Source organism: Hylaeus volcanicus, unplaced genomic scaffold, assembly GCF_026283585.1.
Source record: "Hylaeus volcanicus isolate JK05 unplaced genomic scaffold, UHH_iyHylVolc1.0_haploid 12074, whole genome shotgun sequence".
NCBI classification, from domain to species: domain Eukaryota; kingdom Metazoa; phylum Arthropoda; class Insecta; order Hymenoptera; family Colletidae; genus Hylaeus; species Hylaeus volcanicus.
Window position 1 is genome coordinate 1 of NW_026533060.1, and position 58,209 is coordinate 58,209.

The following is a 58,209-nucleotide window of genomic DNA, read 5'->3' on the forward strand; positions in this document are numbered from 1 at the left end:
ATACGGTCCAAGGCATTGGAGTGACACAGTTTTGATGTCTTCTCCCCGCGTGGATAGCATTAAAGTACGAAAATGACGTTTTTTTTTAGAAAACCTACCCACGAGTTTAGGCCTGTGTACCAGGTGAACGAGTAACCCCACGTCAACGCCGTTTGTGGATTCGGACGCGCGAATGCTTTATTAACAGGTACCCAAAAATTCGGATATTTTGAATCACGCTTTCATTGTCAAATCGGAGTAGATTTGAAAGAGTATTAAGTGGGCCGGACGGAGCCGGCATTCAGGAGCGCCTGGAGTTACGCAACCAACCATTCCTCGTACCTCGCTACGGATTCTCTCACGTCCCTCGACTGAAGCGTTTCTCACACGGTCGCGTCGCGCAAACGGTATTTTCTTGTGTTCAATCGAGTGTGTTAGAAGAACGCCCTTCCAAAGCGGACGGCTTAATTCTTGCTATTTAATTGAATGGAAGAGTTCGGTGCGTAGGCATCAACTTTTTCGGGTGTCGGTGAAGAGCCTTCCGCAGATATCACAAAAAAATAACAGCTTCGGCATCAAATACGCTCTTACCCGGGTTGATGCATAGTCCGGCTTGGTCCAGTCTCTTCAATACGGTCCTTAGATGATCGACGTGCTCCTCCGGCGATGAAGACGCCACCAGAATGTCGTCCAGGTAAGCATAGACGAAATCTAATCCGCTTAACACCCTATGTATGTACCTCGGAAAGGTCTTAGCAGCGTTTCATAGACCAAATGGGGTCTTCGGAAACTCAAAAAGCTCAAACGGCGTCGTAATTGCTGTTTTCCAGACACCTTCCTCGGTTACCGGAATCTGGTGGTAGGCCCTGATCAGGTCGATTATAGAGAAAAAACTCTTCCCTTGCAGCATGAATGAATAGTCATGCACATGCGCACATGCGTTTGTGCATTTAGCCTGCGATAATCCCCGCAAGGTCGCCAATCGCCATTTTTCTTTTTTTACTAAATGCAGTGGACTCGCCCAGGGGCTGCTAGAAGGGCGTATTATTCCCTGGTCCAGCATGACCTGGAATTCAGTCCTTGCAATCTTCAACCGGTCTGCCGGTAAACGTCTGGGCCTCTCCACTACCGGTGGCCCTGTTACATCCGGCCCTGCCGGTGTCCCTTTTCATCGACCTCGCATTGCGAATAGTTAAGATCAGATACTTTTAGGAATGCGCTTGACATACGATTCGGAAACCGTTTCTCGGGAACCGAATCGTGCGATCTGCGAATCAGCGAAATAGGCGTCAGCGCTCAACGCCAGCACATCCGCTGAACTTGGGACCCCTCCCGATTTCAACGGATGCCGAAGCGAAGGTTCTCGAACGTGGCTCGTGCCATGCGAGGATCAGCTAATATATAAACCCGTGGACACGTCCCACGGCGCTCTTTTTTTATTCCGCTGTCAGTACGTTCTCATCGTGGTGATTACCGAAATCTTGTAGTCGCGGACAGGGTAACTTCACGCGTTGTCGTTACCTACGAAAGTCCGACGTCTAATCGGAACCTTTATCGTCAATCGAACACGCACTCAGCGTCGCACTTTGGTCGTCAAATACTAAATTATTGTAGTCACGGATAGAGTAATCGTACGCGCGCCGCGTCGTTACCGAGGAAAGTCCGTTGTTAATTAGTAGAGACCCGTGTCGCGAGTGATAGTTGCCGACAAACAGATCCTTGCAACAGCACAGCCCTGGGACCACAACAGATAGCTGGTACAACCAAACTGTAAGACCGACAAGCAGTAACGTACCTACATAATTATATACTTGATTTCCCAAAACCGATATTGTAATATAAACTCGTTATTTTGTAACAATACATATTTATATGCTAAACCTTGAAAACAATCGCAATCCCGAATTGCTCTTTCCCGTTAGAGAATACAGTTAAGGTGAGCTTTAGCTCTTTAATTGAAGACGAAGATCCCAAGAAAGAGTCACAGATAAGCTGGGACGTAACAGCCCAACAGTAATTATATGGTGACGGACAGGATGTTTCACCGTACAGAACTGTGCTTTCCCTAGAACGCGCGGGAACTCGTTAAGTAACGACAAGTATTTACTTCCCTGATTCACTACGGAAACGCCGGTAAATGTTGCCACTCTGTACTCAGCAGGTGCTTCGAGCCCAGAGCTTTTGTCGTCGATGTTCCTGTTCCGGATGTTTATGCTGAGGTTATGCTCTGCCAGAATATCCACTCCGATGATGGCATATGGGACATCGGCCACATGGAAGTGTCCTCGAATGGGTCTTCGTAGACCAAGATTGAGAACTAGGTTACGTCTTCCATAAGTTTGGATTTTGCCTCCATTTGCAGCAAACAGGACCAATTTTGATGGATACTTCCTGTCCAGATGGCTTGCAGGCAGAACTGACACCTCTGCGCCAGTGTCAATCAAAAAACGAGTACCTGTATTCTTATCCACAATGAAAATACGGCAGAATTCGGTGGTACCATCCAAACTTGCCGTCACGTTGGATGATACTTCTGGTTACTCTTCCACGCACAGCGAGTGATGCACTTGGCTGCCCTAGACTTAAACCGAGCATGATAAAAGCACATTCCGCTAGCTCTGGCATTTCTTTCCATGCCACGATCGTTGGATTTTTTCCGCTTTCCAATGGTAGACTCTCCTCTCATAGGCGAATGTCCTCTGAACCTTAACTGCTGGTGCATTAAACGGGTCAGCTCACTAACCTGTCTTGCTAACTCATCCACTCGGTCACCCTGATCACTGCTTGCAGTCTGATGCCTGTCAACTGCTGCGATGGCCTGTCCAGTGATGTGATGACGGATCGTTACTATGCTATCAGCTAGCTTGCCCAAATGCTCATTATCCAACGCACCTGCAGCTGCCAATGCCAGCTGTATCTCCCTGGGTAACCGGTCCAACCATAGCGTTCTCACATATTCAGGGTCTAACTTATCACCAGCTAGCGCAGACATTTCCACTAGCAGTGTTGATGGCTTTTTGCTGCCTAATTCCAAGCCCGACGTCAACCTCCAAAACTTATCTTCCTGTGACATTGCGCAATGCCCCAAAAGCACTAATTTGATTTTGTCAAACTTGCCAGTGGCTGGAGTGTTTTTTATTACGCTCTCTACCACAGCAAGCGTATCTTTAGTCAGGCGGCTGATTAACGTATAATAACGCGAACAGTCCAATGTTATGTTACGCGAATGGAGTTGGGCTTCCAGCGAAATAAACCATAAGTTTGGCCTATCTGGCCAAAAATCAGGGATATCTCCCCTTGCGATCGCGTTCACTTATGTGTCGTTATTCTCTTCCATTGCTTAAAACTTTTTTTCCGACCACGTGTTACAACGCGTAAAAAAAAATGGCGTGGGGACGAAATAAAACTATCGCGTGAATGCCGGGGTCACCAATTGTAGGTATTTATGTACCAAATCTAACTTACAGGACTTATTAAGAAATAACAACACGGTTTAATTAACAAAGTTTTAATAACAGAATAAGAATAGAAATAACAATTTAGGGACTTCACGATTCGCGGTAGACGTGTACGCTTACTTAGTCCGGAACAGTCCGGGAAGAAGTGCTAACAAAACAACTACGCTTCCTTCTCCTTAAAACTGCGGGAACATCTAGGTATCAAAATCCCTAGATGTTCCTCAGTTAGCGAAGGTGTGAGGGTTGGTCGCCTTGGCCTAACCCCAGAGTCGTCCTCAGTAAGCGCCATCTCCTATCGACTGTCTGAACTAAATTTGTGACGTAACTTGCTCTGCATTATCGTCAAAATGACGGAACTCGTCTTTGGGAATGTTTTCACGATTTTTCGCTTTTTGACGATAATGCAGAGCAAGTTACGTCACAAATTTAGTTCAGACAATCGATAGGAGATGGTGCTTACTGAGGACGACTGCTAATATGATGTCGATACAATTGCGATGTTGCCGTTCTCACAACAGCGTCTCTCTACACTGTTGCCATTTCACTGAAGTCGAAATCGCGCTTAGCATCCCGATCCCGTATCCTTACATTTGCCAGCGTCGACTCTCAGTCTCTCTTCCCTTCTTCATCGAACTGTTTCTTTCTACTTTCGTCGACGCTTCGAAACTCTAGCTTTGCGCTGGACGCTGTTCAATCCCGGTAGGAGTCACTTATTTTTTTTTTTACTTTTTCTTCCGTTTGTATCATGTTTTGTTATGGAAACTACCTTTTTATATATTAATATTATTTTTATACAATATTGTGCAATTTTTTTTTTTATCGCTTTGAAAAAGAAATCAGGATGTGAAAGGAGTTTCTACAAGCTTTTATAAAAACTTACGTCATCATAGTTTGAAAATAGCAATTTAATTATATTAAACAAACATAGCACAACTTCTTTCTTCTTTCTTTTTTTTCCTTTTCTTTCTTTCTTCTTTTCTTTTTTTTCTTCCTACTTTTTTCTTACTTCTTTTTTAATGCGATAAAACACATAAAAATTTCAGAATATTGTATAAAAATAATTTTAATATATAAAAACGTAGTTTGCATAACAAAACATGGTACAAACGGAAGAAAAAGTAAACAAAAAAATAAGCGACTCCTACCGGGATTGAACCGCTTCCAGCGCAAAAGATTGCCTTCGCAACATGGCACTCTATCGACTGTGCAACGCTGCTTCTATAATACCTCAGACTTTTATATGGTTGGCACTCGTCAATCGAAATTTAGCTATTTTTAAAAATTTATTTCTCGAAAACGAAAGAGAGTCGCGCCTTCTCACTTGCAGAGATTGTCCTACATACCCTTCTTTACATATGAAAAAAATTTGATTAAATAATTCGGGGGACACTAGGCGATGTCTCCTTGTAAGCTATGTAAACGTGGGACCTAACTTAAAAAATTAACTTTTTTTACGGAAAATGATAGTATTTCGTTTGTAGTTTCATCAATTGATAAATGAAAAAAAATGGTAACAACCTAATACTAAAATTGAAACGAAATACTATCATTTTCCGTAAAAAGAAGTTAATTTTTTGGCAGTTGGCTCTCAGGTTCACATACCCTAGTAGCACAAAATATTGAATACATATTCATCCAATAAAAGAGATTGAATCTCATTTTAATATTTAAATATACATATGATATTTATTCTAGATTTAGAACAAAATATTTTTGTTTAAGTATAAAATGAATATCTATTCAATATTTAGAATGGAATATTTTTTTCCAAATATAAAATACATATTTATTTGATATTCATAACAAAATATTTTTTCACGAATATAAAATAGATATTTATTTAATATTCGCAACAATATATTTTTTCCCGAATATAAAATATATATTCATCTGATATTCAAATTCCTACCGAGGTAAAAAAAATTAAAATAACTTGTTTTAATTAAATCTAATCACAAGAAATAAAGTAATAAAAGTAAAATCTATGAATAAATGAAACACAATATAAAATTGATTTATTTTTTTTTTTTTGAATCTCTTAATTTTCAAGATTTATTCAACATTGCCCGAATATTCAATACGCATCTTCTAAACATAAATTTCACATTATACGAATATTTTTTAAACGCTTCTTTTAAAATATTTATGGGAAATAGGAAACATTAATTAGGGATTTTTCAGGATATGTAGGTATCAGTTTTTATAATCAATTAGTATCAACTCAAAAAGTAATTTGTATTAAACTTCTTTATTTTTATAAATGAAATCAGGGTGTACAGGGTGTACAGGGTGTATAAAAATTATTGGTTATTCAAAATCCATTGACCTCGAAATTTAAGGTCAGTTTTTTTTTAATTTTAAAAAATTCTACTCGAGGAGTAGGTAAAAAGCTTCAAAGCAGCCACATGCCGAAGACGAACCGTTGTCGCGTAAAAAATTGTTAAAGTTTTCCAAATTCTCGATAGCGCGGAGAAACTCACGGGTCCCCCACGAGGGTCCCCCAACCTAGCTCCTACTCGTATATGCACGAGCGATGGTGAAATGGGACCGCACTACACAAACGTAATACGTAGCGCGAAACAGAATACTACTACTTCCTACGTTGAGCATTCAGAATCACTCAAGGAAGAAGTATGCAGTATATGTTGTTGAGAAGAAACTATACTGTATGGCAATAACGAGCAGCTCCATCTAGTTTTCCTCCGCTGCCGCATATCTAATGGTAATACCATTTCTATGCGGAGAGTAGCTGCTGTAATACCGACCTGTCGAATCGGAGAGGTCACGTGCCGTGTCTACCCCCTTAATCGTATTACAAAGACTAGTCGTTAGAATCATCATGCACATGTGACTGGTTGCGTTGAGAAAAGGATGATTTTGTTTGGTGGTCCTTGAACTTTAGATGTAATAACCCAAAAAAGCTTTAATCTACTGAACTACACTCGTGTTAATGTGACATCGGTAGAGCCATGCGCTTGGAGCTACGTTTTTAGAATACGTCGATGCTTAGGACTCCCGTTGGTTAATTTGTGCATTTGTGTATTGAAATTTGGTTCCACAAAAATAGTAAATGCTACTCTATGGTTATTTGCTGCTTACATCCACTCCATATTTAAGTTGAATGAACAGTGTAGTTCGTTTTACTGGTTTAAATAAAACATACAAACTGAAACTTTTGAAAGTATCCGACAATTGGTTTTATTCTGGCGCAAATTTCATCAATCGAAGAACGCAAATTAAATACGAGATTTAATTACATGAGCTTCATAAATATACGTATGCATATGTGTATATCATATAAGATCGACGGTTAAAAGTAACGTGTAGCCAGACAACATGTTCTAACGTAATGGACTTGTCATACAAATGGTTTCTTATTTGCGAATTTTTGCAGCAGTATTGCATATTAATTCTGTCACTCCTAATCTCGTGTCATCCACCCAATTTCATTTATTGACGTCATTTACGGTTAGTATCGCTAGAAAAAAAAAACAAGTACAACAAATTAGATGATCCCATACGTTCAAACACGGGACTAGAAATATTTTCAATTTCATTTATTGACAGACATATGAAGCAACCGACTATTCATCGTTCGCATATAAAATATATTCTCTAATACTAGTGAGATTAGCGTATTAAATATATCGGCGATTCAAACAATTTTCCTTTTGCGATTCTCGTCGATTCCCCTTCTTTCTGGAAATGAAAAGAAGGAAATTCAGGAAATATTAAGAAGTACATCTGTGCGTACGAAAATTACCAAAAAATGTTCAGCGTTAACAGAATTAATAGCCATGTCTGCGGTGCAAAAGTTTATCTTATTTCATTTGGTCGCGCTCAAACGAATATTATACAAAGCGAAGAGAATCGGCACGAGTTTGTCCGTGCAATAATAATAATAATAATAATAATAATAATAATAATAATAATAATAGTAATATCGAAACTGTCGTCTTCGGTTAAGGGGTTAGTCGCAGTCAGGAAAATGAAAACGGACACTTTCTTGTGTTTTTTTTAAGGTATTAAATAATAATTTTCATGAATGAAATGTAAATATATTACAAAGTATGCCTTAAAGAACTATAAAAGAATTTTTGTTTTAAAAAAAGGTTAATTCATTTCGTCATAACAGACGATGGCATGGGTGGCCACTTGATTTGCGGTGAGCAAGATTTCTTGAAACTGGTGCACCTAAAAACAAAACTAAAGGTAGATTTAGAAAATATATTAAACTAATGGGTCCCTGATCGAAGGATTTTTCATTTTCTTGTATACTTTTCTTTTTATTCTGTATTTAATCACTTAATTTTATAATGAAAATTGAACTTCAATTTCAAATGTACGTCACTTTGTTTTAAATTAATTTTTTCCAAAATCCTTCGATCAGGGACCCGTTAGTCTAATATATTCTCCAAATCTACCTTTATTTTTGTTTTCAGGTATACCAGTTTGGAGAAATCTTGCTCACCGCAAACAAAATGGCCACTCACACCATCGCCTGTTATGACGAAATGAATTAACCCTCTTTTAAAACAAAAATTTGTTTATAGTTCTTTAAGATATATTTTGTCATGTATTTAAATTTCATTAATAAAAATTATTATTTAAAGCCCTAAAAAAAACACACAAGAAAGTGTCCGTTTTCATTTTCCTGACTGCGACTAACCCCTTAACACGGTTGAAAATCGAAATCTTCGTACGTTAATCGTTATCGACACGCCACGGCTCCATAGAAGCGTATGTTTTTTTCACATCGCAGCGATTTCTTACGATAAATGTGTCCACATTTTATTTGGAAAAAGGAATACAAATTGCAGAAGTATTAGTAACAATAAGAACAAATGAATCTTTCCATCACATTAACGTGTAAGCAGTTTCAAGGTTTCAGTTGTTTTTAATTTCGCGAATAACTCTCGAATTTGTATTCTTCATTTGTAACAAAATCTTGCCAATTCTAGCCCATACGCTTTATCCAATCGAAATTGCTCAATTGTTTAAAATAATTCGAATCAACATTCGTTTCCAACGGTCGAAAATTGTGGAAACATTTCGCGCATGGTCACTGACGCGGAAATCCTCACGATGACACCTTTCGAGTTTACAATGAATTATTATGCATGATCCTTCATTTCCTTTTATCGTGTAAAAACAAACAGCGGAAGTATATGTCTATAATCGACGCAACGAACGATTTACGCATAGAAAGAATTCGCGTAGTCTGCTCATCGGTCGTCGTAAGTGGCAAAGATCTCAATAATATGTTGTAATGTAATTCTTCGTATCTACGTATCATACACGCGTTAATCAATATAATGTAAACCGTGTTATCAATAATAATGTTCGAAAACTTAACAAAAGAAGCAATTCTTTTTCTTCCCTCTCTCTCTCTCTCGCTCTCTTTATAAACGATTGCGACACCACGCAGAGTCCAGCGGTGCCAAGACCCGCATATATTCTCAGCACAACCAAAACGCTGCAGGCAGTGACGGTGAGCTACCTAATCCGTATTAATAGTTACATTAGGTTCTATATTTTATAATATGTATATATATGTATATATATACACGATCCGCACACACCAGGTTAAACTCTAAATCGATTTTTAAATAAAAGTCAATGACAAATGGATTGCAAAAGAACATCGACAAACGGAACGTTACAGTTCATGCTGGATAACATTACAATGGTTACGCTAAATCTGTATATTCTCCGCATACCGCCCTCTCCTCTCCCTTGCCTTCAACCGGTCACTCACACCCGAGAACCCATCGGGAATAATATCGTACAACATCGCAGCAATTTTCCGTAAACAAAACCATTTGTCATGCCCGTAATCCGAAGAGCAAGTGGTGACAACGATTCACACCCGTACAATAATTCGTCGTGCGGCTTTAACGCTCTATGAAAATAGATGATACATTCTTTGACGATGACGATAATGCATTATATATCGTTAAAACGAGGAACACGATTCGTTCCTCGTTTACAACAGAGTAGCGAAACGAACGTGAGGGTAGAATCTGGTTAGCTGCGTCACGACAACGAATGGGAAACCCTTACGCAAAGTTCAATCGTCATCAGTTCTCGCGACGTCGATGAACATGGGAGACTCTCGCTATTTGCAAACTACGCTCGCTTCAATGATAGCTTTCACTTTTTACAAGATAATGAAAGACGATCCCCGAACAAATCTCGATCCGACGACGCCAAAGGCACCAAGTAAAAGAAATAGCCCTGACACTCGAACGTTCGGGTTTAATTGCTTTCTTCCCCTCGTCCGGACTTCGTCCGATACCTCTGTTTGGCACTGTTTGGCCGTCTCTTCTAATCGATACGCGTTAGAACATAGCGTTATCAATCTTGAGGAGTTTCAATCTTGAGGACATTTCATGCGTGAACGTAATTTGCACATGATATTCTCTTTCGTCTATAAAGAAAGGACACCGTCGAATTTCGTACGCAATATTTGTTTTTGACACTTCGATGATTTCACTTTCAATTTTATCCGTTAAATTATTTCATTATCCCGAGTTAACGGTAGGAAAAGACGAAGGGAGATCTCTACATATTTATGTGTACTTTTATCCTTATATAGTAAAACGGAAACGACAATGGCACAGAATTTTACTAAACCTCATTATGTTAGCTTTGATTCAGCATTCGTTTTATTATTGGCAACGTGATGAATAATTTTAAATATTAACGTTAGTTTCCTACAAATTGGTTTTCCGATTATTTCAGATCACGCGCAAACAAAAATCGATAAAACTAAACCATTCCACGCGCTTAAGATTTTTCTTTTATCTCTTCAATTACAATGGTTTAACCTTTTTTTTTCGTTTTACCAATTGAGTGCTGTGCACGTATACTCTGGACATACGTTCAGAGAAACCTATCAGTGTACAGGGTGTCCCAAAACTCGCGTAGTAGCTGGAAATGGGGGGTAGCTGAGACGATTCTGAACAACAATTTCCTTTGCAAAAATGTCAGATGGGGCTTCGTTAAGGAGATATTAACAGAAAACCCCGACCAATCAGAGCGCGCGTATACCGTTGGAGCGACCGTGGTAGCGAAGGCTACGCGCTAGGCGGCCGCGTCAATGTCCTTCGATGCACGTCGAGTCACTTGTTTGCGTACAAGCACGGCCGCTCTAACGGTATACGCGCGCTCTGATTAGTCGGGGTTTTCTGTTAATATCTCCTTAACGAAGCCCCATCTGACATTTTTGCAAAGGAAATTGTTGTTCAGAATCGTCTCAGCTACCCCCCATTTCCAGCTCCTACGCGAGTTTTGGGAAACCCTGTATAGATGTGTATATGCGGTTGTCAATCTTTTCGATCTCTTGTTTGAGATACACTTATCAGTGTTTTCCATTTTTTTTCATTACGTTTATTAAATTCGTCAGTTTGCAAGTTAAAGATATATTTTACATTTTAATGTTTCTTTCGTTTCTTGGTCAAGAGTATTCAGCACTCACAGGGTTAATTGTATTATCTAGATTGTAGAGTCGTCACCTGATATGACAAGAAAGCTAAAATGTCTATACCACTTTTTCTTCGGTCTGAGTCATCTTTGAGTGCAATGTTTTAACGCATTAAACGCTAAGCTTTTTATATTTGACGTTCTTTTCATACTGACGTATAAAGAGGGACGCACTCCAAGTGTGTAAACTATAAACATAAGATAAGAAAACAAGGAACAAGTTTACACGACACCTATAAAACGTTAGGTTTCGAACTTTACCAAACAGTTCTGTTATGAAGAGATAGAAAATAATAAAGTGTGTGTTACAATATTCTGAAATAAGTTGATCTTCTAAACAAGAATCGTCTAAACAAGACCTCGACATAAATTTAAAAGAAAAAGAAGATAGTGCTCATAAGATACAGAAATGCTATGTCGATTGTTGTAATAATAAATTAAAAACATTTCGTCTAAAATAATGAAAAAAGTAACGAAAAAAGTTACAACGTTTTGCCAACTGGCGCAATATTTAACGTGTCAATCAGATTATGTACAGTTAAGACGATATAATTAGCACATTGCAATTACAGGTGACGTGGTCTGAAGAAATAGTTTAGACTAGTTTGGTTTTGTCGCTTTCTGTTCAAATGTAATCCAGAAAAATTAAAAAACTTATTAGGAAATTTATAAGAATCTAACGTTCATATGTAATCTCTCTCATTCACTCTCTCGCATTCTCCCTGTATCTCTCGCAGACTGTTTCACTGCGTTCATGCATTATTATTCCTGTTTTCTTGAAAAGTTTCGACTACTTGTTGTGTACGTCTCTTAGGTCATTGTGCGTCCTTTGAAATTTGACTAGCACATGAATTTTCAACGAATAAATAAATCTTTACTTTTTCAACATTTCGATTCTACGTACGTAAGAACCCTCACGACACCAAACACACTCGCGTTGACGTTATCAAACAAATACGATATTCGCGCGGGCCTTCGTTAATACTAAAATGCGAAAAAGAAATACTTGTTACGATTTATTCATCCCCACTGATCGTACAGCGCCGATACCAAAGCGTGTCACTTATTTTCGTTTTGAAACGTTCACAACGTATTTTTCTGTTTATCGATGGATCGCAACGTGCATAGCAACCTATCGTTGCACACGATGCAATCAGCGATGTTTTTAAATCGGCATACAAGCGTACGACGCATTTTATACAATGTTTACCGAATATCCGCGTAATTGGCGTTCACGTACACTCTGCTTTATGAAGTATAATAATTTGATCCTCTCGGCAGTGATGTCGCACTGTCTTTTCAAACTACAACATAATATACGAGAGAAAGTTCTAAAAAGCTTTTTCTTCATACGATGCAACACTGCAACTTAGTACGACTATGTAACGTATCGATAAAAGACACACACACACGTGTATCTCGAGTGAAAAATCTTATACCTTAAAGCGATTCGCGGCGAATGACTGAATATAAAAACTGTTAAAAAAAATCTTCAACATTCTTCAATCTTCTTACACTGCAACAGGTATAAATTTTTGGCAAACAAAACAATGTCCGTACATTTGTACACTATCTGGTTTTGTGCAACACCACTGTCAGGAGTTCAGGTATGTCGCACATATACACACACCCTGTCGTGAAGTCGTACAGATCCGTCTACCGCGTCGAAGAAACTTCGACTTGTACGGCTTGCGTTGTCACGGATTGGACTTACTCAAAAAACTAAGCAGCATTCGTTCGTGCCTTGCGCCTAAACGGGCAAATCTCTTAAGTATCGCGATCCTAAGCGTCGCGGAATTTGATGTTAGTTAATTTTTATTATTACTACGTGGACTCGCCGGTTGACTTTTTGCTTGTTGCGCGCGTTGTATGTAGATATTTAAAAGCTTCAGTTTGCTGATGTACAAACAGCTGAGATGAGGCTTCAATACCTCCTCCCCGACTGCCAAGTGTATCGCTACCATGCAAAATACGGCGCTTTTCCGGACCGCGCTTTCGTGATCGTCGTACGCCTAATTATACAAATCAATGTTAAAATAAAAGAAAATGAAAAATATCTATTTGATTGAACAGCGTGTTCCCATCGTTTTTATCATTTGCTTCTTTTCCCAGCTATTTCTCTGCTGTTTGATCAAGTATTTATACCATTCCAAAGTGTTCATTTCGAAAACTCTTCCTTAGATTTTACTATTATCTCAAAAAACACATATACGCAGTATATTTTATAGAAATTTAATAAATAACACTGTTCAACGAACTTAAATTTTTTTAAATTTTGCAATATCCATTGGGTGATTCTTATAGCGTTCCTTATCCTAAATACAAATCTGAAACCAAATTGGGTTTCCGAAAAACTCGAAGATTTGTAGAATCGGTTGATTTTTAGAGAAAATGTAATACTACTTGCAAACTAAAAACGCTAGACAGTTCTATGTAATCTCAAAAGATTGAAGAGAGTGTTCTGAATATGTAGATACATTCGTTTAGACTAGAACCGTACTAGAACCGGTCTAGAAATCGTTCCAACATTTGCTATGAATGGTTTCCTCTTTAGAAATGTCTGCAGAATCTGATAATTTATAGTAAATGCGTGCCAGACGAATGACTTTACAAAGGAATACAATTGTATTTCGTGAAAAGTACACACATCGGCATCTTTTTGAATTTCAGTGTTCATTTGCAGCCATTTAAAGAAGTAGATAATTCTAAACGAATAGATCTACATACTCAGGAAAGTCTCCTCTATCTTCTAAGACTAAACTATCTACCAGTTTTACTTTGCAAATAGTATTACATTTTTTCTAAAAATCAGCCGATTTTACAAAATTTCGTGTTTATCGAAAACTGAGGGAAATGGAGCACTTTGGTTTTCAGATTCGTATTTAAGATACGGAACGCTGTAAGGATTACCCAGTGGATATTACAGAACAAAATTCGCGTTGGGCAGTGTAATGGGTTCTGGTTGAAATGTTAAGATGCTTTGGAAAAAAAGACGACGGAATGGTGTCGACAAATTACGAAAATGCAAAATTGATTAATTCGATGTTACAATTGCTGTAAAACGTTATTATTTTTTAATAAAGAAAAAACGAAGAGAACTTATTGCTCGACTCAATACGTATAACAGAAGTATTTCATGTTACCTTAATAAGACCAGGCATAACCTTCGACAGGTGAGGCTCTATCGCATCTCGACCCCAATGTTCCACTACTTTGTGCAGCATTTTTATCGCTCCCATGTTCAGAGGATACGGTTCGGTAGTAATTATAGTTGATACTAAATGAATGATTGGTTCCGGTTTCAGAACCATCGCTATCGTTGCGGCACATTTTTCTGCCATCCAAAAAATCTATTCAACACAACAACGAACCATTAATTACAACACTGAACTGTTGAGAACAGGTATTTTCATTTATTAATGTATACAATTACTGAAGTTCTCGTGTTGCCGCTGCTAGAAGTATCTTGTTTCTGGTCGTCCAATTTGTATACGGTAATTACTTTCAAAACAAGCAACTCAGGATACACGGAAAAACTGTCCACAAGGTCTGGACACTTAAGCATATCGATTAGCGTCTGAAGTACTTCCACTTGCAGTTTCTTGCTATCGTTAGTCAGACTATCTAGTAACGTTTTGAGTATTTTCCTAAAAAATGAAAATAAGAAATTAATGTTCTTATAATTGCGATTGCAACGTGTACATAAATGTAAAAGAGCCTACTTGAAATTTTGTTTCATGTACGAGGCGTCTCCTTCTCGAATGTACTGCTGAAACTCCTGTAGAGCTGATACTTTTTCTTCAGTAGACCTTGTCTTCGACCGCAATATCTTAGTTATATTGTCTAAATTTTCTGGCCTGCTTGCCAAATCAGGCGACGACCCTGCAATAAATCTTAAATAAATTAAACGGACTGTCGGGTTAATGGAATGGTAAGCAATTTCGATAACACAGAATAGTATAACGTACCGTGTGTTTTGTAACCATTATTTTCCTGAGGTAGGATTAAGTCGCCCGCAATAGTATCACTCGAACCATTCACCGTAATGTTTGTAACCGATCGTCCTCTCTGTGTAGGCGAAGAAACGGAAGACGATCGACCCTGATAGTACCAAAACGCAATACAAACTACTGTATTGTATAGATGATATTGGTCATTCTCAATTTCTTATGATGTCGAAGATTTCGTTACAAATGAAATATGATGTAATCAACGTAAGATTAAGAAAGAGGGGAATTGAGATTTTATGTAGCATTTCTTAAACAAATTAAGCAATTTGAATTTGCTGCTTTTCCTATTCCAGTGGAAATGGACTATACAAATAAATTTGTATTTCCAAAGATATTAATACGTTGCTATTTAGTTTCAAGTTACGTTTTCTTTTAGACTGAAAAATCGTGTTCGAAATTTAAAAATTACAAATAAATTCTTATTTTGCAAAATTTGAGTTGATTGTTACTCGAACATTTCCTTCACAAGATAAGTTTGCCGCTAGGATGGGAGTATTTTAATTGACATCATAACAAGCTGTTAAATGTCGCTATACTATAAAATACATTCGCATCTTTCTTTATAATGAGCAAAACTATAGACAGAGAGTCTTGTTTTATAATAATAATTTATTAAAACTAATGTAAAGAATTACAATCGTTACAATCAATAATTATAGTTTATCGAAACATTCGTTGCAATACAAATTATACTTACTGCCAGTCAAAACTGACAATAGGTAGGTTCTAAAAGACCAATAATAGATGAACGTAATCATTGAACGAGTATGCGACTTAAAGTACTCGACTAATTTACCTGACCAATGCTGCACCATTGAAGTGAAAAACATTTCTGTAAGGCTACCCAAAAGCAATGAAATTAATTCGTAACTATCTTATGTTAAGATATTCTAGAATAGCATTTGCTGCAATGGATTATTATCCAAATATACTGATTCGTTATGTAATACGTAGCTGTATTTACATTTGTTATTTCTCTCACTTTTGACATAAGATAACAATGTGCGAATAGATACGACTGTTTAATAATTGGAAAAATTGAAATAAATTGTAAGTAGATTACGAATTTTATGTATTTGTTATGTATGCTAATATGGAAAACATACATAAAATGTAAGCAGAATATATTTCATAAATTAATATAACAATACAATAGAAGCTTGATTAATGGTAAAAATTACGGTTGAAATTCATGTAATAAATGAAGCAATCCAATGAGCTATAGTCGCACTACTTATGGCTTATAAATAGTGTTTCCAACTTTGGTCGTTGCTCAGTCACCATCTCCTCTTGTTGGTGACACAATTCAACGAGGCTTTCGGGCAATAAATATGGTTTTTCTGTATTATAATTTCATTTTGCATAAGTACATATATTCTGCATGCGTTTAGCATGTTTTCAACTCGCATACGGTATAAATACATAAAATACATAGTCTAGTTAAAAGCAATATCGAAGGGCGGGGACCAATCTATGGCTACCCTCATTCTAAGATTAAAATACCGTCAAAACTCTCTCCATCAAACGAGCAACAGAATATATTAAATTCACATTAAAACATCTTATTATACGCAACTAAAAATTCCGAGTACATTCATTATATTAATATAGATATTGGTAAAACTGTAAGATAATAGTAATATTATTGAAATTCCTATGAGACATGCCAGAGTTGTTTGTAGACTTCTTATAAATAATATAACGTGAAAGCAGTACGATCGAGCGCGCATGAAACACCCATTCTTTTATAGAGGATGCTTTAGCAAAATGCGTTCATTTTCTCAGATTTTAACAAGCAGCAGTTAACTCGAAAAATGCAAAATAAGAATGTGTGTATAATCTACATATTGGAAATACGACTTTTTAGGCTAAAAGAAAATTTCGTCTGAATCCTTCGGGATGAAAATAAAAACAATAACTTAGTAAATTACCTATAAAAGTAGGAAAAAATAATAAAATCTCTACATATTTTAAACAAATTTTCTACCAGTAAAATAATGACGAACCTTGCCTGATTATATGTAGAATACATCATATTTCAATTTCCACTTCATGTCAATCTCAAAGGTTATCAATTTTGCGCGGAATGACCCTATCTACCAATAACTAATCCGACGAAAAGATGTACTCTGGTGACTACTCCAAATAGATACAAATTGAATGCAAGTTGTGCAAGTTACTATTTATGTACAGTGACTTACACATTCGTTCGCCCATATCTATGACATTACTGTCTAATTCATTGTCATTACTATAAAATTAATTTGGAAATATTTAATATTAAAATGTCAGGAACACATAGTATTGGTAATAAAACGAAAATGTAAACTGCTTCTAAATTAACGGTAGTTAAAGTGTCAAGTGCCAGCCAGCGCGATTCCGCTCGCAGTATCGAAAGTAGATTTGGTAGGCGGTTGTACTAAACTAGAGTTTGTGCTACCATAAACGTATAAGTATTGTGCCATTTTTCGACCAGACTTTTGGAAAGTCGAACAGTTATTACTGAATCATGTAATTCACATATATTTACACATTCGCCGATAATATATATGAATTTTATACGTAGCATCTAATGTATTCTGAAAAAATAAAAATGTTAATTAATTTATATTTTAATCGCTTGTATTCGCATAAATTTTGTAACTCTAGTTGTAAGACAAAGAATGTCGCCATGGTCCTAGATAAAAAATATATTGGATATATGTGAACGAATTTGTGAATCACTGTACAATAATTACATACAATTCTTATGAATAAGTAAATAAAAGAAACTATACAAAGATTTCAATGTCTCGATTCTTTTGATCGATACTGAGGCTTCTTCATAGGAAAAGAATGTAAGCTGTGTCCTTTGGATACGATACTTCAACGTTTCATAAGCAATACAGCTTTCTTTTGTTTTCTTGTGGGCCTCTATAGTCCTCAACAGAGACATAGCAGACCACTAAGGTTCCATTGAGAATCATGTTTTTATTATCAGAGTTCATCGTCTAGCCGAATTAAAAATATATTATCTATTTTTTTACCGAATTACACAACGTGAGACCTTCCATTTTTTCTTCCACGTCAGCCATATTACTGATCCCACTGTCTTTACTGGTGGTTGCTCTTTCTAAACGCTCGAAACCATAATTCTGAATTTCTGCCGTCGTGCGTCTCAACGATCTGTAGGAAGGACTTCAAAATTAAAACGACAAAGAATGATGAGGTATCGGTCCCTCGGTTCAGAGATACGGAAATAACTTACTTGTAAACCTCCTCCAAGTTCTCATCGGCATTATCGACGTCGCCTTTAGGTTTCGAGCGTGCCGGTGAACTTTGTGCTCTGGGAGGTGGTGTACCAGGTGACGCTGGATTACTCGAACCCGAGGATTTTCTCAGATGATTCTGAACTAACGGAAATGCTGCCTCCTGCGATGTCCAAATACATTAGAAAAAAAAGTAAGAGTTATTCTCCGTTTCGTCGTAAACTATTGCAGAAATAGTTGATAACGGTAAACTTTACTTGATAATGCTTGGGTAATTCACCCAGTATCATGGTCACTTTCGGGGGGTTTAAGTTATACAATGATATGACAGCGTTTTGTGCATGTCTCCTGACATCTTGGCTTTTAACGTCATTGGACCAATCGAGTAGCCTCGCCAGAGCTGACCCTGCGGAGTTGTTAAGCGCAGACGGTTCCGCCGATTCTGCGATTTGCGTAATGAACGTAAGCGTGGCTACCTTTACACGAGAATTCGGCGTTTGTGTCGGGTCCGTCAAATACCTCATCACTGCGGGCAGGAGTTGTTCTCCTGGGAAACATTCTCTACAAAAGTAAAGGGATTCGAACGGTTATCGAATACAGCTCGAACGTTAGCTCTGAAATTCGTTCTCTTTGTCTCACCTGACAACATCGAGTGTCTTATGGATTTTTGCTTGTATGGAACCAAGTAAATCGGTACCTAATTTGTTCATCAGTCTCGCGCACAACACGTACAGCCAATCGCCGAGATCTTCGTTATGGGTAACTACCAGTTCGTTCAGCGTGTCCAAAAATAAACTGAACACTTTTGTATGAGAGTCCATAAACATTTTGGTAAAGATGTCCGTCACTTTGCGTAACTCGGTCGCCGTGAGTGTGTTTCCGTTCGATAGAAAATGCTGCAATCCCACTAAACCTTCTTTCCTATCTCCCCAATGTTTATGCGCACAATTTTCAATAATTTCCTTAATGTCCTGGAAAGTAACGGTTTTGTTTACACAAGAATGTGCATCGTAAAGTAATCGCGGCAACGAATGTGAAGTTTTATTCGAAACGTGGATAGCAGAGACTTTTCTTTCGTATGTATTCGGCAGAAGAGTATAGTATGTAAGGTATCGAAGGTATTCGCATCGAGTAAATGTGAATGAATATTAAATTTAACAAACCTTTGGGATAGACTGATCCCACATATCACGATACAGTCTTTGTTGAGAGCCACTCCATGAGAACGACTAATGGGTAGATGGACGATGGACAGATATGGAGAACAGAACGGCGCATCGCGTTAGTCCAAACCAAACAAATACGCCGCAACAAAACCAAAAGAAAAAACCAGACATGCGTTATCTACACTGTCGTAAGATGTTGAAAGCGCTGCTTTCTTAAGCTTCTCGCCTGGAATCTACCCAGCTAGGGTAAAAATCCGCGAAACGATATACAGTGGGTTCACAAAATATTTGTACGCTCAATTTTGTTAAGTTATCTGTCTATAAAGGAATGGTGTATGTTTTAGAGCTTCGGTAAACACATAAACAGTATAATTCACATATTTATAGTACTAAATAAATATTGTAATTATAGTTTTTTAATGAATGGTTAAACACTCATTTCGAACATCCAACAGAAAGTAATTGTCTTCACTAGAAATAGACTTATACATATAATATACTTTCCACGTATGAAGTAAATATTAGGCGAAATATTAGACGATTAGAAGAAATATTAGTAAAGTGAAATTTAAAGATAATTCTTGTATATTTAGTCACCTACACATATGTCATTTTATTTTATTATTATTTATTATTTTTATTTGAACATTATATTAATATGTATAATGTTGTTATTATTTTATTTATTACTTTAGAGATAAAAATTAAACCCAATAAGTTTCTCTGTAAACAAAGATTGAGATTTTATTATTCTATTAGATTAAATTATTTACAATATTTACATACCTGTAAATAAAGAAACGACAATTAAAGTTTATAATTATCCCTTCCTTATTTACTTTATTTTTTATCACTTTATTCTTTAACTTTCCTATTTAACTTTTAATTCTTTCTATCTATTTATCTATTCCAACACGTGGTTGTTATACAGGGTGTCCCAAAACTCGGGGAGGAGCCGGAAATGGGGGGTAGCTGAGACGATTCTGAACAACAATTTCCTTTGCAAAAATGTCGGATGGGGCTTCGTTAAGGAGATATTAAGCGAAAACCCCGACCAATCAGAGCGCGCGTACACCGTTGGAGCGGCCGCGGTAGCGTAGGCTACGCGCTAGGTCGATGCTTCGATGCACGTCGAGTCACTTGTTCATTTCCAGCTGTTGAAAATAAACGTTCGCTTTTTACTTGTGTCGCTGGAATACCGAGACAATTTCTAGCTGCCTGTGACAATATAGGAAATCGCGGTTGGTTCTTCTTCCACTAATCCATAATATCTGTCCCTCGCGGTACAATACATTCTTTAAAATAATTATGGATTTCTTCGTTCTTCCGGGTTGTAAATGTTTCGGCCTTTATTTCAGGGTTACCTAAAGTTCTGTGGAAAAACGCTGATAATTTCGATTTTTGGATACCTAATCAATAAATGACAATGTTAAAACGAATTGATGAGATAAAAAAAGAGATATTTTATTCATATATGTATAGTGTATACTATTCAAAACTTTCCACTTGTACTACAACTTGGAAGGCTATCATCATCCTGTTGTCTCGAAATGTTCCTATTGAACGTGGTACCATTTTCTAGGAGTGAAATTCTATCACTGAACATTTTATGCATTTCGTGCTTTTCAGCATGATCTAACAAATAATCTTTAAATCTGGGATCCAGCATCATGCTGAATATGTAAATATAATTATTTTCAATAATTGGCTGAAATCTTTCCTACAAGTAAAACATATTTCATTTAATATCATTTCTTTTATGCGCTGTTTAATGCTATTTAATTGCAATATTCCATTAAACAATTTAACTTACTTTTAATGAGTTGTGAAGACTGCTCGCAATATTTAATATTATCGAATCGCCCGTCGATTCTTCCAACACGTGCAGCAGGGCAAAGTAAATGGGGTAATATCTTGAAATTGTCGGATACGATTCTCCGCTGAGGTCCTCCGTTGCATCTTTAAATGGTTCTAGTACCACCGTTACCGCCTGTAAAAAACTCCATTCCTCCGCGTTCAAGTTCTCCGGTATCTCTTCTCCGCATAAAATTATATTCAAACTTTCTTGCAAGCGCAAAAATCTTGCGAACATTTCATATGTGGAATTCCATCTTGTGTCCACTTTCTGTATCAACTGTACTGGAGTACCGTCATTGTTAATACTTTTTTGTACTGTTACTAATTTTTCCTTTGCTGTTGTGGATTTAGAAAAAAATGCAACAATAGTACCGCATTTTTTTCTTAATTCTGTATATTTTGCAAAATGTTTCATGGCCGATCTAATCGCCAATTGCAGGCAATGTCGAAAGCATGGTATTCTGGTCCAATTATTATATGTATTTATTGCTTTTGCAATATTGCGCCCATTGTCGGTCGTAAAAAACGCATCTTTTGTTAGGTCGGAATGCCTTATTACAATTTAATATCGCACTTTGTATATATTTAAATGTATGTTTCTCCGGAACATGTTCCAAACTTAACATAAAAGTTTTTAATTCAAAATCCGGCGTTACATAATGAACAGTCAAAGATATGTAACTTTGCACGGCTCTCGACGTCCAGCCGTCCGTAGTAAATGAAAAGACAGTATTGCCTGTCATTGCTGATATGAATAAAGGAAAAAAAAAAATACAATGAAGTAAATTTCAAAGTAAAATATGATTATTAAATTACGTGCTATTTGTACCTGCAGAAATTTCGTTGCCAACTTGCACTTTCGTTTCCTCAAACATCTTAGCCAGCGTCGTCGACAAGGCTGTACGGCGGCAAATCTCGGCCCATCATGCATGCAATTGCATACGTTAACTCCCTTGCTCTGTTTGAAGTCGGCTCCAAGAAGGTTGGTGCAGCCGTTTGTACTCTGCTGGTCCCAGCTTCCGATGTCGCCTGGAGTATGACCGAGTGCATCGTCCTTAAATGGCGCAACAAGGAACTGGTGTTGCTGTGTTTTATTTTATACTGTTTGTGGCAAACGTTGCACTCAGCTGTGTTCGGCTGAATTTTGTGAAAATGTTGCCAAACATCACTCCTGCGTACACTTTCACAAGCACTGTTGCACGTGGCAATTACATTTCCTTCGTTCCCACTCATAATTAATAATTAATTCCAAAAAAAAGCAAAATTAAAAAAATAAAATAATATTACAATCTAGTAGAATAAAATAAAAAAGTGAATTAATATAATATAATAGATTAATATAAGAAGTAAAGTACTAACTAACTAATTAACTAACTAACTAACTAAAAACTAACTAAATAAGTTAAAAAGAAACAAATAATCTAAATAATAGAATGAAAAGAATATAATAAAGCACAAAATAAAATGATATACGAAATGATATACGAAATAAAATGAAATAATTATAATTGCGAATTCCGAAAATGTAAGTTAAATCACTGTGTTGCTCGAACCACGATTGACTGAAGACTGAGGACTAAGGCCAAACTAGACATGGTTACATGCAAACATTTTCCAGGGGTTCCCGCTTTCCAAAAAATTCAGAATGTATAAAGCACTGTGTTCTTGAGACATCTGGTTGCTGTAAAACTCTTCCGACTGCGAAGGACGACACGACGCCGACGATGTCGATGTACCAAAAGGTCTTGCTATTGTCTATTGCCGTTCGACCACCCATAGCTCTCAAGTTGAGCATATAAAGCCAGTTTATTGTAGGAATCATAAATTAACATTTCACGAGAAAGTTGTACGTTCTAGAATAATAATTTACGTTTCTAGAAGAAAACTTTGTACACGGGACAGCGAAACAATAAATCGACGTTGATACTGCATTTTTTTGTTAGTTTAAATATTTTAAGAATTTAAGAGAAATAATTGTTAGAAGCTATATTATAATTCTATGTCAACCACCCATATCATTTGCAAATTTGCGTGCTGTTCGCAACTCTGTACAAAGTTTCTGATTTCATCAAATTTGCAAATGATATGGGTGGTTGACATAGAATTATAATATAGCTTCTAACAATTATTTCTCTTAAAATCTTAAAATATTTAAACTGACAAAAAAATGCAGTATCAACGTCGATTTATTGTTTCGCTGTCCCGTGTACAAAGTTTTCTTCTAGAAACGTAAATTATTATTCTAGAACGTACAACTTTCTCGTGAAATGTTAATTTATGATTCCTACAATAAACTGGCTTTATATGCTCAACTTGAGAGCTATGGGTGGTCGAACGGCAATAGACAATAGCAGGACCTTTTGGTACATCGACATCGTCGGCGTCGTGTCGTCCTTCGCAGTCGGAAGAGTTTTACAGCAACCAGATGTCTCAAGAACACAGTGCTTTATACATTCTGAATTTTTTGGAAAGCGGGAACCCCTGGAAAATGTTTGCATGTAACCATGTCTAGTTTGGCCTTAGTCCTCAGTCTTCAGTCAATCGTGGTTCGAGCAACACAGTGATTTAACTTACATTTTCGGAATTCGCAATTATAATTATTTCATTTTATTTCGTATATCATTTCGTATATCATTTTATTTTGTGCTTTATTATATTCTTTTCATTCTATTATTTAGATTATTTGTTTCTTTTTAACTTATTTAGTTAGTTTTTAGTTAGTTAGTTAGTTAATTAGTTAGTTAGTACTTTACTTCTTATATTAATCTATTATATTATATTAATTCACTTTTTTATTTTATTCTACTAGATTGTAATATTATTTTATTTTTTTAATTTTGCTTTTTTTTGGAATTAATTATTAATTATGAGTGGGAACGAAGGAAATGTAATTGCCACGTGCAACAGTGCTTGTGAAAGTGTACGCAGGAGTGATGTTTGGCAACATTTTCACAAAATTCAGCCGAACACAGCTGAGTGCAACGTTTGCCACAAACAGTATAAAATAAAACACAGCAACACCAGTTCCTTGTTGCGCCATTTAAGGACGATGCACTCGGTCATACTCCAGGCGACATCGGAAGCTGGGACCAGCAGAGTACAAACGGCTGCACCAACCTTCTTGGAGCCGACTTCAAACAGAGCAAGGGAGTTAACGTATGCAATTGCATGCATGATGGGCCGAGATTTGCCGCCGTACAGCCTTGTCGACGACGCTGGCTAAGATGTTTGAGGAAACGAAAGTGCAAGTTGGCAACGAAATTTCTGCAGGTACAAATAGCACGTAATTTAATAATCATATTTTACTTTGAAATTTACTTCATTGTATTTTTTTTTTTCCTTTATTCATATCAGCAATGACAGGCAATACTGTCTTTTCATTTACTACGGACGGCTGGACGTCGAGAGCCGTGCAAAGTTACATATCTTTGACTGTTCATTATGTAACGCCGGATTTTGAATTAAAAACTTTTATGTTAAGTTTGGAACATGTTCCGGAGAAACATACATTTAAATATATACAAAGTGCGATATTAAATTGTAATAAGGCATTCCGACCTAACAAAAGATGCGTTTTTTACGACCGACAATGGGCGCAATATTGCAAAAGCAATAAATACATATAATAATTGGACCAGAATACCATGCTTTCGACATTGCCTGCAATTGGCGATTAGATCGGCCATGAAACATTTTGCAAAATATACAGAATTAAGAAAAAAATGCGGTACTATTGTTGCATTTTTTTCTAAATCCACAACAGCAAAGGAAAAATTAGTAACAGTACAAAAAAGTATTAACAATGACGGTACTCCAGTACAGTTGATACAGAAAGTGGACACAAGATGGAATTCCACATATGAAATGTTCGCAAGATTTTTGCGCTTGCAAGAAAGTTTGAATATAATTTTATGCGGAGAAGGGACACCGGAGAACTTGAACCCGGAGGAATGGAGTTTTTTTTACAGGCGGTAACGGTGGTACTAGAACCATTTAAAGATGCAACGGAGGACCTCAGCGGAGAATCGTATCCGACAATTTCAAGATATTACCCCATTTACTTTGCCCTGCTGCACGTGTTGGAAGAATCGACGGGCGATTCGATAATATTAAATATTGCGAGCAGTCTTCACAACTCATTAAAAGTAAGTTAAATTGTTTAATGGAATATTGCAATTAAATAGCATTAAACAGCGCATAAAAGAAATGATATTAAATGAAATATGTTTTACTTGTAGGAAAGATTTCAGCCAATTATTGAAAATAATTATATTTACATATTCAGCATGATGCTGGATCCCAGATTTAAAGATTATTTGTTAGATCATGCTGAAAAGCACGAAATGCATAAAATGTTCAGTGATAGAATTTCACTCCTAGAAAATGGTACCACGTTCAATAGGAACATTTCGAGACAACAGGATGATGATAGCCTTCCAAGTTGTAGTACAAGTGGAAAGTTTTGAATAGTATACACTATACATATATGAATAAAATATCTCTTTTTTTATCTCATCAATTCGTTTTAACATTGTCATTTATTGATTAGGTATCCAAAAATCGAAATTATCAGCGTTTTTCCACAGAACTTTAGGTAACCCTGAAATAAAGGCCGAAACATTTACAACCCGGAAGAACGAAGAAATCCATAATTATTTTAAAGAATGTATTGTACCGCGAGGGACAGATATTATGGATTAGTGGAAGAAGAACCAACCGCGATTTCCTATATTGTCACAGGCAGCTAGAAATTGTCTCGGTATTCCAGCGACACAAGTAAAAAGCGAACGTTTATTTTCAACAGCTGGAAATGTAGTAGTTCAATCGCGAGCACGGTTATTACCGGCTAATGTCCACGAATTATGTTTTCTACACGAAAATTTAAAATAAATTTATACTATATACGTATAGGAGGGTGTCCACTATATATTTTTTGGGGGATCATGCGATAGTGCTTTTCGAGGCGAATTCACTAAGGTTTACTGTATTCACCCGATTTGTATTTGTTTTCAAGATATAACTCTTCGAAATTTACTCATTTTCAGCGGAAAAATCTCGGTTTCAGTTGCAAGTCGTAAAAGCGATCCTATTGTTACTTACTCTTCGGGCCTGACGTTCCGAGACGTAGACCCTTGTTATCGGTTTCAACAAACAGAATCAAGCAGAGCAACAATTTGACCGCTTTTATATCTTGTCATTGAAACTGAGACTTTTGCGCTGAAAATCAGTAAATGTCTACGGGTATAATAATAAAAATCGGGTAAATACATTAAAGCTTAATGAATTCGTCTTGAAAAGCACTATTGCATGATCCCCCCAAAAAATATATAGTTCCATTTAAAGAACGAAACATCAACATTATATCTCTTAAATTAATAACATAACAAAAATATCGTTTACGCTACAATAAAAAGCCCATTGTATTCTGCAAATTACATGTAAACAATTTTTCGTATCACCAATAGTTATTCAGATATGCGTTTGTAACACTTTAATGTGGACACCCTGTATAAGCTGTTATATTTGAAAATGAAAGAAGTCCATTTTGTCATGTATCGAGATATTTAAGAGTTTACATTTGAATTAATTTAAAAATATTGGCAAACGCTAATCAATTCGAGTCATGTTTTTAACATTATAATACACCTTTTAAATTTTATTATAAAGTAGTAATTATTAAAATTATTTAAAAAATAAACGATTTTTTGAGCTTCAATAGGACTTATGCAACTTTGAAAAATAACATATTATACAAAATAAAAACAAAAGGAAATTTAGGTCCATATTTTTATAGACATTAGTTTTACTGAAATAGATTTTTAATGCGTAAACTAATAATTAAAATAAAGACATTTAAATATACGAATAACCATATTTATGATATAATAATGTTAATGTTTAAATTATAATAAATAATATGATATAAATAAACAAGTGTAAAATGTAAATTTATTCGTTAAGCTAAGTAAAAATACAAAGAAATTAAATTTTCAACTTATTTCTCCTTTACAGGTAACATAGTGAAGTATTCATGATAAATAGGTGGTATGTAAGGCTGTAATGTAAACTCATCATATCGTTGTATTTCTTTGTTTTTATACTACTCTAAATATTCTTATTTAACCTGCAAAATATAATATTTATTTTCTTTGCTGCTTCAGCAGTTTTAAACTCTTGCTTTCTGTAGTGACGTAAAAGTACTCGAATCTCAAAATTTTCAATTATTTTACTAAAACAAAAAAAAAATTAAACCATCAATAAATTAATGTTACTAATAATTAAATATGAAAGAGATTTTTAGAAGCTACAAAATAATATATAACACTTGCATACAAAGTAATTGTAACGACTTCAAAATATTGCATAATCTAAAACAACTTAAAAAATGAAAAAACTTTTTATTCACCCTAATAACTTTACACTTTACACCACAACTCAATCGCCTTAACGACATTCATCGAGTATCGGCAGCAACTCATCCGAACTACGATCTTTTACGAACTCGTCCGAACGAGTTACGAGTTACGAGCCGGGCGAGGCAGTCGAGCAGCTCGAGTCTTATCGGGCCCGGGCCGCCCGTCTCGGGGACCCGCTCGAGTCCGCTTGACCTTATCTTAGCCCGATCGATCGAGCGGGGCCCGATACTCGAGTCGGGCTTGCACACTCCTACTCGTTACACAGTTCAATATATATTATTCATTACTAAATACCAGTGAGTGTTATTTAACCACCAGCCCAGAACACGGCAGTTTATATAGGCCTGCCTATCTCAACAAAGCCTATATTGGTGACCCCGAAGTGATTTCTTCTGATCTGGGCTTTTTCTGTGCAAAAATGTCTTCGCAACCGCGAGACAAGTTACTGAATCAACCGATCCATGTTTTTCCGATCGCCGGCAGCGCATTGGAACGTGCATTTCTTCCTGCTGAATTCTCCTTCGAGTCTCACCGCACTGGATAGTGCACCCGTTCCTGATCAGCGCACTGGACGTGCACTTCTTCCTGCCGAATTCTCCTTCGAGTCTCAGAGCACTGGAAAGTGCACTCGAACCCGCCCCAGCGCTTGCCAACCTCCAGCTCAGCGCAGAGTTTCGGCGTGGAACTTCCACCGGCTGCTGTTTCCTGGCCGATTCCCGAGGACTCACAGCTGCGCTTTCGAGGTATTTCCGTGCGATTCTCCGCCTAAAAGACATTTTTGCGCGGTTATGTTTCACACGTGGCATGTCTAAGCGTGGTGACGCCATCGTGTCACCTTCTCGCGTCATCCGTCGTTTGCAGCAGTTCGTGCGTGCGCATATGTGTCTGTCCGCCGTGGTTATCGCGACGTAAGCGCGCCTTTTGAATAGTATTTCGCGTGACCGGGAAATCCGTTGCGCCCTCGTCACTAGCTATTCGTGTTCGTTTACTATTAAATGTAAACTGCGTGTACTCGCGTGTTTCCGCGCTGTTAATGTGTGCGGGACTTTCGCAGATTTTCGCCGTGCGCCGACGGTTGACTTTGGGTAGTGACCTTGTTAATCACCCGATCGGCAGCTGGGCGCCCCGATCTTGCTAGCGCCAGAGGTCGTTCCGCCGTACAAATTTCAAACGGTGAGTGTTTCTTGTTTGTCCGTGTCCGACAACTCCGTTCCTCCTCCTTCCCATCAATTGGCTCGTACGCCTATCAGGGCAGGTTCACCGCAGCGAACGCGCAGCGGTCGTCCTTACGGTTCGGATATGCCGAACTTCCGATTCGGTGGCGGGCGGCGCACCTGAACAGTCGGTGTCACAATCTCCGATCACCATTGATCCAGCCGTGGATCGTTCGGTCGACGAGATCGTAACAAAACGCAAACTTGCGCTCTTTCAAAATCAGATGACGGCTGACTTCGCGCGTATTTTTGGCGAGCAACTAGCTAGGCACGCGCGAGCGTCGCAACCTTGCGACGTGCCTCAACCGAAGTCGCCAGCTCCGTCGTCTCTTGGTGTGTCGGTACCGAATCCAAATTTTGTTTGCTCAGTCTCTGCGATCAGACGATCTTGTACCTGTCGCTGTCACTATGTCAGCAGACCCGCGAGCTCCGCGAGACGCTGTCATCGCGCCCTCCCTTCTTGCATCCAATCCGTCTTTTGCCGGTCAGAGTTCTACTCAACTCACTGATCAGACCACTTCGGGACCTGCGGTAAATTACGCGATTTTTCGCGATATCGCCTTCCAGCCTTTCTGGAAGCACGACCCTACCACTTGGGTTGCGACCTTGGAAGCACAGTTCCAGCACCGTGGTATTATTTCTGACGAAGTCCGTTTCTGGAATCTTCTTAAGAATCTCGGGAGCGAGATCACTCGTGAGGTGTCCGACGCGTTTAAAATTCTGTCGCCGAAAAACAAATATGCGGAACTTAAGAAAACACTTCTTATCAAGTACATGGAGACACCTGAGCAAAAACTTGACCGACTTTTCCGCAACTCTCGTATGGGAAATCGTAAGCCGTCGGAGTTTCTCAATGAGATGTTTTCGCTCGCGAGCGAAAATGTTCCGCGCGCGACAATCCTTACCGTTTGACGTGAACGCTTGCCAAGCAACATCCACCTGTTGATCGGTGATGAAATCAAACCGGAGAATGAGCAAAAGATTGTGGAACGCGCCGACGTATCCACAAGATCCTGAACAAAAACGCGCGATCGCTTAACGCTGTCAAAGCCGAACCCTCTTGCGATTCTGAATTATCTATACCATCGCTGCTTTCCAGGCTTATTTCGCGTTTAGAAGCGGTTGAAAAGCGGATCAATCAGGCCCATTCGAGTGGTCCGCGCTCGAGATCGCGTGATCGTTCTTCGGGTCCTTCTCGTCCTCCTGCGAAAGGCTCTTCGGCTTCTGGAAGGCTGTGTTTCTTCCATACGCGCCATGGCGCGAATGCAATCAGGTGTAAAAAAAACCCTGTAGCTGGTCTGAGCAAAAACCTGCTCATTCCAAATCCCCTCCGGGAAAATCTAAAACGGCTCCCCCGAAACGTTCGGGAAACGAGTAGCGCCGATTGCCAATGAGGCGAATCAATCGGCCAACTCACCAGTTCGCCTCCAGGTCCGCGACAAGACTTCAGATAAATACTTTCTGATGGATACAGGAGCTGGGGTTTCCGTGATTCCTCCTCCTCGCGATTTTATCGGCAAATCAGTCTTAAACTTTACGCGGCTAACGGTACTCGCAGTAACACTTACGGGTACTCTAGCATGCTACTAGATCTCGGTTTTCCCCAGAAAATCACCTGGAGATTTATCATTGCGGATGTTCCTTATCCGATAATCGGAGGCGACCTGCTTCGGGAACTTCACTTACTTCCCGATTTGAAACTGCGCCGCTTGGTTGACGGCAGGTCCCAAGCTTACGTTTCGGTGGTTCCGAAATCGGTGACCAAATTTTCGGTCTCATTGCTTGACCCCGGTCACAAATACGCGCAGATTCTGCTCAAGGTTCCGCAGATAATCGGCATCTCCAATCCTGCGCCCTTGAAGGACCGTGGTGTTTACCACCACATTGTCACTACCAGCCCCCCCGCGAGCTCAACGCGCTCGTCGTTTAACTCCGGACAAGCTCAAAGTCGCAAAGGCTGAATTTAAAAAACTTTGCGATCTTGAAATCTGCCGTCCTTCCAGCAGTCCTTGGGCTAGTCCGATTCACATGGTGAAGAAAAAGAACGGAGAATGGCGCGTGTGCAGCGATTATCGGTTGCTAACCCGTTCCGCACCTGTTTGATTTTCCTTCCTTCCTTAATAATAGGAAAATCTTCACCTCTCTCGATCTGAAGAAAGCTTTTCATCAGATCCCTATCGCACCGGAGGATATTCCCAAGACCGCGTTAATTACGCCCTTTGGTCTTTTCGAATACATTGTCATGGGTTTCGGCTTTCGAAACGCGCCTTAAACTTTTCAGAGGTACATTAACCTTGCTTTAGGTGATCTAGACTTCGTTTTCGCGTTTTTCGATGACATTCTCATTGCCTCCGCCAACCCTGAGGAGCATGAGCATCACCTTCAAATTGTTTTGGAGCGTCTCCAGCAGTTCCATCTGCAGCTCAACCTCGATAAATGTGTCTTCGGTGTTCCTGAGTTGTCCTTTATCGGCCACATCGTCAACTCTGACGGATTTAGGCCTTCCGACGACAAAGTTCTAGCGATTAAGGGTTTTTCAAAGCCTAAGACCGTCGAACAACTTCGCCGCTTTCTCGGCATGGTAAACTTTTACCGTCGCTGTATTCCGCATGCAGCCTCATCTCAGATTCCATTGAACGTGTTTCTGAAAGGATCCAAGAAAAAGGATCAGAGCCCTATTAACTGGACTTCCGTGGCGGAACTGCTTTTGCGAAGTGCAAGGAAGACATCGCTAATGCAGCTCTTATGGGTTTCCCTGATGGGTCTGCTGAAATTCGTCTTGTAACGGATGCTTCCGAAACAGCCATGGGCACAGCCCTCGAACAATTTTCAAATGGTTCTTGGCGCCCTCTTGCCTTCTTCTCCCGAGCGTTTACCCCCGCTCAGAGAAAATATTCTACTTACGATCGCGAATTGACCGCGATTCACGATTCGCTTCGTCACTTCTATTACTATCTTCAGGCTGCCAACTTCGTGATCCTTACCGATCACAAACCCCTCGTTTACTCCCTGTTGCAAAGTCCTGAAAAATCTACGCCCAAACGTATCCGTCAACTTTCCTACATTGCACAATTCAACGTGCAAATTCAGCATGTAGCTGGGAAGGATAATCCGGTTGCTGATTTCCTCTCCAGAATTGACGCCTTCAGGCTGCCTTCGTTGTTCGACATCGGCAGACTTAGCGAGGAGCAGCTCAAGGATGAGCAACTCAAGGAAATTCTTCACAATCCTACTCATCCTTTGAAGTTAAAGAAGTTAACTTGGGGACCCAATCACTCTCCCCTATATTGTGACATTCACAACGAAGTAATTCGCTCGTACATTCCTGTATCGTTTCGCAAGGAACTGTTCGACGTCTTCCACTCGAATTCTCATCCGAGTGCCAAAGTGACAGACAGGCTCATCCGCCAGCAATATGTCTGGCCCAAGATGAGTCGGGATATAGCTTCTTGGTGCAAGACATGCTTGCACTGCCAGCAATCCAAAGTCACCAGGCATACTAAATTTTTGCCAGCGCACTTCGTTGCGCCTGACGGTCGCTTTTCACATGTCCATATCGACATTGTTGGCCCTCTTCTTGAGAATTACGGCTATCATTATCTCCTCACGATGATTGATAGGTTTTCTCGCTGACCAGAGGCAGTTCCTCTTGTAGAAATTTCCGCTGCTACTGTAGCACGTACATTCTACGACACTTAGATTTCTCGTTTCGGGGCTCTTGCTGTCGTTACAACTAATCAGGGCGCGAAATTCGAATCGAGATTTTTCTCAACTCTTCTCGAGTTAGTCGGATGTCAACGCATCCGTACTTCAGCTTATCACCCTACTTCCAATGGAATGGTGGAGCGGTGGCACCGCTCTCAAAGCTGCACTCATGTGCCAGGCTGGCAACAACCAGTGGTCTCGTAGTCTTTCCACGGTTCTTCTCGGTCTCCGTACACATGTACGCCTCGACACCGATGCCGGCCCAGTTGATTTCGTCTATGGCACTCCCTTGAGATTACCAGGAGAATTCTGTGCTTTTGGTGAATTCCAAGACAACCCGCACAGTTTCCTTGAGGAATTTCGCGAATACATTCAACAGATTCAACCTGTTCCAGTCGCTCACAAAAACGCGACGAAACCGTTTGTATTCAAGGAGCTTTACTCTTGCTTTCATGTGTTCATCTTGCTCAAGGTGAGAAAACCACCTCTCGAGAGACGGTACTCCGATCCTCACAAGGTCATTTCTCGCAACCTTGAGTCTCGTACTTTCACCATTGACTATTTTGGTAAACCGAAAGTCTGAGCTTCTTAAACCAGCTCATTTCCTCTCGGAAGACCTTCCCGAACAGAAAACCGACTCACAGGATCCTAAACCCGATTCTTCTCCTTTGGTAATTCCTTCCAAAGCTGTCGTAGCAAGCGAACCCGTCTCAACCCGAGATTTTCTGCCTCTGCAGCTACCCGATGACACACCGGGTCGAAGCGGGGATGGCACTGACCGATCGCCCGCGAGTGTGCGACGCTCGCGCGATATAATCGGATCGCGAAACACGAACCTTGACGAACCTCAGCCGTCGTGTTCATGTGCGCCGCCGGTTTAACCGAAACTTTCTCGACCTATCCTTAAAACCGTAGGAATACGGTTAAATTCTCTAACACGATTGATATCCATTTAGTCAGTAAATACATCCGTCAACTTTTGGGCCATGGATCCAATCAACGATCTCATCAATGAGATAGAGATTTACAAGCTGATGCCAACAAGTTCTGCCGCCAGGAAGGACTGTTTCCTTGCAGACTTGTTCCCTTAAGAATGTATATTCTACATTTCTTCGTAATTATGTATGCGTTTTCTATAATGTTTAGAGTAAGCGTTCTTTATGTAATTACTATTTTGCGTCCACGATGCCTTGTACGTGTCATTGTTCTGATACTAAACGCTTGTATTACATTGTATAAGCGTCTCTCTCTGAAGTCAAATGACGGCCCAAAAACGCTTCCCCGTCATTTGGGGGGGGGGGGGGAGTGTAGGCACGTCCCTGCCTCTGAATACCGCATGGCGCATGCGCGCCCCACTACTCAGAGAGAGTGTTCTGGCGTAGCTGGAGAGGCACTGAACCAGATATCAGTGTGCAGAGAGAGAGTCTCCTGCCGGCATCCATCTTGCACGCGTGTCTCCACACGCTCGTTACACAGTTCAATATATATTATTCATTACTAAATACCAGTTAGTGTTATTTAACCGCCAGCCCAGAACACGGCAGTTTATATAGGCCTGCCTATACCAACAAAGCCTATACTAATCCTACTTATTGCTCCATCTACCTGTATCTCATCAAGGCGCGCGGCAAATTGAAATTAAAGAAAGTATACTTTCTTTATATATGTAATTTTTTTATACGTCGACATGCTTACAGATTTGTTTACGGTATTGTTTTCTTTAAAAATCTGAGTGTACAAATCAATTTTTGACCTACTGTACGATTACTATCCAGGACGGTAGACAAACTCGGTGAAAACAAAATTGCTATTCTAATATGTTATAAAAGTAAAAATGTTTGGGTACTTCCATTTCATGTAAAGTGGCGAATAGCCCTTTCACATGAGCATATAGCACGACTGTCTTGAACCTTAACGTGTTCGAAATCATGTACATTTATGAATTTAGTAACAAAGCTCCTATCCCTGATAGAACTTGCGTGACCGTCTAAGGATTAACCCTTTGAGCAGTGAGTTTTAATGAAACTGAGTGTAACGATTAAACGATTAAATAGTAATGTACATATAGAACAATCAAGGTCAGATATAAATTAATAGGAGGAATACTGTTTTGACGCAAAATTCGAAACACACTCCAGCGTGTAAATCATCAAATACCTGTTATGACAATGTATATTATAAAATGAAACCAGCTCTTATTAACTGTATACATTACAAAGTTCGTATACGTTGGTACTGCTCAAAGAGTCAATGTATCTTCGAATTAGATAGCAAATAAAAAGACATATAGGGTGAGTCTTCTAATATGACGACCTTAAACAACTTGTAAGGTATTCGTTGTACGACAAAATGTTTCAAACAAAAGTTGCATAGTATCTAGGGGTGTACACAGTACTTTAATCTGTTTTTTATTACCTTACTTTTTTATTGAGATATTAAGGTCACCTTCAGTTGTTTAAATGGAATGTCTAATATTTTTTTTCGAATTCGAATAAATCATCAAATTTTGTGTAAAAAAGTATTACACAACGTGGGACTTGAAATGAATAATTACTGAGATATCTTCAAATTAATAATCTTCTATTAGGAAATACGGCAGGTTATGTCTGTAAACAAGTTCCCTGTTAGATGTTAGAAATCGTCAATACGAAATGCCTATTTAGTATCTCAGTAAACACTAACGTCGTATTGAGAAAGGTGCTACATTTTTATTACGATGTTCAGTAACGGTCAAAAATACGATATGATAATTGTTTATGGCGCGTGTGAATAAAATGCTATAAAAGCTAAGATTTTGTACCAAGGTATAGTATCCTGATCGAGTATAGTATATAGTAGCTACTACATAATATAGTAGCCAAATTTGATGATTTATTCGAATTCGAAAAAAAATATTAGACATTTCATTTAAAAAAGTGAAGGTGACCCTAATATCTCAATAAAAAAGGTAATGTAATAAAAAACAGATTAAAGTACTGTGTACACCCCTAGATACTATGCAACTTTTGTTTGAAACATTTTGTCGTACAACGAATACCTTACAAGTTATTTGAGGTCGTCGTATTAGAAGACTCATTCTGTATAAATGTTGCAGCCACTTGTAGTACATTTTATCGTACATAAATATTAGAAAAGCATTCATAAATTAAATAAACATCCAATAAGAAAGCTTAATGGCGTATAATTGTTTGAATCGTGTCTGTAATATTAATGCAGAGTGTTATAATGTAATGAAACTATTGTGTATTGTATTGAAATTTAATTGTGCGTGTTTATTCGTCAAGTATTTCCAATAATGAAAGCTTTGACTTGAAATGGTCCACGATAAACAAGGAACGGGACCGTTGTTGACTATGAACATGTTATACATTACTACTTAATAGTATTATTACTTTACTCTTCTACTATAATCATAATGGTGTACATCGCTAAACGCAATTTTAATAAAATTTAATTCTAATAAGACATTTGTTGTTCCATTGTTTTGCCAAATTTCTACGATCTTTTTTGTACTTACATCATTCGGTCGCCTGAAGCTGTCCATACTCCTCTCTGAACATATACTGCTAGTTTCACTGTCATCGCTGTGATCACCTTTCCCCCTTGGTGTTCTGGTATAGCTGTCGATATTATCAAACGTAAGTGCATCCGCTAACGCTGATTCCGCTTCGCGCGATTGTTGAAGCATCTTTTGTGCCATAACTGGCCTAGACTGAGGCCTGTCCGTAGGAGACATATGTAAACTCCTTCCCCTAAATATAAGAAAATACTCTTATTTATATAGATATATTTAATATTGCTTGTTATAGTGAAAATTCAATCATCATTAGTTAGTTTAAATATTTTTACTATAATGAATTTTGGACCTCCTCGATAATATCTATGTCTCTATTACTTTGTGTAGAAAAATAGAAAATAACATAGATAATAAATTAACTAATATTTCACACGATTGATAAAAACATAGTGTACAGAAAATTAAATGTAATCACATAAATAAAGTGTTAAAAAAAAAATGTGTAACTTAGATCTTGTTTATACCAGATAATTATATTTTAAATGCTTATCGTGAATACATTATGTTCATAAAAAATACACATATCATGTAATTTTAAAACTTATCATGACAAGATTATAGTCTATTCATTTGTTGAATCCTATCGTCTTAAAACAAAAAAAGTGCTTTCTTTTATGCTAAGTTTCGTATTTATGTCCTGCAAAATGTATCTTACCCAGAAGAATCAATATATTTACTATAGTCAAAATGTTCAGATAAATTAATTTAAACATTGTTTGTTCGTATATTTTATAATTATTGAAGTTGTAATGTTCAAGTAAATATAATACCGTATTTTTGTGGCAAAACTCCTATCCATTCCAAACCTTTGTGGGCTGGGTTCACGGCTATTGCCAGTGCTCCTGATTCCGTGACTGGGTAATCGCCTGGGTCTCGCTATTAAGGATTCTCCTTCGCGATTATACGTCGCATAACTCAGCCTAGACGACGGTGATCCTGATCGACTGCTGGCTGTTGCCATGAATAGATGAATTAAATTTCTATCTTATTTCCTTAAGTATGTCGAGAAACCGTTTTGTTCTACTTACGTTGAGATTGCGACACTCCGGCCATTCTCGTTCGCGTCCTTGCCGTTCTTTCTGGACTAGCAACTGTTGCAGTGTCTGGTGACTTAGTTGGACGGGCTAAACGAAGTAATAATGTATACCATTTATATGGAAAATATCCATACCCCCCCCCCTTCTTAATATTTAAGAGCAAATAAAAATTGCAGAAATATGTTCGCAGGTGGTTCACATAATTAACTACATAGAAGAAGAGCTTGAGTTTGATAGATAAAAGATATTTTGTGGGATAGATATTGGTTGTCTTACTTTAAAATTATTTTACTACATTCCATTTCAAATACTCTTGTGAACACATTTAGGTATTTATATACTTCTATGTGGTATACATGCATTTAGATATATTCCTATATGGGTATATATATCGTACACATCGAAGAGTAACCAATACTATCAGATACTAATTTTGATTATAGCAAGGTAATATGCGTCGCTTGGTTAAAATATGCAAAAATAATCATTTAAATAATTACTACTCACGGAGAGATGCTTTCTGTCTGCTGATATTCGCATACATCATCCTCGCTTTCGCTCTTTGTGCGGCTTGCAAGTCTATAGCGCTAGTCGATCTAACGCCTGTGGTTGGACGATCTGAAGAAAAATTCGAAGGACACACATAAAGATACCGAAGAACTTAGCGTCACGTATATGCATTAGTGCAATATTCTAAATCGCGGTGATCTTTCCAAGCATCAAACAAGAACGTGACAATTACAATGATTATCAGTGGGTCTTTGTAGAACTGGGATACCAGACTGGCGATAAGACCGTGGCAAGGACGGAGTACGTCTGAGGGAGCCATGTGGTTGACCCGAAGTTTGATGCAAATTTTCCGTACTACCTTCACGTTTAATGTAAAGAGGAGTCACAAAAGCAGCATGAAAAAAAGTGAGAAGTGTTTTACACTGCATTGCTCTTCTGATAGCCTTTGTATTTATATCTAGTCCAATTACTCTCTGCTAAAAGTACTGTCTCCTTAAAAGTACGCAAAAATTGAACAAAGTTTACCTGTGGCGCTCATTACTGGTCTCGATGTTCTCGGACTGATACTCGCTGACCTTGTAACTACGTTTACACTGTTAATACTACCACTATTGCTAAGAGACATTAACGAACGTTTGTACGCAGTGTCAAGACTATTTAGCAACGCTTCTGCTTGCTCAGGAAAATGATCCTTAAATGCCCAATACGATCTGGAAACATACAAAATAGAGTTGTTTATATGTATTGCTTATTAAAAAAAATGAATATTGATCCGAGTGCAAAATGTATTTACTTCCTAGCGAAAGCTCTAGCTTCCGAGTCCGAGTCTGCGATACCCTTTTTAATCGTGTCTTGCAATGTTTGTACATGTTTCTGCAGTATTTGGGTAGGCCACGTTTGTAGAATTAGATTTAGATATTCACATGAAGCTCGTCTTATGTCTTTACTTTTGTTACTTAAACAGGAGGAGATAATTGGCACGTAACGACTGCAGTGTGTATTTTGAAGAATAAACCTCACAGCCACGGCACCAGCGGTTGCGACAACCTGGATCAGCATAATTATCAATATAAGTTACTTTGTGTTGGTATATTTCCCGTCTGACTGTGCTGATAACAATTTATCACAAAAGAATGTTTAAATGATATGTATTCTTTCATAATACATCTGGAAATATGGTTTTCAATAATCAGTACAAATAATACAAGTAAATCTTAAATCAATTTTAGGGGGTTATTATCGTACGTGCGAAAGAAAAAAGGGGTTTTTTGAGAATTTTTATTTTGTAGACATTAACGTTTCACAATTATTTGTTATGTGAAATAAAAATTCTTAAAAAATAATAGCCTCTTAAGGGGGTATTCTGGTCTAGAACTTTCAAAAAATCATTTTTTTTTCTTGTATTTTCTCAAAGTGTAAACCTTTGAAAATATATTTGCTAAAGGATTTTGTTGAATTTGGAAAATTAACGAAATTAGGGACATCTAAAGACAACGGTGTCCGCAACAAACGTCGAATTGTTATTTCGGTACCGTAATACCAGGTATATTTTTGCAAAATTGACGGTTTTGTGCTTTTAGTTAAGAACAGAGGACCTTTCAGTCACTTTAGGTTGCTCATGTATATTTTCAAGCACTCAGTGCGTTTAGTTTAACTACAATCCCCAACCAAATCAGATACGAGTTCCGAGTTGAAATATTCAGTAAGTAAAGTTTTATACAAATTGTATATAAATATGGACCAAAAGAGAGCTAAAAAGAAAAATGTTTACGTTTCTCGATCTAAAAAAACAAAATTTCAAGGAAATCAACATAGCGTTGAAACAGATACATCTTATACCAGCACATCTACCAGAAAATTCAAGAATAAAGAAAATCTTGACGACGTTATCATCTTTAAGTTCGTTTGGATATTGCATTTTAAATTTCTTTTCAGTTTTTATTACACTTTTTCATTGGTAACGTGTAAAATGTGCAAAAGTGGCATTCATTTTTAACAAGCAAGTAAACGAGAAGTGGGTTTTAATCGTAATTGTAAGTATACGTATCTTCAGCAGATTATTCTAAATATTGTTCTTTCAATATACTAAGGACAAAATAAATATAAAAAAATCGATATTCAAACTTTAAAGTGCTGCCATTCCTTGCATTTTCAGTATTTCATAATTATTCTAATTCGGGCCATAATGACGCTAATATTGATGAAGATGTTTCTTGATTTTTTTATTTCAAGATAAACAGAATGGTCGGAATCGTGACAACCACAAACATACTTTTTTCAGGAGGGACTGTACAAGATCACTTGTACATATTACGTTTAATTTTGATAATTTTTACCTGCAAACAATTTTGTATGTTCTTAACATGTAAATAAATATGTGTGCAAAACCTTTTATAAAAATTCCTTATAGATTAAACAAAAATTTTCAGAAGAGCTAAAAATTGACGCTCTAGACTAGAATACCACCCCCTTTAATAAGAAATGAAAATTACCAAAGAAAAGCTAATTTCTTACGAAACACACCTTGGCACTATTTTGTATGAGGTTCATTAATGTGAGTAAAACCGCCTCTCCGAAACTAGCAAATTTATTTTTCAATTGTTGACTAAGATATGCTAGAGTAATACACGCCTCCCTTACAACTTGTGACCTAAGATCGCTGCAAGCAACTTCAAAAGGTCTTTGCACGTTTTTCAAACATTCTAGAAAGTTCTCGTAGTTTACTCCTCCCGCGATAATGATAGATCTTAACTTCTTCATCTGTAAAATGAATTAAGTTTATTACACGTGTCCACTGATACACGGATAGTCGTATATTTTGAGAACAGTTTAATTCTTCCAGCACATACACTTTCTGTTCTTTGTTTCCAATCTTTTTTATCATCACCAACGACGTCTTTTATAACTTTCATCTGTTCTTCGAGATCTTTTGCTGAAAACAACGTGACCGCTGGTACATCTTCAAACGCTGTAAGAAACGTCTCTTCGTCCACGGAACCTGCCTGACCTAAATACATTAATCATTAGTGCATACAACCCTATTAATACATTAATATAATACTACTTATAAAACAATGTCGATCTGCAATGTTGTCGGAACTGATTACGATAATTCTAAAACATTTTGGTTCTAAATCTATTTCCAAATATTTTTAACGCGCTTTACCTTTGAATTTATGATTTTTATAAACAGATACAAATTCTAAATGTATATCATACGATACCTTATAACAATCCTAAATATTTTATGCTTTACAGTATTACTAAATGAAGGTGACATAAAAAGCAGTGAAACAAATTATAGATGGTTAAGCATCTTATTAAATTTCACACTCCTATTAAATAAAGCGGAAACGAACAAAGATAAGCAATGATGTATAAAGATTTTCAACGAAAATATGCATGGCATATGACCAGTATTAGTTTCACCAAATTCGAATAATTTCTTATTTTTTGTATTTATACCATGATGGATGTCTATAGAAACATAAAAATAAAATAACATAAAGACGATAAGTTTCTAACATAATATACGCAACTTATTTCACAAACCATCATGATATAATACAAAACTAGTAAAGCCAATGGAATTTTAGATACCTGGTGTCGATTTTACAGACACGTTTCTTTTGGTGGTTGGTGCCCTTGGAACCATGGGTGCTGGGTTACCTGGTCGAGCTGTCATGCAAGCCAATAATTAGCATTCTCATCACCAAAATGTCAATAGCCATTTATGTCAACAGACATTTTATTGGCAAACGATGGAGAAACATCATTAATATTATTTAAAATGCTGAGCCGCAGTAAGGAGAAAGCGTAAGAGTTATAAGTTAGCACACTTCACACCTGTGCACTGGTTGTAGGAAGAACAGGTGCTTCCGTTAAAGTTAATCATAAAGTTTGCAACACTCATGTGAATGAAATTAAATAAATCAAATACTTATGTTTCGGAGAAGTAAAGCATTCGTTTGTAGCACATACAGCGCCCTTTAATTTACATACAACATAATGGTAAAGTAAATGTAAATTTATGAATTAAAGGTTAATAACCAAGTATATCGCCTAGAAATTATAAATAAACTTGAATTAAAGTCTTAACAGGTATTCTCTAGTATCTATTTTATTTTTAATATTTCTAAGGAAAACTTCAAAAATATTCTAACGTACTATGCTTACAAATACAGTGACAATTTTACTATACTTCTGATCAATATTAAAGAACTAAAGGTTCAAAATTATTTTTGTGATACACCTGCTCGACTATATTATAATATACCATGCTCAAAATAAAGTAAAAATAAAGATTATGTTTGTATCTTTTGATCTTATTAATTTATACAAAATTACACATAGTAGTTTTGTACAAAATATACATGTACCTATAGCAGAAGATGGAGTTTTAGCTGGTCCAAATTGTCCTCTTTTTGGAGGAACAGCTGTCCTTTTCACAGGAGCAGATTTAATCTACAACATTTAATTTTATTCCACTTTAATTCACAGGCCTAGACACATATCGTTTCAGTTTATTTATATCTAACACTTACCGCCCGGTCAGGTTCATCGGTACTTTTTCCAACTGAAATCAAAAATATCAAGTATAAGATTAGCGAAAGAATTTCTTTGCGTAAGAATACTTTTTTCTTCAAAGAGAAATAAATAGTTCACAGAATACATTTCATTGTAGGGCCAGCTCTATTTATGGGTCAAGTAGATACTAAATTCTATCCATGGGTTCAAATTTATCATACAACTCTTATCAATTCCTTCTATCACCTCGAAACCAATTTTTACAGTATGTACAATATATATATATATATATATATATATATATATATATATATATATATCTGCTTTCTATTGTACATACTGTAAAAATACTGTGTATATATATATATATATAAAACTCTCAAGATTAGAAAAATCATGTAACTTAATATTTGCAAGAAATGAAATAAGTTAGTGTCAAAATAAACATTATTGAATTTAATATTTAACGGTAAGTGCATAAATGATTTATGTCAACAATTATAAGCTTCTTATTTTTATAAGTAATCGTTATGTAATTTTTTGTACAAATTGCCAAGACGATTTGTCTGAGTACATGAATTATCTGTTTGGTTAAATCATACAATAACGATATGAATTTTCTCATGTCTCTTGTAAATAGGCTAAGTTTCTTTATGCAAAATAAAATCTTTGCCAACCTACCTACAAAAATGTAACTTAAATAGGAATTCATTTTACTTTGCAAATATTGTAATATGAATTTTAATAAACTTTTAACTTGTCGGAAAATTTTATTTTACAGTCTTGATGATTCGGCTTTTTAGTTAAGTGCAGGGCCGGTTTTAGCAATATTAGCGCCCCGGGCAAGATTAACGTGGCGCCCCTTCAGAGGCTTAAAATTTTTAAGAAAAGAAGACAAGGTAATAATATCAAACGATGAATCTGTAGCTAGATTGTAAAAATTGTTAAACTACAATATATAGCAGCTTTACTAATGTACACCAGACTGCGCCCTCCTAACGCCGGCCCTGGTTAAGTGCTATGATACGATCCAACGGATAAGTTTTGGTTTCTTAAGTCATCTTTCTTAACGAAGTATTGTTTTTCTCCTTCTATCTTAATATATATCTATCATGTTTCCTTTGTATTGCTTGGCAGTTTCTTGCTTTTTTGATTATCTGATACTCTTCCTTTTCCGTTTGTTGGTTCTTCTTATAATATCTTATTGATATCTTTTAGAAATGTGTTCAAGGTTTTATATACTTTAACCTTATGTAATTTTATTAACGCGATTGCTGACTTCCCCACTTTCTCAATTTCTTTTTGAAGTTTTGTCCATATTATGTTTCGTTCAACATTGTACAAACCACATTCAAATAAGACCTGGTCTATGTCTTCATCTTCCTGGCCACATGGACAAGTTGAATCTTCCACTATCCCTTTCCTTGCAAACGATGCTCTTAGATTATAGTGGTTACACCTGATCCTTGAGATCATCCCTATTGTTGATCTGTCTAATTTATCTTTGTATTTTATAAACCAAGGTTTATATCTTGCTCTCTTGTGATTTGGTCCTATTTCTCTCATAAAGAGAGCACCCTTCTCTCTTCCTATTTTCCTTGCCTTTTCTTTGAACTTATTCAAAAATTCTTCTTTTAGATCTACTAAAATACCTTTTGCTGGGACTTTGTATTGTGTATCATGGATCCTTTCAGTTTGTCTTTTTACTTCTTAATCTACTAGTTCGTTTCCTGTGATATTACTGTGCCCCGGAATCCATCCTATTATTAATTTTCCAGTGTTTTTCCTATTTGCTAACTTTCACGTTTTGTATGTCCATGGATTGTCAACGATTTCTTTGAAATTCTTATTGATATTTTGCAGTGCTATAATAGAGGACATAGAGTCTGTAAGAATTATATAGTTTTCGTGTTCTTCACGTTATTATTTATGTTCAGTTAGAAGCATGTTTAAACAAAAAAAGCTTAGTGTCACGTCAGTAATCTTAGTAAGTGTGGTGTAATCTCAGAGTGTTTGTAAGTTACGATGAATGCCGCAAAAGTGTATCAGGGCAGGAAAGATACAAAAAAAATCGTATCCAACGCCTCTTCCATCCAACCAAAATTGACAAAAAGAGCTTTTTTTTTAGGCTGTTACAGTAGTGTTACCCCTTAATGTACCTCTTAATTAATGTGTAATCATTATACTGCAGATTATATGCATTTACAATATAAACTAATATAATAAACACATGCTATACATAACCAAAGGGTATGTGCACGTATCCAAAACGAAATAACAATATTACTATAATAATTTCAGAATATATCCAGCATACATTATGTAGATTCCATAACCAAGGGTATGTTTACTTATGCAAATTTAAATAACAATACTATTCATATCAATGCAACGTATAAAAATGTAAATCGCTCGCTTGAAATCATCAGTAGCGAGAGCAGGAATGCATCTGTGACTAACTATATGCACGAATGCGAAATTATACATGTCAGCGTCAACGTCCTTAGAAACCTTTTACGGTAAATAGTTGGTCGCATTTTGGACTGCGACAGTTTTATGGCAGGATCAGGCTTCGACCATATACAGGGTGTCCCAAAAATGATGTAACACCTTGAATGGAGTGGTTCGGGAGGTGATTTGAAACAACTTTTTCCTTAGCGAAAATGCTGTCCGAGGCTTCGTTGAGGAGATATTAACGGAAAACACTGATCAATCAGAGCGCCAAAGAGTCCCAAAAATGTTTGGGACACCCTGTATAACAAAGATAAAGTATAATGTACTAATATTTTTGTTAAAAACATTTTGTTAAAATATGTATATTATATGTAACGTGTAGATATCGATAAACGACAACAATAGAAGAATAATAACAATGATGATAATAATAATGATAATAAATAGTCTAAAGCCCCCGAAATAACAATCTCATCGTCAGTATACGAGGTTCCAATCGATCAGTAGCACTTCATACCCTTGAGCTAGCCCTGCGTGCAATGATTAATTTCGTGAAGAATTTATTTATTTTTAGAACTGTGTACCTAAGTCTGGATATAGCCATGGCGGTTTATGAATGTCACAATGGCATCCTCTTGCCCTAGCACCTGGGTGCTTCACGATATTATCCCATTGAAGAATCCAATTACTACTTGGATCCCAGATCTTTTTATCGATACTAGGATATCTTTTCAATCCTCTATGCAAACAGCGATGGCTGCTTGGGAGCAGTATACCGGTATCGTTCATTTTACGAAGAAAAGATTCAACACTGCACAATTACCGAACAACCGTTCCTGAATAATCTTTTATGTTGCGTAAAGTCCAACTTATATTTCAACATGATTCGAAGGAACACCACCTTTGTGTGAGAAGTCCTCACCGTAGCATAGCGAGTCAACGCAATCTTCTTCTCGTATCCTTAAAAATGAACATGGCGCTAATTAAGATGACACACATCGATAGACGAAGTTGAACAAACGAAATGTTTCCGTAAGAGAAGGAAGGAACTTCCTATAAACATATGGTTCGATATTTTTCCGTCTACATAGACACAAAGACTCGAGGAAATACGTAGCGTATCTCAAAAGTGAAGGTTCGGGGAAAATTTTATTCGTCGTTATGTTCCCCATCGTAGATTGTTACTTTCTGTAAAGTGCATCTAGGAACACCCTGAATAGAACGAACAAGGTAATTGACACTTGCGTCGGTGAAAGTGATTTTCAGTGCTGCTTTAATTATTAGGCGGAGGATTCTTTCAATTAGTTAGAATTTTGTAATTAGCGTGTCGTGGAATAAATATAAGTTTATCGAATTTTTACTTAAATGAAATTATTAACAATATGTGAAGTCTGTTTAGTATTAAAAAGGGAAGTACTAATAATTTCATTTTGATAAATTTTCAGTAAAATGATTTTACTTACTAAAACTATATTACATAAAAGCAACATAAGAATAGAAATTTCCTGTCCTTGTAAAATGAACTGTCTTAACAATACTTCTCAGATCTCAACAATCACCTAGCACAATATGTAGTCTGAACACTTGTCCGTTCCCAATTGTCGACAGTTGCCGAAAATGTACGAGGATAACCGACGACGATCAAACAGAAACGTTTGAACGACTTACAATGTGATGCGAAGCAACAATTAAACCGGTTTGAAGGACGGCGACAACTTCAGAATTGTACGCTATTTCAGATATTCTAAACGTTTTTTGTTTACCACTGTAATTATCATCCATTGCTCAAGAACAGAAAGGCAAACGTAACAAAAATTAATGAAGCGTGTCAAATACATAGAAATATTATAGACCGAGACAGGCCTGTTCTGCGATGCTAGTGTTGGTTCCAATTCGCCAATGCACGTCCAAAAAAGCTGAAGGCGCAGTATTAGGCCGTGTTTCTACACGCGAGAAAACTTCTGTAATAAATGTCTGACAGATCGTAATCGTAATCATAATTACGATTACGAATGTAATTAAATGTTTGAGAGTTATGATTACGATAAAGATTACAATCGTAATCACAAATTTGATTGCGATTACGATCGTATTTTCAAGTGTTTTCAGAGATAGAAGTTTTGTACCTAAAAACCGACTTCAAATTCGACCTCGACCCAAAAAACTTAGAAAACCATGCCCTTGTTCAAAATCCAAAATTTAAAAAAGTTACCCTGTGTAGGTCCTATCCTATTGGCATGAATTATTTTAACTGAAAATTTATAATTTTTGATTTTGACAAAGGCATGGTTTTCCAAGTTTTTTGGGGCGAGGAACACGAATCTGAAGTCGGTTTTTAGGTACAAAATTTCTATGTCTAAAAACACCTGAAAATACGATCGTAATCGCAATCGAATTTGTGATTACGATTGTTATCGTAAACTGAACATGAAACATTTGATTACAATCGTAATCGTAATCACAACTCGGAAACTTTTGATTATAATCGTAATCGTAATTATGATTACGATTATGCCCGACACTGCTGCAAGTGAGATCACGACAGTTCCTATGCGCTCACAGCAATTTGTAGCGAGAGCCAATTACTTGCAGATCTAAAACGCTCACATCGACTCGACGTAATTTCTCGCACAATAGAACTGGATTTCGTATACAGGGTGTTCCAAAAATGTTGGAGGTCCTTAAAAGGGGTGGTTCGGGAGGTGATTTAGAACAATTTTTTCCTTAACGAAAATGTTGTCCGAGGATTCGTTGAGGAGATATTAACAGAAAACCCCGATCAATCAGAGCGCGCGTATACCGTTGGAGCGGCCGCGGTGGGCGTGGCTACGCGCTCGCGCTCATACCTACCGCGAAGCCTCGGAGAACATTTTCGCTAAGGAAAAAGTTGTTTTAAATCACTTCCCGAACCACACCTTTCAAGGTGTTACAACATTTTTGGGGCACCCTGTATATCGCGCTCGCAGTGACACTTTTCGATTCTGTCCACGAGTACTTTTACATTTCTTTCTATTACTGTGTAATAAAAGAGTCGAAATAAGTTGCTAACGACTCTTGTGAGGTTGATGCAACTTTAAAAATGAAATTAAAAAAAGAACAGAAAATATAATTTAATTAAACATCGCGTTTCTATCCGTGCCGTGAATCACAAAAGCAAGGGAGACATAGAATTGTTCTTCAGGCAAATTCATTTCCATGTATTTGTCGCTAAGGTAACAAAAGTAGTATTTTACAATGTATTTTATTAGTCAAACGTGTCCCCGGTCGAAGTTAGCCGACTAGTACATCTGGAAAATAATAAGTACCATCGAGCGAGACTTGACAAAAATGATCGAAATCAGAAAATTTGTACCGCAAGGATCTACACAGTGTCGAGCATAGAGTTCAACGTGCTAATGTGAGAAGCTAGATTTGCATTCGTGATATCATTCGTAACAACCACGGCAATGAGACACGAGAGAGTTATTTTCTCACGTTACAGATAGCGCGCGGTGACATCCTCGTCACGTTCAATTAGTTAGAATAAGAGCTACATAGGTAACTTTTGCTTGATATTAGAATATCGCATAACGACTCGACGCTGTAGTTTTTCTTCCATAATTTGATCAATGAGACCACAACGTAATTTTCCATGCAGTGACATTTCAGGTTTACAATTTATGTTGTCACTGGATAACCTGATTATAAACAATACGATTAACTCTTTCATTCCCACTGTAACCATGGAGGTTATAGTATATAAATATTAGTTAATATTGGAAATATTAGTGAATAAAATATTAGTTAATATTGCAAATACATTTAGTAATCTACGTATCTATTGGTTTGGATTTCTTATCCGTGGCCTCACAACACTAGCTGTTTTCTATTATGTACATATATTATTTGTGTTTTAATTGTTAACTTGATAATAACGTTCCTTTTATAATAAATGTAGAAATTAATTCCGCATCTTTAAATTCAATCATTTATAACTCTAGTTTAAGTACAAATATTTAATTGTCGTTCTGTTACTATATGTTCAATTTCTAGCCTTCTAGGTTCTCGACCTGGTCTCCATTACAATGAATCTATGTACATATATGTATATGTATATTATACAATCTAAGTCCTAATCTTACAATTATACTGCAAATCTGTGCATAGAAATGCATAGAATGCATAGAAATCTGCAGTCTACTTATACCCATTACAACATATGTATATGTATATCTATACAGGGTGTCCCAAAAATGTTGTAACACCATGAAAAAGGTGGATCGGGAGGTGATTTGAAACAACTTTTTCGTTAGTGAAAATGTTGTCCGAGGCTTCGCGGTAGGTATGAGCGCGGGCGCCTAGCGCGTAGTCACGCCCACCGCGGCCGCTCCAACGGTATACGCGCGCTCTGATTGGTCGGGGTTTTCTGTTAATATCTCCTCAACGAATCCTCGGACAACATTTTCGCTAAGGGAAAAGTTTTAAATCACCTCCCGAACCACCCCTTTCAAGGACCTCCAACATTTTTGGGACAGCCTGTATAGGAAAATTGGCAGTCATAAAATTTTGCTTATTATTATTATTCTAATAGATTACAAGTTCGTGTAGATATATTGTAATAGAGATCAGGTTGAGGATTTAAAATATTCGTACTTTAATATATCAGAATGTCGAGCAAATATTGTCTGTTTTATCTAAAGTTATAAATAATTTAATACAGAGGCACAGAATTAATTTCTACACCTAGTATAAATGAATGTCTACATTATACAACCACAGTTATCCGTATTGTCAAATTTATGGTGTTACTGTGTAACATAATTAGAAGAAACAAATTGACAATTTTATTCCTACTATAATTATGAAGATACATAAGATTATTGAATATGAATTAAATACTACATAGTTATCCATATATTCAAATTAGTAAATGCATACTGGTTCATTTTAGTCTTGTATAAATGCTGATGGCATACATTTTTACATATAACATATATTTAAAAAACTCGGTAGTAAAGTAGATCAAATGAATATATATCTTTGAAATATTTCAGGTGGGTTCGCAAATCAAAAGTAAGCGACAAGATTTTCAATGATTATCAGAAAAATTATCAGAAAAATATCATTTTTAAATGTTTCCAAAGAATCAAACTATTTCCGTACATCAAATATCATCTAATATGCATGAATATGCATAGAAATATGTTTTTTGAATAATTTGGGAATCAAAGAGTAATCAGATTCCAGAGCAAATTAATGAAATACAATTAACTAAAACACCAGGCTTAAAATAGTGAGAAAAGTGACCAAGGTCGTCTCGTTCATTCAATGACTTCAACCTGTCTGTCCGTTTTACGTAAAAATTTCCCGTAAGTTATAAGAAATAATCGCTATATAAAATAACATGAATTGCATTTCCAAGTATTATTACGTCACAAATGCCGCGCGCGGCGTTTAAGAGTAATTCATTACTGCGCGTACACGTGTATATGCACGAGCCTTCGCCCATAATGCAGCGTCCATCAAGATCTTTGATTTATCTTTGGAAAATCTACCTTTCGCACGGTGTAACGAACATTTGCGTCCTCTCCGGAAAAACCTAACTATCGACGAAGAAAATCTTCGCCTAACATTTCGACGAAAGTGAAATTCGTTCGTTCATGGTGAGCACGAGAAAGTACATTAGTAATTCAAAGAAGCTATTATTTCTTTAACGAATATTCTGGACATGTTCGCGAAAATTGTATATCTTCGTTTTAGGGATATTCGATTCTTAATCGATCGTTTTTGGGATTAATTCATTTTCTTTTCTTTTTATATTTAACGTTATTTGGTTATAAGTAGACTGCGGATCGTTATGCATTTATAGGAAACTTGAATGTCTAAGAAGCTACAAAATGCAAACAATACGCAAGAATATAAAAAAGATTGAAAGTAAAGTTCACGTTATAACATTTGCAGAATAAAATAGATTCCTATTTAGGTTCAATTTTTCTAGGCACGTTCGCTAAGATTTTATTTTGAATAAAGGTCCGCAGTCTACACTAGCGGACAAGCAAATTGGAACGATTTTTCAAATGCTCATAACTATGAGAGCTTTCAACCGATTTCGGTGAAACTTCGTGAGGAATAGTCTCCAAATGTCTTCCGAGTGTGTGTAAAGTTGCATTGGCGAGGATTGATGTGAATTGATGCCCACTTACTACTCTTTCAAATTTGCACCGATTTGATAACGAAAGCGTGATTAAAAAAATCTAATTTTGTGGGGATCTGTTAATAAAGCATTCGCGCGTCCGAATCCGCGAACGGCGTTGACGTGGGGTTACTCGTTCACCCTGCCGATGGGCCTGAAGTTCGAAGCGAGTTTTTAAAAAAATCGACTTTTTCGAATTTTATTGCCATTCACGCTGGAAAAAGACATCAAAACTGTGTCGCCTCGATGCCCTGGACTGTTGGACATGTGATCCACGCAACAAAACAACGTTCCAACCCTTACACGTGGGGGTGGACCACCCCTACCTTTGCCCCCTCCTTTCAGCTCCGGGGGCAGTTTTCGAAACGGGACCTTTTTCGGCATTCATCCTTAACGTATCGAGAACAAACATGGTGAATTTCATCGCCCTCCGATGAGTGGAAGTGCTCCCTTACGAAGTGGGTTGAAAATTTGCGAGCTGTTCCACCCCCCCCCCCCCCCAAGGGTGCCTATGGGGTGCACGGTATGGGTGATAGGATTTTCTGGATCAAGGGACTCCAGAGAATGCATTGAGTCCAAAATCGAGACCGTCGTCCAAAAATTGTGGGTTTTAGAGGGGGTAGGAGGTTGTGGTGGGTGGGTTTATCCGAGAGGGATTTCAAGGAGTGCATTTTGTAGAGGGCGTCAAGGAGAGCCGCCTCAAAGGTTTTTTTGAATTTTTCAACCCCTTCCGTCATCCCTGGCCTGTTTCAAAAAGGCGTTTTTCTACATCTTCCCCTCTAGGGGGGTGAATTAACCCCTTCACATCAATCCTCGTCAATGCAACTTTACACACACCCAGAAGACACTTGAAGACTATTCCTCACGAAGTTTCACCGAAATCGGTTGAAAATTCTCATAGTTATGAGCATTTGAAATATCGTTCCGGTTTGCTTGTCCGCTAGTGTAGTTATAAGCGACTGTCTTTTATATCTTTTATATATGTCTTTTATACATGTTGGTCCAAATATATGCTATCCAAATTTTACACGAAAGTGCACATTTGCTTTTCTCGTCGAGAGGCTATTCTAGATTTGTCTCGCCTCCATGAAGCATGGATTTCGTTTCGGATACCACGTTTGTATCTTTTTTCAAGTTATTTTTACTGGAATTTCTACGTTTTTTTCAATGGATATTTACAATAAACTATGGAAAAGTAAGCAGAATTATTTATCACCCGTTAAGTGTCCATCTTATTTATAGTCGCCATTTCAACAATTCTATTTCAATTAATTTTTCCACAGATTCAACCTGGAATTTGAGGTTTATAAAATAACATGTTAAAGAAAATTTCAAAGTACTAAAAATTCTTTGCATATCTTTAAAATGCCATACTTACATTATATTATAAAACTTTTATATTATACAGTGTTCCAAAAATGATGTAATACCTTGAGAGAGGTGGTTCGGGAGGTGATTTGAAACAACTTTTTCCTTAGTGAAAATGTTGTGAGAAGGACATATCAACGGAAAACACTGATCAATCAGAGCGTGAGTATGCTGTTGGAGCCCTCGCGGTAGCGTATGAGCGCGGGCGCCTAGCGCGTAGCCATGCCCACCGCGGGCGGTCCAACGGTATACGCGCGCTCTGATTGGTCAGTGTTTTCCGTTAATATCTCCTTAACGAAGCCTCGGGCAACATTTTCGCTAAGGAAAAAGTTGGTTCAAATCACCTCCCGAACCACCCCTTTCAAGGTGTTACAACATTTTTGAAACCTGTATATTTTTTATACTACATTATGTATTATACATTATAGTTACATCACTACTAAATATTCCTCTTAGACTTTAAGATACAAATAAACTGTGTGAGAAAGTAAAAATCAGCAGGTGCATTCATTTCGTTAAAATTATTTCTCAAAGAAGGATTTATTTTGGATCTACTGGCTGTCTAATTCCCTTTAAAGGTGTCTATTTCGACCAAATGTATAAATCCCTATCGATGATAGGGAAATATTCATTCTAGCGTGTCGTTGATTTTCAAAAGCAATTTTAATTATGAAGTCACTAGCATGGATTAAGTGGCTAATAAGCAATGAATAATTGATTGTTTAATTTTTTCTTAATGAGGGATACTTAGAAATCTTAAAAAATTGAATTTTTTTGAACTACAAAATTTCAAAAACTGCAACCGTTTATTTTTTATGGTTTAGACGCTTCTTCCTTTTCAATTGAATAATGATTTCAAAGTAAAATATAAATGAAACACAAAAAAGGAACGCTTAAATCGTAAAGTAACAAATATATACATCTATATTTTATGATCTTAACCCTTTGACTGCGGGACGATTTTTGCTAGACATTCTAAGAGGCATTAGAGGTGTGATTTTAAACAAAATATTAACGTGTAGAGAATGAAAGGACGGAACTTTTTTGTATTTAGAGTTTCTTCATAGGACGTTTAGTTACCAAAATAAAAATTCAAAACTTAGAACTCCACTTTCTTAAAATTTAATTACATTTGGAATGGTGGAAATGAAAAGCATTGTTAGTTGACAATTACTTATTTGTCGAAGTTTTAAAAAATATCTCCTTATAAGGGATGATATGACGAAACTTTTTTTGCATTTACACTTTATTCATAGAACGTTTAATTTTCAAAAATAAAAATGAAAAACTTTAGACATTTTTCCTGAAATTCAATTGCTGCAATGAACTCCTAGCTCTTCAATTTTTATTTTTGAAACTAATCGTCCTATGAATAAACTGTAAATATACAAAAGATTCGTCTCATTATCCTCTACAGGCTGATATTTTTGAAAAATTGATTTAACGAACACAAACATTTCTCGGATCTCATTTCTCGAGGACGCATATATACGCCCTTCGCGGTCAAAGGGTTAAACTTGGTTTCTGTAAATATGACTTTTGTTATCATTTTGTTTGTACCCTTTTATTTTAAATATTAAATATACATTTTTCTGGCACTAAAGATTTATTGAACTAACTAATGTAAATGATTTTCGTATGCAAAACACGGGGGTTCTCCCTAATTTAAGTTTAAGGAGGCTCTACAGTTACGCTGTAAGTCAATATAGAGTTACTATTGTCCCTTGATTCACGTAGTAGTAGATTTGGCATAGTATTTAAAATATTACAATGGTTCGCAATTTTATATCAAAATAAAAAAAATTACTTTAAACATTGATTTTTAGTCGTTATTATATTTATATTGTATCATAAAGTAATATAAATCAATTATTTTCAGACAAACTACAGTACTGTTTGTATTTGAACGCGCGTTTTCTAACCTCTCGTACAGCGTGCCAGATCTCTCATACTATGTCAATAGCAGAAGACAAAACGCATTATCCTAGTATTCGTTATTTGGTTAAACTTTACGTTGGCGGATCTAAAATTTTTAAGTTTTTTTTTTACATAAACCTGTACATTTCGGCGAGTGGAATCTAAAAATGCTAGTTTTCAGGCGAGGAATCCACTGATTCGGAAGTTATGAGCAGTTAAAGGTGAACCTTTTTACCATATTTGTCAGGCAATTCAAAAGTTGAATTCGTACTCTAGGGTGGGGGAGCGGCTTCACCCTTCCCCCTGCACCCCGTCCCAGAGAAAATAGCCCCGAACCAACTCTGTTAATTCGAAATATGGCAGTTTTCAAAAATAGGCATAACAATATAAAAGTAGTACATAATGTAGCCTGCCACCACCGAGAATTTGTTTTACCGACAGGTTATGGCTACAAGACAATATAGCATCGAAAGTGTCAGTCAAATATGGTAAAATACCATTTTTAACTGCTTATAACTTCTAAACTAGTAGATTCCTCGCCTTAAAACTAGCTTCTCTGGATTTTTCTCGTCAAAATCTACAGGATTATGTAAAAGAAACTCAAAAATTTTAGGTCCGCCAAAGTAAAGTGCAGCCCTTTAATTTATTATAAATACTACAAGTACCCTTGGAGTATTTTGTAAATCAATATATGTTCTTTAGATATTTTTCTGTTATGCATAAACTTTTCGATCCAATCTCGGCGTCAATTACTTTGTAGCACGTAATTGAGTGTGTTGAAAACGCATTTACCCATAAGGGTCCACGTTAAAAAGTGAAAAATTGAAATATTTATTTCTTAGCGTTTAGGTACCCTAGCCTTCTCAAAATTTGTGTGGGTGTTTTTGGGATAAAATTTAACCCGTATACAAATTTTTATAATTTTCTTGGCGTTATTTCTATTTGCACTAGAGCCAAGTTGATTGGCATTTCTTAATGCCAACGTTAGCATACGAATGACACTACAAAATAATTGTACAAATACGTGCACTGCATAAATTTGTGTTCAACACTTTCTCGTGTAAATTTGGAAATAGGTGTGTTTGTGAAGTATTGGTAAATAGAAAAGGCGATATTTTGAACCAAATTTCGTAGGACTCAATGCATTCGATCAAAAATCAATTCCAAAAACGATTCCCTTACGAGAACCGAACATCCCTAATTTGGCTATTATTTTCTTTTCCTGCGCATTTCGATGCATCACTTTCAATCCAAACCGAATCAACGAACGCATTTACATGGATGCAGCCGACAGCGGAACGAATGTCTTCGCGTTTCATTCTCGAAGCAACGTCGGTCACAATGACTATTCCTCGCGGAACATAATCGTTGTCATCCTCCTATTCGTTACGTTTTGTTTTTAAGAAATACTTCGCGTCCGTTAGAACAGACTAACAGTCTTCCACTGAAACACAACACACCACGCGTTTCCTTTAAGAATACGATTATTATTGTTGTTATTTAGTTTCACCAACTGAGGAAGTTCGTTATCGTTGAATATCGACCAGCTCGTCGCGAAACACTGCGATAGTCGACGGTAATCCATGTGAAATATCGCACATTCGTTGGAACGTTGGAACATATGACTGACACAAGGGGAACACTTCTGGGACGAATTAGTCGTTCTCGTAGCAAACACGTCGAAGAGATGTCGTTGGCAACTTGGTCGTATTTCGATACCGTCGCGTCTGATCAGGTAAACAAACAACGTGCTAGGAGAAACTGAAACGATCGTCCTTGCCCATTATCCGTGAACAGTAGCAAGGCACGCATACGCATTCGTATAGAACGCGTCACTCTACCGGACCCACGATCGTGTTCGGCCCCGTGACACAGCAAAAAAAAAAAAGATCAAGATCACCACAGACTCGTTACGATTCCGAGTATATATTCGATACATCCGGCGAAACCGCCACTTGTAAAAATCTACTTTCGAGAGACACGCGTCTCTCACGTTGCTAAATGGCGACTCTCGTATACTCTACGAACACTCCCGGTAAACGCTGCTTATGCGCGGGGACTGGAGGAAGGGGACCTTCTCCCCTATCGATGCCCCCGATTGGGGGGACCAAGCCGAGGGGGGCCATCGCGACGAACAATAGACGTTAGGGGTGCTCGATTCTCGTAAAAAAAAATCGATTTCTGATAGGTAGAATGCGGAAGTTGTGCGCGATAAATATCTAACATGCATATGCAAAATATGTATGTATGAAAAATATCCAAAATATGCACGAAAAATATGCAAAATATGCACGAATAATTTGAATAAAACGTAGTATAAATAATATATTAGTATGTTACAGAATATTCGCTATGTATATTATAATTCGCGTAACAATAAATTACGAGCATTTTTTCCAAATTTTATGGTGTTAGTTGGTAGCGTTTGTCTGTCAAAATTAATTTAGACGAGGAGAACGATCGCTTTACGTCACACGAAGTAATCGGTGCGTATTTAAATTTAGAACAACATTGTTGCGGCACACTTATTGGTCCTTGAACGCCCTCGTTATTTAAAATATTAGAAATTTTCGATAATGTAGAAAATCCTACATTCTTTTCTAAAATTCTTTTACATTTTTTCTAATCTTTTCACCGCAATCACCAGGAATACTTTTTAGATGTATTATACTATTCATATGTTCCTCTGTTTCACATGAATTGCCAGTTTCTTCGATTTTCCTCTTATGTGTGCCGGTATTTATGTGTTGGTCTACGTGCGATTTCCTTTCACACTTCACATTGTTATTGCAAATTTTGCAATAAATGCTTCTGTCATCGTTATCATTATTGTCGTTGTCATTAATAACAAAATTGGAATCTTAGCATTAATGCTTTTTCTACTTTTTCTAACTTTTGACATTTTTAGAGAATTAAAAGACATTTAAATATATTCACTTCTTCACAGAAATCACATTAACTGTGATAATTAAACTGAAGTATTAGAATTCGAAATACAAACTGTCACACCTAACGGTCGATTAGCAACACAAGGTTACAGAAATATGGTATCATATGGTCTGTATTTGTGTAAACACTACACAATTATGATACGAATGTATGCTGATAGACGAAATTAATTTGTCGAGATAGATATTTAACATAAGCACGATAAATAATATATGCAATATATTATTGCATATGTTCTTAAATATAAATATGCAAAATAAAAAATATATTTTCACAGTACTCTAATTTCAAAACAAATTTCTGTCTAGGTCCCATTCTTTTAACTATTTTCTATAAAAATATGCATTCGCATAAACTTTCACAATCTACTGATAGGAATTACCGACGTTGAATAGAAAAATCGTTTTTCCAGTTACCATCTACTGGTGTGTTACGTAATTACTAACACGCTGAGGGAGTAACGAGAATATGAAAGAAAAGAAGTAATCATACATTTTTCTGGACTTTCTTTTTAACTATAGACGGTATAGATAAGGAGGGCAAACTTATAGTTGTGTTTGGTAAATACACTACCTTACAGCCAAAATGTACATTCAATACCACAATTTTTTTTCTTATGTATGTTGGCCTACTAAACTAGAAAATCGCAAGAAAAAAATTTTCTATGGATAGGTTTATTTATATGAATTTTTGAATTTTATTTTTATTTTTTCTGACATAAGTTCACATTTTAGGCCATATCTCGAGTTAGAAACGTCCGATTGGGTCGCACAAAACGCCATTTTAAAGGTAATCGAATTTCCAACAATTACTGTTCACATTATTTTCCAATCGGTTCAATAGTTTAAGTGTTACGAGCCAATATACAGGGTGTCCCAAAAATGTTGTAACACCTTGAAAGGGGTGATTCGGGAGGTGATTTGAAACAACTTTTTCCTTAGCGAAAATATTGTCCGAGGCTTCGTTAAGGAGATATTAAGAGAAAACCCCGACCAATCAGAGCGCGCGTATACCGTTCGAGCGGCCGTGGTAGCAAAGGCTACGAGCTAGGCGGCCGCGTCAATGTCCTTCGATGCACGTCGAGTCACTTGTTCGTGTACAAGCGCGGCCACTTAGCTCGTAGCCTTTGCTACCACGGCCGCTCGAACGGTATACGCGCG

At 37.0% G+C, this 58,209-nt stretch overlaps 1 protein-coding gene and 1 long non-coding RNA gene across 13 annotated transcripts; one reads left to right on the forward strand and one right to left on the reverse strand.

Moving 5' to 3' along the window:
* Positions 1-6,571: 6,571 nt before the first annotated feature.
* On the reverse strand, positions 6,572-56,441 carry LOC128882554 (CLIP-associating protein 1-A-like). Of its 12 annotated transcripts, none has more exons than XR_008458464.1 (25): positions 55,561-56,440; positions 50,178-50,248; positions 42,207-42,238; positions 42,042-42,126; positions 41,263-41,340; positions 40,512-40,669; positions 40,186-40,422; positions 38,456-38,709; positions 38,188-38,372; positions 37,895-38,020; positions 37,660-37,770; positions 37,144-37,239; positions 36,886-37,066; positions 36,056-36,290; positions 19,344-19,409; positions 18,820-19,151; positions 18,438-18,741; positions 18,180-18,343; positions 17,959-18,097; positions 14,891-15,023; positions 14,645-14,804; positions 14,356-14,569; positions 14,066-14,272; positions 9,158-12,934; positions 6,572-8,937 (listed from the first exon to the last, which is right to left on the reverse strand). XR_008458464.1 is itself a non-coding variant. In XM_054134180.1 (25 exons), the coding sequence occupies exons 3-25, from the start codon at positions 45,430-45,432 to the stop codon at positions 12,731-12,733; spliced, it is 3,906 nt and encodes a 1,301-aa protein (XP_053990155.1). In that variant the 5' UTR covers positions 45,433-45,603; positions 50,178-50,248; positions 55,378-56,439; the 3' UTR covers positions 6,572-12,730. The 12 variants fall into 12 exon arrangements, 11 of the variants coding, with proteins under 11 accessions (XP_053990155.1, XP_053990153.1, XP_053990157.1 ...); XM_054134180.1 differs by adding an exon at positions 45,228-45,603 and having other exon boundaries at positions 6,572-12,934; positions 55,378-56,439; XM_054134178.1 differs by having other exon boundaries at positions 6,572-12,934.
* On the forward strand, positions 28,250-33,784 carry LOC128882556 (uncharacterized). Its single transcript, XR_008458465.1, has 3 exons — positions 28,250-28,362; positions 28,674-28,792; positions 33,495-33,784. It is a non-coding gene; the product is annotated as an uncharacterized LOC128882556 (long non-coding RNA).
* Positions 56,442-58,209: the final 1,768 nt, after the last annotated feature.

Bases quoted from the DNA above. Each gene is read 5' to 3' on its own strand.
- LOC128882554 (XM_054134178.1), bottom strand. From the start codon at position 55,721: ATGTTCCAACGTTCCAACGAATGTGCGATATTTCACATGGATTACCGT. The intron at 37,240-37,659 runs GTGAGTAGTAAT...TACTTCGTTTAG, and splicing joins CAGACAGAAAGCATCTCTCC to CCCGTCCAACTAAGTCACCA. The intron at 36,291-36,885 runs GTATTATATTTA...TCTTATATTTAG, and splicing joins AGTTTTGCCACAAAAATACG to GGGAAGGAGTTTACATATGT.